At 44.0% G+C, this 72,089-nt stretch overlaps 1 protein-coding gene across 1 annotated transcript; it reads right to left on the minus strand.

Moving 5' to 3' along the window:
• Positions 1-49,573: 49,573 nt before the first annotated feature.
• LOC147700613 (trypsin-like) lies at positions 49,574-59,166 on the minus strand. The gene is made up of 5 exons (XM_086929712.1): positions 59,043-59,166; positions 56,400-56,559; positions 55,183-55,436; positions 50,758-50,894; positions 49,574-49,803 (listed from the first exon to the last, which is right to left on the minus strand). The coding sequence occupies exons 1-5, from the start codon at positions 59,080-59,082 to the stop codon at positions 49,654-49,656; spliced, it is 741 nt and encodes a 246-aa protein (XP_086785838.1). The 5' UTR covers positions 59,083-59,166; the 3' UTR covers positions 49,574-49,653.
• Positions 59,167-72,089: the final 12,923 nt, after the last annotated feature.

A 72,089-nucleotide genomic window follows, 5' to 3' on the forward strand; every position in this document is an offset into this window, starting at 1 on the left:
ATATCTCAAATTCAACAAAAGCTGTGGCTGTGGGGGTTATTTGATCAAAATATGGAATTGAGATCGATTTTAAAACAGAAAATGTCCACATGACATGTAGCGAAGGAAATCCATTTCGCCCCTTAATCTAACACATAATCGTGTGGGACATGCATCTTAAATCATTTTGAGCATCTCAATTCAATTTCAGTATAGAGTCACAGTGATAATCTGAAATGGCATTTACCTTAAAAATGTTAGTTGTAAGTTTGGAAAATCCATATTCTGCTGGAATCAATGCATTACTATGTGCTTCTGGGAGTTTTAGGTTCATTCAGTCTTCAACACTTGATGAACACCTACAACTCGTCATTCTGTGGGTATTCACAGATAATTTAATGGTATGTTCCCACCTTGAAAAGATATCTAGGTTTAATCTTAGCAAGGCTGGCGTAAGTGAACATTATTAGTGTATTGTTGTGGGGAGAACCTAAACAATATTGCTAGGGCTGCTGGCAGCAGTGAAGAAACTAGAAACAAATTAGTATACACAAATATAAGTTACATTTTGAAATGCAGAATTGTTCATTTGCTTTCTTGTGGAAATAATTACATTTTATTTATACTTCTAGAAATCTACCACAGCCAGCTTACAACGTCTGCTCAAAGAAATCTTTATGAACTCTATAAACTCAGGCGTTTGCTCCTAACATAGAAGTAATGCTAAGAAAGAACATATTGAGAATTTTGCTGCAGTGTTTTGGGATTTTTATTAAGTAAATTCTCCCTTGTGCTCTGTGAGAGTGTTGAGTAGGATAATGTATAGTGGTGGAACTTAAGATTTCTTCGGATTCAGTTTTTGGATGTTTGACCTGTGATCTGGACCTGAAACTAATCTCTATCATAAACCATTAAGGTCAAGGCCTTTGTGCAATGTTCACTCCTTTTTCTGTAGCTAGTATGGCCATAACCTTTTCTTATAGCACTGGTGTTGACAACACCTTAATTTCATGTACCAAACAACTTGTGCCTCCAATAGTGAGCCCCAAAAAATTAAAAAGCAAACAAAGCATTAGAAAGTCTTGTGGAGTATGGTAATTCTTCTCTGGAAGATGGAGTATACAAAGGCTGAAAACGCCTTCACCAGCAATGCAGAAAGAAAAGGAATGGAGTCTCCTCGAGGAAATCTAGAGGAAAAGCTATAGGAAAAAACACGGGGACAAAAATATAAACGGGGGGCAAAAGGAGGACTGAAAACATTGTTGTGGATTGTGTTTTGGTGCAAAGAGCCTTACAAATGAACACATACAGAGTGTGACAGCTGTGGGAGTGATTTCGAGTTTGGAAGATGGGTTACTCCATCACAAGTATGAAGGATATCTCATCTGTCTTATTATCAGTGCCATAGAATATATCGTATGTATAAAGGCAGACAGGATAGCCGTATTGTTTGTTAATTACATTAAACTCTAACTCAAGCTCTTAGGGCATGATTCACAAAGGTACAGTTAGTCACAAAGTCTAACTTAGACCAAAATTCTAACTTTACTACTTTGCCGTATTCACAAAGGTAAGTTACTAGTGGTAACTTACCTTTGTGAATACTGAAAAGTAGTAAAGTTAGACTTTTGGTCTAACCTTAGACTTCAGGTATACATTTAGACTTCAGGTCTAAACTTAGACTTCAGGTGTAAAGATAGACTTTAGGTCTAAACTTACAATTCAGGTGTAAAGTTAGACTTCAGGTCTAAGTTTTCCTTTGTGAGCATGGCCCTTATTTTGTTTTTGATTTATTTATTTTAGTTTTAAATAGAGCAAACTCGACCCATAGTTATCAGAGCACTTTATATGAGCACCAGGTGTGATACAGATGAACACATTTATTTTGTTAGGCATGGGTAGATTAAGTGATTTGCCCAGAATGATGAGCATCCCTGCTGAGACTCGAACCTGGTTCCCCAGTTTCAACGTCAACTGCTCTAGCCGTTACGCTATATCCTCTCCTTCTAGTTGGGCGCGGCAATACTATCATAGGATAGCACCTCTATACGGTCCCGAAAAGGAATCACTGACAAAATATCAACCTAGAAAATATTGACCTACAGAAATATCGATGCTGAACTATCGAAGGCAAGAATAGCGACGTCATATCTACAACATGGTAAATATAAAAATATCGAGAAAAAAATATAGATGTTAAAAATATCGTTGTTAAAAATATCGTTTTTTTTCTGTAAAAATATAAATGTAAAATAAAGTAAATAACACAAATAAATAAAATAAACATAGTTAAACATATCTAATAATGTTTAAAATTAATAAATAATACATATATAATAATATATAATAATAATACATTAATTAAACATATACAGAAAATATATAATATATACGTACTTAACAATACGTTTTAATAATTATTTTAATAATTTATAAATTAATAAAAATTATTATGAATGTCAATACATTTACAAACATAAAACAAAAACATAAATAAAAAGTAAATATTTATGTTTAATACATTTGAAAAATTAAATTTACTTTTAATATTTTTAAAATTAATGATATACTACATTATCTAAAATTATACAAAAAATGTTAAATAGCTAAATAAATAAAAATACTATTCAAAATCAATCAGTAAAAAAACATACAGTAATAAAAATGTTAGATAGCATAGAACATAAAATTACCATTCCCACTCCAGAGAGCGCAACAGTAGAGAAACCATTGGATAGCGTAGGGGTAAAAATTACTATTCCAACTACAGAGAGTGAAACAGTAGGGAAAGCGTTGGATAGCGTAGGGGTAAAAATTACTATTCCCACTCCAGAGAGTGCAACAGTAGGGAAAGCGTTGGATAGCGTACGGGTAAAAATTACTATTCCCACTCCAGAGAGTGCAACAGTAGGGAAAGCGTTGGATAGCGTAGGGGAAAAAATTACTATTCTAACTCCAGAGAGTGCAACAGTAGGGAAAGCGTTGGATAGCGTAGGGGTAAAATTGCTATTCCCACTTCAGAGAGTGCAACAGTAGGGAAAGCATTGGTATTGACTATAGTGCTGACGGACTAGTCACTGCTGTAGCCAAACTGAAGGTCAGCCGCCATTTCCATCGGGTGGGTGGACCCTCATGTTGGCGATATGTATACTCTGTCACTCTTGCTAAGGAGTATACATACCACCAACATGTAAATCAGGCTGTTTGTTCTAGACAATAAGATTGTCTGGAGGGAGGAAGAGAGGGGTTAAAGCAAGTTAGCAGCAAACGCTTCTGTTCTCCCTTAAAGTAGAATTTTTAGATGATAGGAATGAAGTGAAATGCACATTATATGTTTTTTTGACAGCATCTTGGAACAATAGAGCAGCCTTGATCCCTTTTGTACTTTGATACCGCCAATAAGTTTACTCCTCAATATAAAGGTTTTAAAGGTTTTAATTGTTAAGTGTGTTTTTACAATGTTTTATAGACAAATGTCTAAATAAACTTGTTTCTGAACCTTCCTCAATTTTCTAGTTGTGTGTTATAGTAACCCTACCAAGGGGTATTGCATGCCCCACTTCCCCATCTCACAATATTAGTCCATCGGGCTGAGTTACCCAAAAGCATCAATGACCTGGGAGTTCCATATTTGCTAACTACCAACTGTGACCTGGCTCTACATTTGTTCCTTCACTCAAGCCACCATCTCTCCTCTTGGTCAGGGGATGCTCGTGTTCTGACACGCAGTCCTTGCGTGGTTGATGGGCTCCTAGTACTGACTTTGCGTCTTTCCTCCACATCATCCATTGTGTCCCAATAACTCTATATCCTCCAGATTAAACAGTAGGCACAGAAGGGGCCATAGCCGGCGTGTGTGCACAAACACACATAAACCCACACACTCCCACACACACACACTGACAAATATATACATACACATACATACTGACACACACACACACAAACACACGCACACACTGACATGCACATTCGTGTTCCACTAGACTTCTCCCCGCCTGCTCAATGTAATCACATCTCATGCTCAAAATCACAAGGATTAGAGATCATTAGAATTTTGAAAGTTCTCCACTGTATCTTTGGCATTACTAATTGCTCAAATTAAATCTAATTAAATGACCCCATTTCACTTTGTTTACACCAGGTGTGTAGGATAAACTCTCATACTCTGTGGCACTTCATTGCTTGTACCTCTTAGTTAATTATTAAAGGCAGGGAAAAAGCTATCTTCTTGCAGCTGGCATCTTCTGTCATGGATCCAATAATGCATTGCGAGTCTGGCTCAATCTGATTAAGATTAAACTGCAAGGTTATTTTTGGAGAGGAAACCGCATGTGTGGAAGGCATTGATACCACACTGCTAAATAAATGATTTAGAAAGTGTGCTTTAGATGCCAGACCTGAGAAACTAGCCAAGTTTTAGATCATATTTAATTGAAGATATTTTATTTTAGAAAAAATATCATATGGACTGCTCTAGCATTATAATACAAGGGTTGCTATGGAACCTGCATTTTTAGGTAGAATATTTCTTAAGAGATTTGACAATAAACATAGATCAAAGTCAAAGTCAAAGAAGAATTTGTATAGCGCACTACATACCCAGAGGGTTTCAAGGCGCTTAGGAAGGGGAGGAGGATTGCTTGTCAAATATCCACGTTTTAAGTTGCTTTCTGAACGCTAGGTGGTTCTGGGTAAGGCGAAGGTAAGCGGGGAGCTAGTTCCAAGTTTTCGCAGCCAGGTATGAGAAGCATCTGCCTCCCATGGTGGTCTTGTTGATGCGAGGTACAATGGCGAGGACTTGACTGGAAGATCGTAGTTGGCGGGAGGGGGTGTAGAAGGATAGTCGTGAGTTGAGGCAGTCTGGTCCGATGTCGTAGAGTGATTTGTGTGCGTGGGTAAGTAGTCGGAAAGTGATCCTCTTATTGACGGGAAGCCAGTGGAGGTCTTTAAGGTGACCAGATATGTGTTCGTTGCGTGGGATGTCTAATATGAGTCTGGCTGAGGCGTTTTGGATTCGTTGGAGTTTCTTCTGGAGTTTGGCGGTAGTACCCGCGTAGAGGGTGTTTCCGTAGTCCATTCGGCTCGTGACCAGAGCGTGGGTGACTGTTTTCCTTGTTTCGGAGGGGATCCAGCGAAAAGTTTTTCTGAGCATGCGAAGAATGTTGAAGCAGGAAGAGGATACGGCGCTGACTTGTCTGTTCATTGAGAGTGAAGAATCCAGGATGACGCCTAGGTTCCGTGCGTGGTCTGTCGGGATGGGTGCTTTTCCGAGGGCTTCCGGCCACCAGGAGTCGTCCCATGCAGAGGGGGATGAACCTAAGATGAGGACTTCTGTTTTGTCTGAGTTCAGTTTCAGACGGCTTTGTTTCATCCATTCGGCAACTTCTTTCATTCCTTCGTGTAGGTTAGTTTTGGCGGTGCTGGGGTCATTGGTGAGAGAGAGGATCAGTTGGGTGTCGTCCGCGTAAGAGATGATGTTGAGGTTGTGTTGGCGTGTGATGGCCGCGAGGGGGCTCATGTATACGTTGAAGAGGGTGGGACTGAGTGAGGATCCTTGTGGTACGCCGCAGATGACTTCAGAGGCTTCGGACTTGAATGGAGGAAGGCGGATTCTCTGGGTTCTTCCGGTGAGGAACGAGGTGGTCCAAGCAAGTGCTTTTCCTTGGATTCCGATGTTATTGAGGCGTTGTAGAAGGGTGCTGTGGCAGACTGTGTCGAAGGCAGCGGAGAGGTCGAGGAGGATGATGGCGACTGTGTCTCCATTGTCCAGTAGGGTTCGAATGTCGTCTGTTGCTGCGATGAGGGCGGTTTCAGTGCTGTGTTTTGCTCGGAAGCCAGATTGTGAGGGGTCGAGGGATTTGTTGGTTTCGAGGAAGGCGGCGAGCTGGTTGTTGACAGCTTTCTCGATGACTTTGGCCGGGAATGGAAGAAGCGAGATGGGGCGGTAATTTTTGAGTTCGGTGGGATCCGCTGTTGGTTTTTTCAGAAGGGCGGTGAGTTCAGCGTGTTTCCAGTCTTCCGGGAAGGTGGCGGAGTTGAAGGAGCAATTGATGATGTCTCGGAGGTGTGGTGCTATGACGGAGTCTGCTTTGTTGAAGATGTGGTTAGGGCAAGGGTCTGTGGGGGATCCTGAGTGGATGGAGTTCATCAGGCGGATGGTGTCCTCAGTGGAGATTGGGTTCCATTCGTTAAGGGTGTTCACGGGGGGAAGATGAACAGCAGATGGTAGGGTGGGTTGGTTTCCGGGTTGGTTGTCAAAGCTGTTGTGGATGTCTGCAATCTTGTTGTGGAAAAATGAGGCTAGGGAGTCGCAGAGGGTTTGAGAGGGGGTGATGTCGTTGGAGTTGGCCGAGGGATTGGAAAATTCCTTGACAATGTTGAAAAGTTCCTTGCTGTTGTGGGCGTTGTTGTCAAGTCGATCTTTGAATGCTGTTTTCTTGGCTTTTCGGATCATTTGGTGGTGAGTGCGGGAGGCGTTTTTGAAGGCGTCCTTGGTGCTGGTGGTTGGGTCTTTTTTCCAGGCCTTTTCAAGGGAGCGGCAGAGTTTCTTGGACTTCTTGAGATCATCGTTGAACCATGAGGCTTTCTTGTTGCCGGGTTTGCTTTGACGTTTTTTCAGTGGTGCTAAGGTGTCGGCGGTGTTGGATAGCCATAGGGTGAGGTTGGCGGCGGCTTCGTTAGCGTTAGAAGAGAGGGCTGGGGAGTTTCGAAGGAGCGATGCGGAGATTTGGTCCGTGGTGATTTTGTTCCAGTTTCTTTGCAAGGTAGGTTGGAGGTGGGTGTTGGGTTTTGGTTTGTTGTAGGTGAAGTGAACGCAGCTGTGATCAGTCCAGAGGAGGTCCGTGGTGTGGCTGAAGGAGACATGGTTGCTGGATGTGAAGATGGGGTCGAGTGTGTGACCTGCGATGTGGGTGGGGGAGGTGACTAGTTGTTTAAGTCCGAGGTTGGCGAGGTTGTCCACGAGGGTGGCGGTGTTGCGGTCGTTGATTTTTTCAAGGTGAAAGTTGAGGTCTCCCAGAAGAATATAGTCTGTGGAGGGGAGCGCGTGTGGAGTGATGAAGTCCGTGATGTCCTCACTGAATTTTGCGCGGGGTCCTGGTGGTCTGTAGAGGAGAGTGCCTCTGAGTGTGGTTTTGGGGTCGATGTGGATCTGGAAGTGGAGGTGTTCGGAGTTGGCGAGGTTGGCGTCAGAACTGGTTGAGATGCGGATTGATTTCTTAAGGACGATAGCGATTCCTCCTCCTGTGTGGCTGGTACGGTCTTTGCGAGTGATCTTATAGTCTTCAGGGATGGCAATGGTGATGTCTGGTGCGGAGGAAGCGTTCATCCATGTTTCCGTAAGGAAGGCGACGTCTGGAGAGATGGTGTCTAGTAGATTCCATAGGTCAATGGCGTGTCTGTGGACTGAGCGGGTGTTGAGAAGGATGCATTGTAGGTGGTTGGGGCCGGGAGTCAGTGGTGTGGTCGTGGTGGAGATGTTGTCGGTGCCGAAGAATTTGCAGGAGTGGCAGGAGAAAGGTCCATGGGTGTGTCCAGGAGCGGCTTGGACGCAGTTGGGGGCGCGACCGGGATTAATGGCTAGGAGGGTGGCGGCATCGTAGGAAAGGCGGGAGGGCTGGGGATCGCGAGGGGCATGGGGTCTGGCGCTGGGCGCGGTCCAGGCGCGGACGGGCGTAGACAGGCTTACCTTTGGCGCACCTTCAGCGCGGGTTGGGCGAGAACGCTGCGCGTGGACGCTGCGCGCGGGAACTCCTGTCATATATGGAGAGAGGAGGGGGAGGGGCGAGGGCGTCTCAGCTGGGAGGCGGGGCGGGCACACGAAGACAACAACAACAACTCTTAAAATGGAGGCGGAGGGGGGAGCACAGCGGAGCGCTACACTTTAGACGCGCTAAACAGAATGAAATCACCAAAACAATGATAAAAACAGTGAAAACAGTGAAGTTAGGCAAAGCGGCAGGCAGCAGGCAATTCTAATCGGCAGAGGCACAGGCAGAGCAGCGCTACGATACCAGAACCAGCAGGGGACGCTGGGAGCGACCACTCGGCTCGAAGAGTGGAGTGAGTCACAGCGCGCTGAGGGGGAGAAGCGCTATTTCAGTACAGTGGGAGGGCGTCTCAGCTGGGAGGCGGGGCGGGCACACGAGGACAACAACAACAACTCTTAAAATGGAGGCGGAGAGGGGAGCACAGCGGAGCGCTACACTTTAGACGCGCTAAACAGAATGAAATCACCAAAACAATGATAAAAACAGTGAAAACAGTGAAGTTAGGCAAAGCGGCAGGCAGCAGGCAATTCTAATCGGCAGAGGCACAGGCAGAGCAGCGCTACGATACCAGAACCAGCAGGGGACGCTGGGAGCGACCACTCGGCTCGAAGAGTGGAGTGAGTCACAGCGCGCTGAGGGGGAGAAGCGCTATTTCAGTACAGTGGGAGGGCGTCTCAGCTGGGAGGCGGGGCGGGCACACGAGGACAACAACAACAACTCTTAAAATGGAGGCGGAGGGGGGAGCACAGCGGAGCGCTACACTTTAGACGCGCTAAACAGAATGAAATCACCAAGACAATGATAAAAACAGTGAAAACAGTGAAGTTAGGCAAAGCGGCAGGCAGCAGGCAATTCTAATCGGCAGAGGCACAGGCAGAGCAGCGCTACGATACCAGAACCAGCAGGGGACGCTGGGAGCGACCACTCGGCTCGAACATCCAAAGTAAAATAAACTTAAAGAAATTAAGGCAATGGGTGTTGAGGACGACATCAGGTAGGGAGGAGAATGATGCAGCTTCCATTCTTTAGCTGTACAGCAAAATATCTCAAATTCAACAAAAGCTGTGGCTGTGGGGGTTATTTGATCAAAATATGGAATTGAGATCGATTTTAAAACAGAAAATGTCCACATGACATGTAGCGAAGGAAATCCATTTCGCCCCTTAATCTAACACATAATCGTGTGGGACATGCATCTTAAATCATTTTGAGCATCTCAATTCAATTTCAGTATAGAGTCACAGTGATAATCTGAAATGGCATTTACCTTAAAAATGTTAGTTGTAAGTTTGGAAAATCCATATTCTGCTGGAATCAATGCATTACTATGTGCTTCTGGGAGTTTTAGGTTCATTCAGTCTTCAACACTTGATGAACACCTACAACTCGTCATTCTGTGGGTATTCACAGATAATTTAATGGTATGTTCCCACCTTGAAAAGATATCTAGGTTTAATCTTAGCAAGGCTGGCGTAAGTGAACATTATTAGCGTATTGTTGTGGGGAGAACCTGCACAATATTGCTAGGGCTGCTGGCAGCAGTGAAGAAACTAGAAACAAATTAGTATACACAAATATAAGTTACATTTTGAAATGCAGAATTGTTCATTTGCTTTCTTGTGGAAATAATTACATTTTATTTATACTTCTAGAAATCTACCACAGCCAGCTTACAACGTCTGCTCAAAGAAATCTTTATGAACTCTATAAACTCAGGCGTTTGCTCCTAACATAGAAGTAATGCTAAGAAAGAACATATTGAGAATTTTGCTGCAGTGTTTTGGGATTTTTATTAAGTAAATTCTCCCTTGTGCTCTGTGAGAGTGTTGAGTAGGATAATGTATAGTGGTGGAACTTAAGATTTCTTCGGATTCAGTTTTTGGATGTTTGACCTGTGATCTGGACCTGAAACTAATCTCTATCATAAACCATTAAGGTCAAGGCCTTTGTGCAATGTTCACTCCTTTTTCTGTAGCTAGTATGGCCATAACCTTTTCTTATAGCACTGGTGTTGACAACACCTTAATTTCATGTACCAAACAACTTGTGCCTCCACTAGTGAGCCCCAAAAAATTAAAAAGCAAACAAAGCATTAGAAAGTCTTGTGGAGTATGGTAATTCTTCTCTGGAAGATGGAGTATACAAAGGCTGAAAACGCCTTCACCAGCAATGCAGAAAGAAAAGGAATGGAGTCTCCTCGAGGAAATCTAGAGGAAAAGCTATAGGAAAAAACACGGGGACAAAAATATAAACGGGGGGCAAAAGGAGGACTGAAAACATTGTTGTGGATTGTGTTTTGGTGCAAAGAGCCTTACAAATGAACACATACAGAGTGTGACAGCTGTGGGAGTGATTTCGAGTTTGGAAGATGGGTTACTCCATCACAAGTATGAAGGATATCTCATCTGTCTTATTATCAGTGCCATAGAATATATCGTATGTATAAAGGCAGACAGGATAGCCGTATTGTTTGTTAATTACATTAAACTCTAACTCAAGCTCTTAGGGCATGATTCACAAAGGTACAGTTAGTCACAAAGTCTAACTTAGACCAAAATTCTAACTTTACTACTTTGCCGTATTCACAAAGGTAAGTTACTAGTGGTAACTTACCTTTGTGAATACTGAAAAGTAGTAAAGTTAGACTTTTGGTCTAACCTTAGACTTCAGGTATACATTTAGACTTCAGGTCTAAACTTAGACTTCAGGTGTAAAGATAGACTTTAGGTCTAAACTTACAATTCAGGTGTAAAGTTAGACTTCAGGTCTAAGTTTTCCTTTGTGAGCATGGCCCTTATTTTGTTTTTGATTTATTTATTTTAGTTTTAAATAGAGCAAACTCGACCCATAGTTATCAGAGCACTTTATATGAGCACCAGGTGTGATACAGATGAACACATTTATTTTGTTAGGCATGGGTAGATTAAGTGATTTGCCCAGAATGATGAGCATCCCTGCTGAGACTCGAACCTGGTTCCCCAGTTTCAACGTCAACTGCTCTAGCCGTTAGGCTATATCCTCTCCTTCTAGTTGGGCGCGGCAATACTATCATAGGATAGCACCTCTATACGGTCCCGAAAAGGAATCACTGACAAAATATCAACCTAGAAAATATTGACCTACAGAAATATCGATGCTGAACTATCGAAGGCAAGAATAGCGACGTCATATCTACAACATGGTAAATATAAAAATATCGAGAAAAAAATATAGATGTTAAAAATATCGTTGTTAAAAATATCGTTTTTTTTCTGTAAAAATATAAATGTAAAATAAAGTAAATAACACAAATAAATAAAATAAACATAGTTAAACATATCTAATAATGTTTAAAATTAATAAATAATACATATATAATAATATATAATAATAATACATTAATTAAACATATACAGAAAATATATAATATATACGTACTTAACAATACGTTTTAATAATTATTTTAATAATTTATAAATTAATAAAAATTATTATGAATGTCAATACATTTACAAACATAAAACAAAAACATAAATAAAAAGTAAATATTTATGTTTAATACATTTGAAAAATTAAATTTACTTTTAATATTTTTAAAATTAATGATATACTACATTATCTAAAATTATACAAAAAATGTTAAATAGCTAAATAAATAAAAATACTATTCAAAATCAATCAGTAAAAAAACATACAGTAATAAAAATGTTGGATAGCATAGAACATAAAATTACCATTCCCACTCCAGAGAGCGCAACAGTAGAGAAACCATTGGATAGCGTAGGGGTAAAAATTACTATTCCAACTACAGAGAGTGAAACAGTAGGGAAAGCGTTGGATAGCGTAGGGGTAAAAATTACTATTCCCACTCCAGAGAGTGCAACAGTAGGGAAAGCGTTGGATAGCGTACGGGTAAAAATTACTATTCCCACTCCAGAGAGTGCAACAGTAGGGAAAGCGTTGGATAGCGTAGGGGGAAAAATTACTATTCTAACTCCAGAGAGTGCAACAGTAGGGAAAGCGTTGGATAGCGTAGGGGTGAAAATTACTATTCTAACTCCAGAGAGTGCAACAGTAGGGAAAGCGTTGAATAGCGTAGGGGTAAAATTGCTATTCCCACTTCAGAGAGTGCAACAGTAGGGAAAGCATTGGATAGCATAGGGGTAAAACTTACTTTTCCAACTCCAGAGAGTGCAACAGTAGGGAAAGCGTTGAATAGCGTAGGGGTTAAAAATTACTATTCCAGCTTCAGAGAGTGCAACAGTAGGGAAAGCGTTGGATAGCATAGGGGTAAAAATTACTATTCCAACTCCAGAAAGTGCAACAGTAGGAAAGCGTTGGATAGCGTAGAAGTTAAATATAACATACTTATAAATAATTGTTGTAAATAAAATAATTAATAATTACATTTTTAAATAACATTTGCAAATGGCCATTAATAATTAATAAAACCATAATTACAATCGAATAATTAATTAACAATAAATTAACAATAAATACCAATACATATTAATTAATAAATATTAATTACCAAATAATAAATAATGAAAACTAAAACATTTTTCAAAACAAAAAACATATTAATAATTAAAAATTGATTAACAATTAAAAAATGGTCAACAATACATTTATTTTTAAATAAAAACATCTTTTTTATGAAAAAATAATTACCAATTAATAAAATATAATTTCCAAATAATAAAAAGTTAACAATTAAAAATATGAATTACCAGTTAAAAAAAAGTAATTACCAATTAAAAAAATGATTTGCAATTACAAAATGTAATTACCAATTACAAACATTAATTACCGATTAATAAAAGTAATTGCCAATTAAAATAATTAATTACCAATTAATAATGAATTAAAAATAAAATAAGTATCAATACCAATAAAAAGAAAATCATTACTTAATTACAATTAAAATACTTCAATCCCAATTCCCCTATAAACACACAACCCGCTACAGAACTTAAACGCATAAAATTAATTAAAATTAATTTACAATTACTAAAAACTAATAATTAATTTACTATAATTAAATTACTTCCCGCCCTATTCCCCTATAAACCCACAACCCGCTCCAGTACTAAAACATGAAATGTAATTAAAAATAACATTATTAATATATAAAAAATAGTACACATATAATTTAAAACAAATAAAATACTTTAAAAAAACATATAACACATACATATAAAATACATAATAAAGTACATAACAACAAACAAATATCGATACTAGTAACATCGAAATTAGTAACATCGATATATTTGATATCGATATTACTAACTTCGATATTACTTAAATCGATATAAAAAAAATCGATATTACTTACCTTAGGGTCGATATTCTGTCCAACGATATTCTTGACCTCGATATTCTTCACCTTCGATATTTCCAACTCGATATTACTGTAAGTTGATATTTATGAATCGATATTTAGACTGTGCACCCCCGAGAAGAAGTGATTAGTGGAACGGTCATTTCTTTTTGTGGTCAAGAGGCATTCCATCCACAGTTTTCTGCTGTTCTGGGAACTTCTGAGGTATTTGTAAAAAAAATTATTCCTCCTGCCCACATATTGTCTATGTATATTCCACAGGCAACACAATCTAATAATGCAGGAACACGAATTCAATTAATCAGTAAGACATACCTTGATTTTTAGTACTAAAAAGAGGAATGAGAAGTTTAATGTATACCCAGTATTATTACCTTCACTAAAAAAATGTCTAATGTTTCCCAAGCTCTTTGTGATACAACTGTACAGGACCGAATCAGGTAGCCATATTTCCAAACTACATAAAAAATGGCCAGTCTTTCAATGATTTTCCCTTTTTGCATAAGCCAAAGAACCGTGGGTGGAACCAGTTGAAATTGGCTCTCCCTGAGAAAAACACGAAACATCTTCAGACAGGTGCTTGAGATGAAAATACTCTAAAATGGCCTGTAGCAGTTAAAACTCATGGCCTTCTTCTTTCAAGATTTTGCTCCTGCAAGCAATTTCCAATTAGATATGACATTAATAAGTTCAGAATATGTAGTAGGACAGGACAAATGTATAAAATAATCTTAAAGTTCCCCCTAAGATCCACTTTGCAACAATATCACCCGGATCCATTTTGCCCATGTTATCTCAACCACCAATTGATAAAATCTAGTTTTATATGTGAGAACACCAAAACCTTGATGGATATCACACAGAGCTTCTTCCACAGATATTCTGTATCAGGCCTTTCAGGCTTTTTCTTAAACTTAGTCAGAAAATCTGCATAATTCATTAAACAGGAATGATATGCCATGACCCAAGGCATAGTTCCCATCAAAGCAGCTCCTGTTAAGGAATTGAGAAGAAACCCTACCTTTATCAATCTTTTATGTAGTGTGCAAGTTGGAATGTGCAGTCAAAGTGTGTAGAACATTCTTTAGAATAATATTGTCCTGGAATATTAAGGGTCTCCCTGAAGCAGCTATAATAAAATCTCAAGGCATTATTTTCATCAGGAATTGTTGCAATCCCTGCATTATCTGCTGATGGGTTCAAAACAAAGATTGGGAAGGATGTAAATAGTCTCCTTGAGTCAGATACAATGTTATACATAGACTGCAGAGTTTGATGGTGCTTTAATCTGTCAAAGGCTGGCCACAATGCTTGCGCCTTTTTCTCTAGCGAAGACTGGAAAGAGGTTGGAGGTGGACAGTTGTAGGCCCTAGGGTGGGAAGTGGTGCCCATGTGGGTGGTCTTACGGCTTAGGGTTGGGAAAGGTGGAAGGGATGTAGATGTCAGTGGTCTTATAGATGCATAGGAGTGCAGAGTATGGATGTCTTGGAGCGTAGTCCTGTGGAGGGGTTGGAGGTGGGATGTTTCAGGTACATAAGGCTTGCGAGGGGTGCAGAGGTAGGAAGTTCTTGAGCTCCGGTCTTGGAACGGGGCCAGCTATCCTGGGGCTAAGAAGTGGATGCAGGTGTGCAGTCCAAGGCCTTAGGGCTGCGAAGAGGTGCAGAATTGGGTGGTCTTATGGCTTGGGGATGGGAAAGTATAAGGGATGCAGAGGTGGGTGGTCTTATGGCTTGAAATCAATGCAGACCATGGAGGTTTTTGACCTTAGGCCTGGGAAGGGGTTAGAGGTGGGCAGTCTTTGGCCTAAGTGCTGGGAAGAGGTGCAGAGGCAGACTATCTTAGGGCAGAGAAGTATTTGGAGATGGGACGGTCTTAGACCCTGGTGCTGAGAAGGGATAAAGAGCTGGATGGTCTTATCTCTTAGGGCTGGGAAGGGTGGAAGGGGTACAAGGTGAGTGGTATTAGGGATTAGGGCTGTGAAGAGGTGGGGAGCATGGCAGGTTTAGAGATTTTGAAGGGGTGTGGATCATGGACGTCTTGGGGCTTTGGGCTGTGAAAGGGTGTGGAGCATGGCAGTCTTAGGGCTAAGGGCAGTGAAAAGATGTGGAGCATAGCAGTCTTAGGGCTTAGGGCTGCAAAGGGGTGTGGAGCATGGCAGTCTTAGGGTTTTGGGTTGAGAAGGGGTGTGGAACATGGCAGTCTTAAGGCTGTGAAGAGGTGTGGAGCATGGTAGTTTTAGGACTTAGGGCTGTGAAGGGGTGTGGAGCATGGCAGTTTTAGGGCTTAGGGCTATGTAAGGGGTGTGGAGCATGGCAGTTTTAGGACTTAGGGCTGTGAAGGGGTGTGGAGCATGGCAGTCTTAGGGCCTAGCACTAGAAAAGGGGCTAGAAGTGGGTGGTCTTATTAAGAATGGCCTGATGTCCACAATCAATTTTTCAGAACTCCACCAGTACTCTCATATTCAAGGTATCTTGCTCCATAGCATTGCATTAAAGAAAAGTAAATCCGGCCCAATATGTGCAATATGTATGTGCACAGTCACTTTAATGTTTTCTACGACCAACTTTGATTTTCTATGGCACTCAAAAAGCAAATATTCATAATTATCAATCCCTTTTCTGAATTTCTAGCAAATATTTGATTCCCTCATTTCAAAACTGTCATTCTTTTAGGTGCCCATTGTAACCTAAAACATAGTTTCTGCTAAATGATCCTTTCATAGACCTGCCTAACTGTAATTTGGATTTAGGGACTAGTATATTTTTCTTTCATTTCCATGGCTAAGTCTGCTTGACACTGATCTAAAACCTGTATTTGTATTCGATTGGCCTTGGTATACAACAGCTAGATGAAGCAAAGCCTTGTATTGCCCTGAAATATTCTATCAAGTATTAGATTGTATTTTATTATCTTGTAGCGATATTGAATGTTTTGTCAGTGCTTCTTCTAACACTGCTTGCATATAAGGTTTTGTATACATTTCCAAACTGTGAAAAATGTGGGAGTTGGTTGCGTGTGAAACCCTACTCAAGCTTCAGCCATGATCTTTGTCAGAGTGAGCCAAAAAAAGTAACAAAATTAACCCTCTAGTACTTTGGCATAAAAGCAGTCAGGCTTAATTTAGAGGCAATCTGTAAAGTATTTATGCAGCACTGAAACAAAAACAACGATCCAATCAGTGGAACAAGAGATATGCAATTTTATAGATTTATGGTAAGTATAGCAGTTAAAGGCACAAAGCGCCACTCGATTTTACTGGTTGCGTGAGACCAAGTGAAAGTCGCAAGTTTAGGCCAACTGCAATAGGGCATGAGTTGGATACAGGGACTGGGCTAGTCCTGCTTATAAAGTTATCTTCTAAAGTCCAGCATAAAGAGTTCTGATTGCAGTGGAGAAGGCAGTAAGGAGCAGGGAGAGCATAGCAGACAATCGTCGCTGAAGTGAGAAGAGAAGGCTGGGTATTGCCGATATGCTGGAGCTTCACATTGGTGGTCACTGTGGGCTGTCCATGCTGTACCGTGGAGAGCAGATCTTGCACCTCCAGTCGTCACTGGCAGTCACTGCAGTGTGAAGAGTCTGGTTCACTGGAGCTTCTCAGTGGCAGTTGGTGTGGGCTGTAAGATCTTTGCATTAACACTTGCGAAGAGCCCAAAACTTCAGATTTCTCCTTTTCTTCAAGAGAAGGTCAACATATGCCACACCAAAGGTACAGGACCTGGGAGGCACCACTAAGGCTTCAGAAACTCACCCTGCAGATGCCAGCTGGGCCCATGCTGGTCCAGTTGCAGGTCCAGGTAGGTCCAGTGCAGCAGGCTTAGCTGGGCAGTTGCAGGTAGGCTCCTAGAGCTTGTTGTGTCAGTCAGCTGACCTGTGGAGTCACGTCAGCCTGGGATGAAGGGTGGAGGTCCAGCCTTCCAACTCAGACAGCCGGGCAGTCCTCAGGCAGGTACCACACCGCAGGTCAGCCGGCAAGTCCTTCTTCTGTAGTATCCACTGGTCCAGAAGTGTAATGAAGAGTGGGTCTGAGGGTCAGGATGTCTCATCTTGCCATCACCCAGACTCTCTATTGTGACACTGTCTAGAAGGAATGCACAAAAGTCAACTGCCAACTAAACCTAGTTAGGTGACCCAGGAATCAGACTGCAGGCACCAACTGGCTAGGACAAGAAAATTAAGCATGGGCGTAAAATCCGTTCAGCTCGCGGAATTTGCGGATTTTCGGTAAATTCGCAATCCACGAACTCTCGCGAATTTGCCGAAAATCCGCAAATTCGCACGTAGCGGATTTATTTGCTTGGTGATACAATATTGCGGTGCACGGCGTTCACTTACCGTCATTCAGCGTTTGTTTTCTCGATCTTTTGCGTGTGCTGCGCCATTTTGGATCTTGCTGCGGGATCCAGCGGGAGTTTGGCGACCACGATTACGTCATCGCGGCTTGCCACCTTGCACAGCACGCATCGCGAGAGTTCGCAATTGCGAACACCGAGATGCGGCGGGCAGCAACAATCTTGCACTCGCGAAATTGCTAAATTTTCAATTCTGCACAAGAAATCCACCAGCAAGCAGCATAAACCTTGTGAAAATGATGATTTTTATCAGAATAACTCCTCTGGTTGACATTTGCCTGCACTTTTTTTTGCAAGGAGTCCATTTTGGGGGGGGAGGGGTTGGAAGGAAGGAAGTGCCCCACAGTCCAGCAGGCTCCTCCCAGTGCTTTCTTCATGTGCTGGTCACTTTCATTTGTATCTTGACCTGGAAGGATTACTTTTTGTGGATGCTGCTGGATATTTGGATTTGAGGCCTGTTTGACTTTCTTTGGATCACTTTTGGATTAGAGATTTCACAAGTAAGTTTGTTTGGGGCATTACAGTTGCTGCAACTACAATTTTGGAATTTTCGATTTTTGGGCTGTTGTTGGGGCCTTTTGCCCAGGGGTAGTGAGTGGTGCGTGGACTGAGTCTGTCTGTGGGTTCTCTTTAATGTAAACATCATGGAGGGCATGGATGGCATGGGATTGTGCTGATTTTGTTTCTGTTTTTCGATTTTTTTGGCTGCTGTTGGGACCTTTTGCCCAGGGGTAGTGAGTGGTGCATGGACTGAGTCTTTCCCTGGGGGGTCTCTTTAATGTAAACATCATGGAGGGCATGGATAGCATGAGATTGTGCTGATTTTTGTGTGGTTTTCGATTTTTTTGGCTGCTGTTGGGGCCTTTTGCCCAGGAGTAGTGAGTGGTGCATGGACTGAGTCTTTCTGTGGGGTCTCTTTAATGTAAACATCATGGAGGGTATGGATGGCATGGGATTGTGCAGATTTTTGTGTTTTTCGATTTTTTTGGCTGCTGTTGGGGACTGGCCATGTGGGTGGGGGCCATTTTGAGTGCTGGTACAGGCAGGCCCTGGCCATGTGCTGGGGGGCAAGGGGCCATTTTGAAGGCAGGCAGTGTTTTCAGGCCTGCACCCATTTTGCCTAGCTTTCATCCTTTATACCCAGGGGTAGTGAGTGGTGCATGGGCCTAGTCTTTCTGTGGGGTGTCTTGAATTTAAACATCATTGAGGGCATGGATGGCATGGGATTGTGCTGATTTTTGTGTGTTTTTCAATTTTTTTGGCTGCTGTTGGGGTCTTTTGCCCAGTGGTAGTGAGTGGTGCATGGGCCTAGTCTTTCTGTGGGGTGTCTTGAATGTAAACATCATGGAGGGCATGGATGGCATGGGATTGTGCTGATTTTTGTGTGTTTTTTGACTTTTTGGGTGGTGTTGGGGCCTGTCCATGTGGGTGGGGGCCATTTTGAGGCCTGGTCCAGGCAGGGCCTGGCCATGTGGGTGGGTGTCTAGGGGCCATTTTGAAGCCAGGCAGTGTGCTTTGTTGTGCCATAGGCCTGCACCCAGTCTGCCATGCTTTCATCCATTATGCCCAGGGGTACTCAGTGGTGCATGGGCCTAGTCTTTCTGTGGGGTGTCTTGAATTTGAACATGATTGAGGGCATGGATGGCATTGGATTGTGGTGATTTTTGTGTGTTTTTTTATTTTTGGGGGTGGTGTTTGGGCATTTTGCCCAGGGGTACTCAGTGGTGCATGGAATGAGTCTTTCTGTGGCGTCTCTTTAATGTAAACATCATGGAGGGCATGGATGGCATGGGATTGTGCTGATTTTTGTGTGTTTTTCGATTTTTTGGGGTGTTGATGGGGACTGGCCATGAAGGTGGGGGCCATTTTGAGTGCTGGTACAGGCAGGGCCTGGCCATGTGCTGGGCGGTAAGGGGCCATTTTGAAGGCATGCAGTGTTCTCAGGCTTGCACCCATTTTGCCTAGCTTTCATCCCATATGCCCAGGGGTACTCAGTGGTGCATGGGCCTAGACTTTCTGTGGGGTGTCTTGAATTTAAACATCATTGAGGGCATGGATGGCATGGGATTGAGCTGATTTTTGTGTGGTGTTCGATTTTATTGGCTGCTGTTGGGGCCTTTTGCCCAGGAGTAGTGAGTGGTGCATGGACTGAGTCTTTCTGTGGGGTCTCTTTAATGTAAACATCATGGAGGGTATGGATGGCATGGGATTGTGCAGATTTTTGTGTTTTTCGATTTTTTTGGCTGCTGTTGGGGACTGGCCATGTGGGTGGGGGCCATTTTGAGTGCTGGTACAGTCAGGCCCTGGCCATGTGCTGGGGGGCAAGGGGCCATTTTGAAGGCAGGCAGTGTTTTCAGGCCTGCACCCATTTTGCCTAGCTTTCATCCTTTATACCCAGGGGTAGTGAGTGGTGCATGGGCCTAGTCTTTCTGTGGGGTGTCTTGAATTTAAACATCATTGAGGGCATGGATGGCATGGGATTGTGCTGATTTTTGTGTGTTTTTCGATTTTTTTGGCTGCTGTTGGGGTCTTTTGCCCAGTGGTAGTGAGTGGTGCATGGGCCTAGTCTTTCTGTGGGGTGTCTTGAATGTAAACATCATGGAGGGCATGGATGGCATGGGATTGTGCTGATTTTTGTGTGTTTTTCGACTTTTTGGGTGGTGTTGGGGCCTGTCCATGTGGGTGGGGGCCATTTTGAGGCCTGGTCCACGCAGGGCCTGGCCATGTGGGTGGGTGTCTAGGGGCCATTTTGAAGCCAGGCAGTGTGCTTTGTTGTGCCATAGGCCTGCACCCAGTCTGCCATGCTTTCATCCATTATGCTCAGGGGTACTCAGTGGTGCATGGGCCTAGTCTTTCTGTGGGGTGTCTTGAATTTGAACATGATTGAGGGCATGGATGGCATTGGATTGTGGTGATTTTTGTGTGTTTTTTTATTTTTGGGGGTGGTGTTTGGGCATTTTGCCCAGGGGTACTCAGTGGTGCATGGAATGAGTCTTTCTGTGGCGTCTCTTTAATGTAAACATCATGGAGGGCATGGATGGCATGGGATTGTGCTGATTTTTGTGTGTTTTTCGATTTTTTGGGGTGTTGATGGGGACTGGCCATGAAGGTGGGGGCCATTTTGAGTGCTGGTACAGGCAGGGCCTGGCCATGTGCTGGGCGGTAAGGGGCCATTTTGAAGGCATGCAGTGTTCTCAGGCTTGCACCCATTTTGCCTAGCTTTCATCCCATATGCCCAGGGGTACTCAGTGGTGCATGGGCCTAGACTTTCTGTGGGGTGTCTTGAATTTAAACATCATTGAGGGCATGGATGGCATGGGATTGAGCTGATTTTTGTGTGGTGTTCGATTATTTTGGCTGCTGTTGGGGCCTTTTGCCCAGGGGTAGTGAGTGGTGCATGGGCCTAGTCTTTCTGTGGGATGTCTTGAATTTAAACATCATTGAGGGCATGGATGGCATGGGATTGTGCTGATTTTTGTGTTGTTTTCGATTTTTTTGGCTGCTGTTGGGGCCTTTTGCCCAGGGGTAGTAAGTGGTGCATGGGCCTAGTCTTTCTGTGGGGTGTCTTGAATTTAAACATCATTGAGGGCATGGATGGCATGGGATTGTGCTGATTTTTTGTGTGTTTTTCGATTTTTTTGGCTGCTGTTGGGGACAGGCCATGTGGGTGGGGGGCATTTTGAGTGCTGGTACAGGCAGGCCCTGGCCATGTACTGGGGGGCAAGGGGTCATTTTGAAGGCAGGCAGTGTTCTCAGGCCTGCACCCATTTTGCCTATCTTTCATCCTTTATGCCCAGGGGTAGTGAGTGGTGCATGGGCCTAGTCTTTCTGTGAGGTGTCTTGAATTTAAACATCATTGAGGGCATGGATGGCATGGGATTGTGGTGATTTTTATGTGTTTTCCGACTTTTTGGGGTGTATAACTGATGTTCCTCTGTCTTCCATTGCTTTTAGGTGCACAAGAGAACCACCAGTGCCAGGAAGAACTCCTGCAGCGGTGTGTGCAGCATAACGTCACGCGACGTCACGTGTGGCCACAGACAAGACAACTCTGCAACTCGTGCAACTGTGGCCTGCTGTTCTGACATCTGAAGAAGATGGCCCCAAAAAAAGTTCCCCATAGCTCCTCTAGCAAGAAAGTTGCCTGAGTCCACTCGGAGAACTGTCGTACAGGCCCTTGTGATGTCCCGCATCGACTATGGCAATGTGCTTTATCTAGGAGCAGATAAAGCCACAATCAATAAACTCCAGGTTGTACAGAACTCAGCTGCTCGCAGCTGCGCAATGTTCCACGGAGAACATCCGCAATGCAAGCTCTGCGCGACCTCCACTGGTTAAAAATTTCTGATCGCGTGGTCTTTAAAACTTTGTGCTTCCTATTTAAGATTTGTCAGGGTTCTGCCCCCATTTACCTGCACAATCTTGCCCAACCATATCAGCCTGGCCGCTCTCTTAGGTCATCCAACAGCGGCAATCTTGTGATTCCTAGAATCCGACTGGCAAAAATGGGAGGCCGTTCATTCGCATACCTAGGACCCAAGATATGGAATGCTCTCCCGTTGGCGCTAAAAACAGAAACTAGTCTTCTTGCCTTCCGTAAAAAATTGAAGACTCTTCTGTTCTAAGTTCTTCGGTTCTGTTTCTCTTTTCTCTCAGCAATTGCTTGTTTCTTCTCCAGTCTGTCCCTGGCGCCGGGAAACCCATTGCGGGTAGCTGTGCGCAATACAAGTTCAATAAATAAATAAATAAATAAATAAGTAAGGAGCAGAAGAAGCAAGTGTCGCCACTTACCAAAGTGAATTGTGTGCCGACTGCCGCATTTTTTGGGAAAAAAAAGTACGCCTGCAGCAGCAGCGGGGTCTGCTGGGGACCAAGCTGGGAGCAGCACCCCCGCTCCATTGGGCTCAGTGCCACCACCACCACGCCAACTTAAGTCCAAGCCCTTGAGTGCTTTAGAGGCAGCCAGTCTAGTTGTTCAATCACCATCGACCAGTGATGTTGGCTCATCGCAAGTAGTAGCAGCAATGTCCCTCAATCAACACAGGTTGTTGTAACTCATCTGACGAGTTTTCAACAACCACAGCCGCAACAACAACCACATGTGCAAGTACAAGCCCAAGTACATGTGGGAGGAGAGGCAGCGCAAGGAGATGCGCAAGCAGAGGTGCATGGAGCAGCACAAGTGCCCACAATAGTTGTTCCCCCCGAAGTAGGGGCACATCAGGAAATCGACATTCAAGTCGAGGTATCATTTGAGGAAGCCACTCCTCCTGATCATTCATTGTCTTCCACATCCCTAGCAAGGAAAATATCAAGGATGGTGTCTACATCTTCTTCAAGCCCCCTTCCTTCTGATGATATGGATCTAAATTGGGAACCACCACAGCTGTCTGAGAGGGAGGCACACCATGATCTGACAAAGGTAGCTAGGCGTAAAAGGAAGGTCCCCGAAACTCTCGTACTTATGAAGTGTGTTGCTGAAGAAGAAGTGGCGTATACTACACCTGCTGATGAAGACTCTGACGACGATGACGCAGTCATCATACACGCCACTCCAGCTTCAGCGGGCATGCAGCAAACACACATTTTTACCCTAGCCCGAAAAGCTGCTGAGCGTGATGTTGTCGACGAGGAGGCAATGGGACCACCATCATTGGAGTTAACTAGTACACCACCACCTACCGCTTCCATATTTTTTTCTCACCAGAAGGGACCTCCATCCACCTTGACCTCAATTAGTGGTGGTGCAAGTGCACAACGTAGTAAAGTTCTGCAACACACATCCTCCACTTCATCTGGCATTAGCAGCATGACCAGTATCGTCTCCTCCGCCCCCCACAGACATTTGAAATTCTCAGTTTGGGACTTCTTTAGTGTTTGCACAACAAGGGAAAACATAGCCATTTGTAGCATTTGTAAGCTTGCAGTTAGTCGTGGTAAGCTTGGTACCAACTATGGTACCGGAGGCCAGAGAGGTCATCTTGAGAGACAGCACACTGTCCAATGGCATGCGCACCTAAAGGAGATCAAGGAAGCCCGAATTGGAAGTCAACAAACTGTATCCATTGATGTTTCATCTGATGATGACGAGGAGGAAGAAGCGTCAAACATTTCTTCACTTACACCCAGTACCCCTGTCAGCAGCACACCCCCTGTGAGCCACACTAAGAGCGTGGGAGAGAGTGAGACACCAATGCGAAAAAGTTCATCATCACCGAGCGTAACTGGGTCGAAGAAGTCATCATCATCATCCCGTAAAATCATGGTCCAGCCCACCATTAGAAGCATGTTGTTTTCAGAAGCGCCATTTGAACGCAACCACCCAATGACGCGTCTGTATAACACTAAGCTGGCTAAAATGCTAGCTGCCCTAAATGGAAGGTTCCTAGCCGTTTCTTTTTTGCCAGAGTTGCGGTTCCAGCACTACATGCAGATGTGCTGGAGGTGATTGGGGCAGCTTTGCAGAAGAGTGCTGTTCACACTATACATCTGACAACAGACATGTGGACCAGTTGTGCAGCCACTGATTACATGTGCATCACTGCACACTGGGTCTCTTTTTCAGGAGTTACAGCAAAGCTAAGGGCAGGTGTTGACCCGGACAACGTTTTTAAAGCTGCTCAGAAACATGCAACACTAGCCATGTTTGGCATGGAGAAAAGTCATACAGGAGAAAACATTTTGCAGGAGTTTAACACAAAGGTCTTTCAAAGGCTGTCCCCAAGAAAACGCTAGATTGGTTATGTTTCCACGGATAATGGCGCCAATGTAGTTTAGGCCATGGATATGGGTAACTATTTCAGAGTGCCGTGTTTGGCCCACGGTGTAAACCTGGTTGTTAAAAAATTCTTGAGTGAAGAAAGTCCAGTGTGCGAGTTACTGACCACCTGCCGAAGAATGTGCACATATTTCAGCCATTCTTTTAAGGCCCGGAAGCATCTGAGGGGCCTGTTACATGAACGTCGACTGCCTGTGAAAGCAATCATCCAGGAGGTGGCAACACGTTGGAACACAACCTTCTACATGCTTGAGCGTCTGTATGAACAGTTTACGGTAGTCGATCAGTATTTCTTTACACTGGGTACAGCTATGAAGGACCTGAGGCTAGATGCGGAGCAATGGGAGCTAGTTAAAAGCCTGACAGACATGCTTCGTACTTTTGAGGTCTTCACGCGTGCAGTCAGCAGGGAGGACTGTAATTTGGGAAAAGCTATCCCATTGTTGCAGCTGCTATAGCACCAACTGAAGGCGGTGTCTTCTATGTTTCAAAAAGATGAAGAAAAGCAAGAAGCTTTTGATTTGGCGGAGAAATTATTACAGCGCCTACTTTGCGATGAACGTCTTCAAAAGATCCACATAGAACAGCATTACATTTGTGCTACTATTCTGGATGCACGCTACAAAAAGGCACTGGCAGGCAGAGCATTCTTTCCTTTTGGTGACGCAGAAGTTTTAAAGTACAAACGTTGGCTAGCTCTGTCAGCCATGAGGTTTGAAAGAGAACGGCGGGAAATTGAAGGAAAAGGCAGCACATCAGCATCAGCAGGCCATCCGGAGTCAAAAGAATCCACTTCTGCACCTGTGGCTGTGGCAGAAGTGACCTCTCAGCCGTTAAAGACACCAGCAACCGGATCATCTGCACCAGACACAACAGCAACATTGTGTGAAGAAGAGGATTGGCTAACTCAGCTTGGGTTTGCTTCTCAAAAGGTTCCAGCAAAAAGTAAGCAAAGTGGAGGAACCGTGGAGAACCTTGAGTCGATGGTGCAGGACTATCTGAATGACTCAACAGAGGTCTATGTTCATGATGACCCATTGGCGTATTGGCATGGGAAAAAAGAATTGTGGCCAGAGATCTCCAACCTGGCTATAAACTACTTGTCTTGCCCAATCGCAAGCGTGTCTTCTGAACGTGTTTTCAGTGCTGCTAGTGGCATTGTAACTTGCAAAAGGACCCGCCTCTCGCCCAAAAACATGGAGAGGTTAACAATGATCAAGATGAATCACCACCTCATACCACCAGATTACAAAGTACGAGAATACACGCCGGAAGAAGACGAGGAGGACACCAACTTAGATGAGGGAATTTCTTCTCTGTTAGGTGACCTACTCCCGCCTGAATTCGCAGAGTATGGGGACGAACTCTTCTTCCCGGACACCGAGCCCTGAAAATGAGCCAATGAATCAATAACTTTCTTTTTCGTCCTTATTCACTTTTATTCCTGTGTGTATGTCTTTCTTTGTTTTGCAAAGTCAATATAAATAAAAACTTTAATCACCTAATCACAAAAACAAGCCCATCAGCAGAACTGTCTTCACTTATTTGCTTATTGATTTGAAGGTGCCGCAGTCTGCATTCCTCAGGTTCACAAGAACATGCTCCTCTATCCTCCTCCTCCAGACTCCTATTTCCCTCAAAGCAGAGAGCTGGATTACGCCCAATGAAGAAAGACTCTGCACTTGTGGGGGTGTTCTACTTCTTTGCGGGTGAGTTGACAGCTCTGGGGCCATTGCTGGGAAGGTCTAATACCGGATAAAAGTGGTTTGGCGAAAATCAGACGTGAAAACGTTTTTGCCTTTTTGCTCTCTATCATGTTTTCGGAGGCCTGTTTAGGGGGCTTCCTGGTGTTTGTGGGTGGGTTTCGGGGTCTGGGAGCACTGCTGGCACAGTCTCATGTTGATTGCATTTGTTTTCTAGGACATCCATGGTGGAAAAGTGGAGTCATGACCTAGCTGCACAGCGCGTTTGGACAGAAGGCCGAAAAATATTGTAAGTATGAGATTTTCCATTTTTTGCTTTTTGCCTGTTTGGGGGTGTTGTGCTTTTTTGCGGGTAGGTTGGCGGATCTTGGGGCATTGCTGGGAAGGTCTAATACCGGATAAAAGTGGTTTGGCGAAAATCAGACTTGAAAAAGTTTTTGCCTTTTTTGCTCACTATCATGTTTTCGGGGGCCTGTTTGGGGGGCTTCCTGGTGTTTGTGGGTGGGTTTTGGGTTTTGGGTTCTGGGAGCACTGCTGGGTATGGATACTTTTGATTGCAAGAGGTTTGAAGCAAATCCGTGGTGGCAGAGGGGAGTAAGGGCCTAGCTGCAGAGCTCGCGCGGAGTGATTTTGGAAATTGGCCTGAAAATGATTAAGTCCCCATTTTTGTACTTTTGGTTTTTGGCTGTTTGGGGGTCTTCTACTTATTTTCGCCTGGGTTGACGGCTCTGGGGCCATTGCTGGGAAGGTCTAATACCGGATAAAAGTGGTTTGGACAAAATCCATGAGCAAAAAGCTTTTGCTTTTTCTGACATTTCGCTCAATGTAGCGTTTTCGGGGGCCTGTTTGGGGGGCTTCCTGGTGTTTGCGGGTGGGTTTCGGGGTCTGGGAGCACTGCTGGGTATGGATAACTTTGATTGCAAGAGGTTTGAAGCAAATCCGTGGTGGCAGAGGGGAATTAGGGCCTAGCTGCAGAGCGCATGCGGAGTGATTTTGGAAATTGGCCTGAAAATGACTAAGTCCCCATTTTTGTAATTTTGCTTTTTGGCTGTTTGGGGGTCTTCTACTTGTTTTCGCCTGGGTTGACGGCTCTGGGGTCATTGCTGGGAAGGTCTAATACCGGATAAAAGTGGTTTGGACAAAATCGGAGGCAATTTTTTTTGCGTTTTTGCTGGCTTGCTTGTCTTTGAGGTGCTCTTTGGGGGGTTCCAGGTGTTTGTGGGTGGGTTTTTGTGGGTCTAGGAGCACTGCTGGCACAGTCTAATTTTGATTGCATTTGTTTTTCAGGAAATCCATGGTGGAAAACGGGAGTTATGGCCTATCTGCACAGCGCGTTTGGACAGAATTGAATGAAGGCCGAAAAATATTGTAAGTATGAGATTTTCCATTTTTGCTTTTTGGCTGTTTGGGGGTGTTGTGCTTTTTTGCGGGTGGGTTGGCGGGTCTTGGGACATTGCTGGGAAGGTCTAATACCGGATAAAAGTGGTTTGGACCTAATCCATGCTGAAAAGCCTTTTTGCATTTTTTGTAACTTAGGGTTCGTTAGGGTTAGCACTAGCAGCAGTATTCCATGTGTTTGGGGGTGTTCTAGATTTTTGCAACTGGGTTCTGGGGTCTTACAGCACTCGTGGGAATGTGTAATCTTGGTTGCAAGTGGTTTGAAGAAAATCAATGGTGGGAAAGCGGGGATTTGGCCTAGTTAAAGAAAGCGTTTTCCACTATTCTTAACTTAGGGTTCGTTAGGGTTAGCACTAGCATGTTCCATGTGTTTGAGGGTGTTCTAGATTGTTGAAACTGGGTTCTGGGGTCTTACAGCACTCGTGGGAATGTGTAATCTTGGTTGCAAGTGGTTTGAAGAAAATCCATGGTGGGAAAGGGGGGATTTGGCCTAGTTAAAGAAAGCGTTTGCCACTATTCTTAACTTAGGGTTCTATGGGTTAGCACTAGCAGCAGTATTCCATGTGTTTGGGGGTGTTCTAGATTTTTGCAACTGGGTTCTGGGGTCTTACAGCACTTGTGGGAATGTGTAATCTTGGTTGCAAGTGGTTTGAAGAAAATCCATGGTGGGAAAGGGGGGATTTGGCCTAGTTAAAGAAAGCGTTTGCCACTATTCTTAACTTAGGGTTCATTAGGGTTAGCACCAGCAGCAGTATTCCATGTGTTTGGGGGTGTTCTAGATTTTTGCAACTGGGTTCGGGGGTCTTTCAGCACTCGTGGGAATGTGTAATCTTGGTTGCAAGTGGTTTGAAGAAAATCCATGGTGGAAAAGGGGGATTTGGCCTAGTTAAAGAAAGTGTTTGCCACTATTCTTAACTTAGGGTTCTATGGGTTAGCACTAGCAGCAGTATTCCATGTGTTTGGGGGTGTTCTAGATTTTTGAAACTGGGTTCTGGGGTCTTACAGCACTCGTGGGAATGTGTAATCTTGGTTGCAAGTGGTTTGAAGAAAATCCATGGTAGGAAAGGGGGGATTTGGCTTAGTTAAAGAAAGCGTTTGCCACTATTCTTAACTAGGGTTCGTTAGGGTTAGCACTAGCAGCAGTATTCCATGTGTTTAGGGGTGTTCTAGATTTTTGCAACTGGGTTCTGGGTTCTTACAGCACTCGTGGGAATGTGAAATCTTGGTTGCAAGTGGTTTGAAGAAAATCCATATTGGAAAGGGGGGATTTGGCCTAGTGAAAGAAAGCGTTTGCCACTATTCTTAACTTAGGGCTTGTTAGGGTTAGCAGTATTGTATTGCATGTGTTTGGGCAGGGGTTATAGATTTTTACGACTTGGTGGGGTCTTGGAAAACTTGTTGTAATGTCTAATTTTGATTGCAAGTCGTTTGAACATAATCCATGGTGGGAAAGGGGGGTTTTGGGCATACTTTCTGAGTGCGTTTCGACACGATTTGAAATTAGGCCTCTGTGAGGTAGCAGCAGTATTCTGCACGTTTTTGGGAGGGTAATGTGGGGTGTTCTAGATTTTGGGGATTGTCATCTCTGAAAGTGACAGTATAATTTTTGCACTACACAGCGTGCTTTAAATATTTTTTTCTCCGAGGTGTCTTTAACACTTACTGTTGTATTTTTCCATCATCAATTACAGGCAGGCTTTTACCCTGTGCCATCGATGTACTACTCAGGCTTACAATTAGCGATCCGCAAATCCGCATCAGGCAGGCAGTGGACAGTGTGTCTGCTCACCAAGATTGATCGACGGAGCATCCGATGGAATGAAGGAGTACCGCGAATAAGAGGAATGGCTGCATCGAATTCACAAATTAAACGGGACAACTACAAAAAACAGTAACAGTATCCAAAATTCTCCTTATCTTTTAAATGATATTGTTGTGAACTTGAACTTAGTTCTACGAGTGTGACTCTGTGCGTTTGTTTGATCTCTGCTTCAAATTCATCCCTCCCTCCAGCAATTAGATACATCTTTCGTTGCTATGTTTAACACTAATTTAATGTTCTAAGTGTTTATTCTCTCTGAGGGCAGAGAGGCAAGTGAAATTTCGTAATGACTGCATCCCTGTAATGTCCACTTGTTTCTTCGTAGTTGCAGTAAGTAGTAGTACTACTTTTCAGTAACCTAACCATCCATTTACTACTTATGGCATGCAGTAGTGCACTTCCTTTATGTCCCTTTCTAAATTTATCAATATCTTCTAATCTAATTGTGGCAATAGCTTTGGAACCGCTGCCCGCGGGAGCCCTGATGAAGTTGCGCGCTACTAGCCCTGACGAAACACGTGTTGGCTGAACGTGGTGGATAAAATCTGAATTGAAGAAAAACTTCTATCAAGACTACTTCCACATTGTTTGTCTATTGGTTGTGTTGTTTGATTACCTACAGCATTTTCTCTGTAAAAGGCGACGTGTGCACAGATACCTCTTGTAACAGTTTAACATTTTGGCATGTATCTTTCCGCCGTCTTTGTAAGCCTGTGACATTACTGGGAGTTTCAGGAATTCCACTAGCAGCACTATGGGTGGACTCACTACTACATACATAGTCAGAGAGTACTAAAAAAAGGCCTTTTTTAACTTTTTTTCTCTTGGGTTGCAAAAGAAATCACTGGTACGTGAACTTGTGCTCGCCGCCATAATGCAGCTCACTCTGCTTTCACCCAAGAAATACAGACACAGGCCATGATGATTCAGACTCGCAGTACTTTAAGCAGTACATGCAAGTGGGGATCTGAATGTCTTACTTTTCTATAGGGGTGGCACTGCCACTGGCCATACTTCTTCCACTCAGCGTCTGCTCTACTACATCATACACCTCTGCTATCGACGAGGAGGATAAAGAAGATAACATCCAGGCTTCGAAAGTACGTCTATGATTGTTCTTGATGTCTCAAATGTACCAAAATTTATTTTTGTCAAAAACCACCTAACACACTTTTCATTATATTTTGGAAAGCGCTGTCTTCTTATGTTGAATTGCATTCAACAAAACCATTCTTTACAGTCATAAATATTAAGACTCGCTCGTCCTTCATTTCACCCTTCTTTAACTTTTCATTCTTCACATCCCTAAACTTCATCTGACTTGGCTTCACAAATCACAATAAAAATTTGCCAGCTGAGTTGAAGTGAAATAGAGGGGGCCATTGGTTACCAGAGAAGTACCGCCGCTTATGCTATTAAAAGTCAAGGTTGACTGTCTTCTCCGTGATAGCCCAAAAAGTAGTTCTAAATTAGTAAATGTTCTTGACAGTACAGTGTACTTATACTAGTGTACTGTGTACTACTGTACAGTACATCATACACTCCTTTGCGAGCCTACTCAAAAAAATTTCAATAAGTAAGGAGTATAATAACTTACCACCGTCCACCGCCGCTGAGTCTTTCCCCCCAGCTCCTCCTGTTGGGGCCGCCGCATCCTAGTGGACCCCTCCGCACTGCTGGCCCCGGCACTGGTTGTCATCTGTGCTGCGTCAGATGTTGTGACGTCTAGGAAAAACATGTCATATTTTCAGATGCCATACACAACCCCCTATTTTGTCTCGTAACGGAAGAAAATGTTACATAACAATATTTTTTTATTACTGGGATTGAAAAAAAGTAACGGTTTTGGGGAGGGTGTTAACCATTTATATGCTTATTCCATTAAATGCTACACTTGTTCTTTTGACAACTGGTGAATGCTTGCTTAACGTGCACCATTTTTCTCATTACAGAAAGAAGATTCCATTGCCCTTCTGCCAGACAATTCTCCAACTACTAGTAAGTCATCACCAGCAGTACTTTAAGTACTTTAAAGAAGGTGGGGGCTCCTGCACAGTCATTCTAATAATTTCATGTGTCTGTTAACTATTATTAAGTTTGAGTCATACTAATTTCATTCATGGGAATGTTGTTTAAACTTTAACGTCATCTTCATCCATCAGAATACTACGCTATTAAAAATAAAGAAATAGTGTTTTCATTTCTTAATTGAAAATAAAACTTTAAAACTAACAAACACTGTGTGGTTTTTGTTTACGAGTGAGTGAGCGGAAAGGTTTGAACTACTGCACTTGGCAGTCATGTTTCAGTGACTCAGATAGGGTCGTAAAAATCATTGGTCAGACATTCTAGATAGTCAGTCAGTGGATTGGGGGTTCAACTTCTGTTCGGATGTCGAAAGAGGAACTGCACCTATCATCTTGTCCATACTTCTTTGTGTGCAGAATAGTCCCTGAAACACTAGCGGTATGGGATGTGCTCCTCTCAAATCAAAAAGGACACTGCTACCTTTTACTTGGTGTAAACAATTACATTTTGTTGTTGCAAATTGTCAAAGCACTTACATTAAGAAGACTGGAATAGACAGCAAGGGCAACCCAGAGGCCTACACTCAGTGCCTAGAGCTATTGCTGTATCAGAGTTTTCTTTCACACCGTTTGCCGAATGGGCAAGCTTAGCTACCTACACAGACAGACTCATAATTGTAAATAGTAGTAGCACAGAGAGTGATGGTAGAGGCAGGATAAGAATGTAGAAAGTAGTCTACATTAGAAGAAGATCCAAGACTATTTTGTAAAACATAGAATTATTAGGAACCAGTTTATAATAAATAGGAGCTGTAAAAGTTAGGGAAGTATAAGTATTAAGATAACAATAAGACAACTTACTGGAGCCAGCAGAAGAGCCTGGAAGGGACTGCTCCTGTCCAACTTCTGTTATGTTATGTTATGTTATTGGTTCTTGTAACGCGCACAGCTGCCCCAGCAAAGGGGCGTCCTGGCGCCAGGAGAGATAAACACAACATCACAGAACGCAGCAAAGTCAGGAAAAATTAGTTAAAAAGAAAAGTTTTGATGGCACGTCTGAATAGCAGTAAATCCTCCATAGCTCGGATTTCACTGGGAAGAGAGTTCCACAATTTGGCCGCCACTACCCGGAAGGAGCGGCCACCCATCCTGCTCAGCAGAAAGCGTGGAACAACAGCCAAATTCTGGCCCATCGATCTCAAGGATCGAGAAGGAACATATGGGGTCAGTAAATTCCTCAAAATAGGTGGAGCCATACCTTTCAAAATTTTAAAAGCTAGGCAGAGCACCTTGAACTCAATCCGGTGAGCGACAGGCAGCCAGTGGAGCGATTGCAATGCTCTAGACGCCGAGCAACGACGAGGTAATCCTAGTACTGCTCTTGCAGCGGCATTCTGTACTCGTTGTAGCCGCATGAGTTCTGCCTTGTTCGTACCTGCTAGTAAGACACTGGCATAATCTATCCTGGATAGGATCGAGGCCTGGACTACAAGTTGTCTAGTGGGGGCGTCGAAAAATTTAAGCACCGGCCTGATACCCCTGATCTGCCACCGGAGTCACTGTTGCCGCCGTCGCCTTGCCCCTGGGAGTTGCTGGTGATCATGAAATAAAGAAACACAACATGGATGATTGTTTTTGGGGAAATATTTGATTTCTTTGTACTCAATCTAAAATTATCTCGGGGAAACAAATTAACATCAATTGCATCTGATCTGGTCAACTAAGTGGATAGTAGTACAGTATTGCAGGATTCGCAGACCGTCTAATAGGAAAGTTATGTAATTAACTAACTACATCAACAACAAAAAGGTTCTACTATGACTGCCATCACTCAGCAGCACGAGACGTCGCGTGACAGACACAGTACGTCATCATGATTGCAGACCACTAACAAATGTCCTAGAACAAGTAATAAATAGTATACTCAACGTATCAATCCACCACTATCTCTTCAAAGTGGCAGCAGCAGGGGTACAAAGAAGGACTAGACTTGAGTCTACTGTCTCTAGCATTACTTAATAATGCTCTCAAATGACTAAAAAGTTGCAAACAAGTAAGCATAGTAGCAACGCCAATAACCAGGCGAGCACCTGCAATGACAGAAGCTATTTAAACATTAATTTACCTGCAATGTAATCTAATCGGCAGCATTCGTACTCTTCAGGAAAAAAATAGATTAGCAATATAACAGAGCAGAAGGAAAAAAAGTAGTTATTAAATAGCTACTTACCAAGCCCAGGGATCTCCACACCAAGCAGGTCGAGCATGTCCTGTTCCTGGTCCAAAATGTCAGTCCACCGGTGCGTCACTTGCTGGTAGGTGCGCCGGTCCCCAGACTCCTTATACATGCGCCGGCACACCTTCTCCCGCAGCTGGCGACCCTCCCGGAGGCCGTAACCGGAAGCAATCCGCCCGCCTGCTGCCACGGTCTTAGGGAGGTGGACCTGGACAAAAACCAGCGAGGCGGCCACCTCCACCGCAGAAAAGATCTCCCTGGGCTGCACTTCCTCCCCCCTCCAACGACCGCAAGGGAGACGGGTACGTGGGGCTGGGCCCTTCCCCTTGCCCTTGTCGCCTCCCTTAGCCATGGTCCTGGGCACAAGAAGAAGGAAAGAAGAATAGGTGTGAAAAAAAATAAGAGAGAGAGCAAAAGAAATAAAGTAGGTAATAAAGTAACAAAAAGTTTTAAAAAAAACACAAAATATAGATGTAGGAAATTGAAGAGAGAGATAATAAGCAAAAAAAAAAAAAAGTTCAGAAAAACATAGGATTGCAAAGATGCAAGGTGGATAGAAAGGTAGCATGCCCAAAACCATAGCAGTGAATGAAAAACAAGATTGCCCCGCCCATAGAGGACCGCGTGGGTAAGTTTGCGCAATATTTCCCCCGCGAGCACGCAAAAATGCCCACGAATACGTATTCGCGCGCCGCATACAACGCGAACTTGCAACGAGCGCCCGGAAACATAAACACGTCACGCAAACAAGATGGCCACGCCCGTACATGACCTTATGGGCAACCTCGGGGTCGGTGCGCTGCAAGCAGCCCGCGAATAAGCAAAAAACCGCCCGAACACGCAAAAAAAAAGAAAAACCGCCCGAACATGCAAAAAAAAAAGAGAAATCAGCAAATTCGCACGAATTTGCGGATTGCAAGTTCGATTTCGCGTCCCACAAATCTCGCGAAATGGAAGAAAAACAAATTTTGGAAAACTGAAAGCACTTAGCAGGTGCAAAAGTTCAAACTAATTTGTAACCATTCCCTGTAGTGCTTCCTGAGGGGCCCCTCCAGAGTTCAGTTGCCTACTTTCAACTATTCTCTGACCCTGCTCCGACCCTCAAAGGAGGGTCAGAGAATAGTTACAAGTATGGCACAATGCTCCTGTAAAAAAAATAACTGCAACAGGAAGGTCTTACAGCTAAGTTGCCAGACTTGAAGCACAAATTCAGTGACACATTAACCAGCCCCAAATTAATTCATCTCAGTTGAGGCTGGAAAGGTGTGCTTTGCTTTCCCCCCATAATCTACAGTGGTGAACAAGAGGGTGGTAGTGGTGAACCAGAGGGTGCTGTGATAAACCAGAGGGGTACAGTGAGGATCCAGAGGGTGGCAGTGATGAACCAGAGGGTGGCAGCCTTGAACCAGAGGGGGACAGTTATGATCCAGAGGGTGGCAGTGGCAAACCAGAGGGTGGCAGTGATGAACCAAAGGGTGGCAGGGATGAACCAGAGGATGGCAGCAATCAACCAGAGGGTGGCATTGATGAACAATAGGGTGGCAGTGATCAACCAGAGGGTGGCAGTGATGAACCAGAGGGTGCTGTGATAAACCAGAGGGGGACAGTGATGATCCAGAGGGTGGCAGTGGCAAATGAGAGGGTGGCAGTGATGAACCAGAGGGTGGCAGGGATGAACCAGAGGATGGCAGTGATCAACCAGAGGGTGGCAGTGATCAACCAGATGGTGCTGTGATAAACCAGAGGGGGACAGTGATGATCCAGAGGGTGGCAGTGGCAAACCAGAGGGTGGCAGTGATGAAATAGAGGGTGGCAGGGATGAACCAGAGGATGGCAGTGATCAACCAGAGGGTGGCAGTGATGAACCAGAGGGTGCTGTGTGTGAGAAGTTGGCCACAAATTATATATTATAAAATATATGTGTTTATTTCTAGAATAATCCCCTTGACTCTTTATGAGCACAGGAGCACAAGCGTTAAACAAAGAACACAGTATAACATACAATAAAATGCACAATTATGGATAGGCAGGGTGGCCACTCAAACCATATATTAAGAAAGTGGTATAAGTACCACGTCACAAACAATGAACAGGCCTAGGGACTAGGGAATCACTGGGCCTACACTGGACTAACGAAGGTTAGGACATAGGAGGCCCACAGGATGCAGGTGCAGTGTCTATAGGCAATCGAGTTTACCATACAAGTCAATGGTGCGTAAAAATCAGAAAGTTATAGGTTTAGGAGTCTTCCGACTGGACTAGAACTTAGGCACTAAAAAGTAGGACACTAGAGGCGTAAACCACTATAGGAGCACCGGTGTAATCTCGTTAACTCACCCACAGGAAGCGGGTGCATAGGTGCCAAAGTGCGTCGGGTTTCTTCGTGGAGTTCTATGGAGCCTGGAGGTAAAGATGCTGCAGGCGGCCAGGAGAGAAGAGTCCGGTTGGATCCAAGGGTGGATCGAAGATGTAGAGTACCTGAAAGCAGAGGGGACAGAGTCTAGGTCACTAGCCAGTGACCAGGATGGAACCAGGCAGTGTCGGGTTGCGATCAGGTGCTGTCAAGTAGTTTGTTTCCGCTGCCATGTGGACCAGGAAGGTTCGAAGATGACCAGCTGGTGGACACGAGCTGTCCCACAAAGGCTCTTGCTGTCGGCAGTGTCAGTTCTCGAATTGGAGTCACCAAACCTTGGCAAATGCAACCCAAGCAGGACTCGAAGATATCTTCTGGATCAGACCAGGAAGGTCAGATCAATGGCTCCTTTTCAGGGGAGCTAGGGCCAGTCTGGAGCAACCAGACCAGCTGTGTAGTTTTGATGGATCGTTGTCACAGAGGCCACTAGCCAACGGGCAAGTGACCGGATAACATGTCAAGCAGGAAAAGTGCAAAAGGGCCCCACGCAGCACTCGGTGAGTGTGGAGGGGTGATCTTTAAAGCACAGGCTGCTTGGGGCTGGGGCTTCTCAAACCCCAAAACACAGCATCTAGGGTGCCTCGGGAGCTGCACAGGAAGCACTTTGTCGACTCTTCAAGATGGCCGGTCCCACGTCTCTCGTCGCCTCCTCGGGTCTCAGCTTTGCCAGGACTGTGGATCGGACTGTTGGATATCTGGGAGTCTGGGTCTTGTCGATCTCTGTTGTTCGAGCTCTGGCGGGAGCAACGGCAAGGAAAGTCTTGATGCGCTGATGGTGCCTGCTTGCACAGGGTAGCCACTCCTTGACCACAAAGGAGATTCTTCAGTCTTCCACGTCGAGTGGGATGTCGAAGGGTCCAGAGTTTCATTTCAAAGTTTCAGTCAGGATGATCTGGTTTGCATTGGCACAGCTCCTACCTTTATTCCAAATCTAGGGGCTGGATCTCCTGCTAGGTCCCTCCTATGGGTGGGACCCAGTAAGGGGGTGGTTACACCCCTTTCCCTTTGTCCAGTTTCACGCCAGAGCTGGGGCTGGAGAGTTTGAACTGGACTTTGCATGGGACACCTTGTGTGCCCCAGGCAGTGTCTAGTTTCATTCAACCTCCCTGCCCCAATCCACAGCCTTGAACCAGAGGGTGGCAGTGATCAACCAGAGGGTGGCAGTGATGAACCAGAGGGTGCTGTGATAAACCAGAGGGTGGCAGTGATGAACCAGAGGGTGGCACTGGTGAAGCAGGGGGTGGCCGTGATGATCCAGAGGGTGGCAGGGATGAACCAAAGGGTGGCAGGGATGAACCAGAGGATGGCAGCAATCAACCAGAGGGTGGCATTGATGAACAATAGGGTGGCAGTGATCAACCAGAGGGTGGCAGTGATGAACCAGAGGGTGCTGTGATAAACCAGAGGGGGACAGTGATGATCCAGAGGGTGGCAGTGGCAAATGAGAGGGTGGCAGTGATGAACCAGAGGGTGGCAGGGATGAACCAGAGGATGGCAGTGATCAACCAGAGGGTGGCAGTGATGAACCAGATGGTGCTGTGATAAACCAGAGGGGGACAGTGATTTTCCAGAGGGTGGCAGTGGCAAACCAGAGGGTGGCAGTGATGAAATAGAGGGTGGCAGGGATGAACCAGAGGATGGCAGTGATCAACCAGAGGGTGGCAGTGATGAACCAGAGGGTGCTGTGTGTGAGAAGTTGGCCACAAATTATATATTATAAAATATATGTGTTTATTTCTAGAATAATCCCCTTGACTCTTTATGAGCACAGGAGCACAAGCGTTAAACAAAGAACACAGTATAACATACAATAAAATGCACAATTATGGATAGGCAGGGTGGCCACTCAAACCATATATTAAGAAAGTGGTATAAGTACCACGTCACAAACAATGAACAGGCCTAGGGACTAGGGAATCACTGGGCCTACACTGGACTAACGAAGGTTAGGACATAGGAGGCCCACAGGATGCAGGTGCAGTGTCTATAGGCAATCGAGTTTACCATACAAGTCAATGGTGCGTAAAAATCAGAAAGTTATAGGTTTAGGAGTCTTCCGACTGGACTAGAACTTAGGCACTAAAAAGTAGGACACTAGAGGCGTAAACCACTATAGGAGCACCGGTGTAATCTCGTTAACTCACCCACAGGAAGCGGGTGCATAGGTGCCAAAGTGCGTCGGGTTTCTTCGTGGAGTTCTATGGAGCCTGGAGGTAAAGATGCTGCAGGCGGCCAGGAGAGAAGAGTCCGGTTGGATCCAAGGGTGGATCGAAGATGTAGAGTACCTGAAAGCAGAGGGGACAGAGTCTAGGTCACTAGCCAGTGACCAGGATGGAACCAGGACGGAACCAGGCAGTGTTGGGTTGCGATCAGGTGCTGTCAAGTAGTTTGTTTCCGCTGCCATGTGGACCAGGAAGGTTCGAAGATGACCAGCTGGTGGACACGAGCTGTCCCACAAAGGCTCTTGCTGTCGGCAGTGTCAGTTCTCGAATTGGAGTCACCAAACCTTGGCAAATGCAACCCAAGCAGGACTCGAAGATGTCTTCTGGATCAGACCAGGAAGGTCAGATCAATGGCTCCTTTTCAGGGGAGCTAGGGCCAGTCTGGAGCAACCAGACCAGCTGTGTAGTTTTGATGGATCGTTGTCACAGAGGCCACTAGCCAACGGGCAAGTGACCGGATAACATGTCAAGCAGGAAAAGTGCAAAAGGGCCCCACGCAGCACTCGGTGAGTGTGGAGGGGTGATCTTTAAAGCACAGGCTGCTTGGGGCTGGGGCTTCTCAAACCCCAAAACACAGCATCTAGGGTGCCTCGGGAGCTGCACAGGAAGCACTTTGTCGACTCTTCAAGATGGCCGGTCCCACGTCTCTCGTCGCCTCCTCGGGTCTCAGCTTTGCCAGGACTGTGGATCGGACTGTTGGATATCTGGGAGTCTGGGTCTTGTCGATCTCTGTTGTTCGAGCTCTGGCGGGAGCAACGGCAAGGAAAGTCTTGATGCGCTGATGGTGCCTGCTTGCACAGGGTAGCCACTCCTTGACCACAAAGGAGATTCTTCAGTCTTCCACGTCGAGTGGGATGTCGAAGGGTCCAGAGTTTCATTTCAAAGTTTCAGTCAGGATGATCTGGTTTGCATTGGCACAGCTCCTACCTTTATTCCAAATCTAGGGGCTGGATCTCCTGCTAGGTCCCTCCTATGGGTGGGACCCAGTAAGGGGGTGGTTACACCCCTTTCCCTTTGTCCAGTTTCACGCCAGAGCTGGGGCTGGAGAGTTTGAACTGGACTTTGCATGGGACACCTTGTGTGCCCCAGGCAGTGTCTAGTTTCATTCAACCTCCCTGCCCCAATCCACAGCCTTGAACCAGAGGGTGGCAGTGATCAACCAGAGGGTGGCAGTGATGAACCAGAGGGTGCTGTGATAAACCAGAGGGTGGCAGTGATGAACCAGAGGGTGGCACTGGTGAAGCAGGGGGTGGCAGTGATGATCCAGAGGGTGGCAGGGATGAACCAGAGGATGGCAGTGATCAACCAGAGGGTGGCAGTGATCAACCAGAGGGTGCTGTGATAAACCAGAGGGGGACAGTGATGAACCAGAGGGTGCTGTGATAAACCAGAGGGGGACAGTGATGATCCCGAGGGTGGCATTGGTGAACCAGAGGGTGGCAGTGATGAACCGGAGGGTGGCCGCGATGAACCACAGGCTCACAAACAGGCTGGACACGTAGAAACAACATTGTCGTGACCGTTGCGACCACACAATTAAGTTTGCGTTCCCGAACTTGTACAAAACCCCCGCGAACTGGCAAAAACAGCAAATTCGCAAATTCGCACAAATTCGCGGATTTTGCGGATTGCGAGTTCGTGAATACGCAAATTCGCGAACCGCGAATTCGCAAAATTCGCCCAGGCATTTTCATAATTGTGACATAAAACTAACTTTTCCATTACAGAGGATTTAAAGTTACAATTTTACAGACAACAAAAATGACATTGCTACCTGCTCCCAAGCAAACGGTATCATTTATTGTAACCCAAATGTTATCCTATGGGAGAGGTAGATCTCACTGTAGCAAAAAACGTATTAAGATGTCCAAATGTTTTAATACACTGCACCCTGCTGTTTGTGCTGTTTAGGGTCTGCCATAAGTGTGATTTATATGTATTAAAAAGGGTGGTTATCTCGAAGGTTTATTTTTTCAGTGCGAAATGGCAGTTTGAAACTGAACGCAGGCTGCCGTGGAGCCTTAGACAGATTTTCAATGACTACTTAAGTGGGTTTGACAATAAGACAATAAGTGGTACATGCCGACTTGTAGCCTTTGATTCACAAGCTCTGGGTATTTGCTACACCCTTCACTAGGGAGGTACAAGTAAATTAAATATGCCAGATTTATGTGAGATAGTTTCACATTGTTTAAAGGTGTGAGACCATGCACTTTAAGACTGATTAGCAGTGGCAAATTGTGCATAGACCTAGCACCAACAAAATGAGTTCAGCAAACAGGATCGGTGAAGGAAAAAGTTTATGGAAATACCATCCAAGAATGTCAAGTCTAACACAAACCATTATTTATATTTCACCATTCTGTTCACTGTTTCTGTGCAACAGCCCTCTTTTAAATAATCTTCCATTCATGCAGTGTTGATATACAATACAAATAATGTGTCTATCTACATTTCTGAGTTACTCCACAGCAGTGAATGATCCTTTTTTCAGTATAACTCTAGTAAACTCTTCTAAAACAGCTATCAGAGGAACTTAGCATTAACCTTTTTTACAGTGGTGTACTCCATTGTGGAGGATTCCCATGAGAAATAGGGTAAAGGGTGAATTCAGAAAAGATCTGAACAAATTAACTACACAGATTGTGCCACTTTTAACAGAATTGATTCACTTATTTTAGTACAGAATTAATTTTCTGTTCGAGAAAATTGCAGTTCTCTTTTGTAAGTTTTGTATTCTGATGGTATCAATCATGTCTGTGTCTTTGGCTGGATTCTGTAATAACCCTTAGCACCCACATGGACTGCTGAGGTTGTCCCCACCAAGCAGAATATATGTATGTATGTATATATGTATATTGTATTTATCTAGTGTGAACATAGTCTCAAGGCTGAACAAGGTAATCAACAAGCATGAAGTTAAAGAGTATTATGAGAGGTAGCTCTAATGTTGTTGGTTGTGCATTGTGATGTAGTGTTCCTTAAAGAGGTGCGGCTTCAAATCTTTACTATATTGGAGCAGCGTTGGGGTGTCCTCAAAGGTGTAGGGATATTTTCCAGATCCGTGTTGCATAGGTGACAATGGTCTTCTTCTTTGATTTCTCTGTTTTACACTTCTTAGCCTCCAGTATGATGATGTCCTGGCTGTGAGTGTGCTGTGAACCACTAGGGATTCTGCGCCTGTCCTGCTTTGACTGCTGACCCTAGTTTCTTGGGCTGTGCTGCATGTTTAATGAGAATGACAGCTGTCAATAGCTTTCACCTCATGATGTGACCTCGCTAGTTGCAGGATGGGCAATTAATAGCTAATAAGGCCATCTGCAGAGGGAGCTAATCGCTGAAAACACCCTCAGCAGTGAGCAAGAACACTTAATTCAGGAATCATATAGATTCCTGGCTCATGCTTGAATTCAAGGAAAAATGCACATGGCATGATGTTATTCTTCATTTGGCTTTGAAACACTTCAGAGATACTGTTTCTGATTTCTGTGTTGACTTCTTTTCAAATGGTCATGTGATCATAGAATCAGCTGTCCAATCATTGTATTGTGTACTCATTCACTATGTGCACATAAAAGGTTTATTATTATTTGACTTTTAATCCTTAATACTGCCATTAAAACAACATTTCAGTAACCAAATCATTTACCAAATTCTTACAGAACACATAGGGGCTCATTAGGATGGCGGGCTGACTTTGTCCGCCCGCCACCCTAACGGAAAACGGGACTGCCCGCCATAAGGGCGGGGGTCCCGTAGGTGGAATTAGGATGTGCCCGCCACTGTGGCCGGCACGTCCTCCATGTTTTACATTGTGGGGCCTGCTGCTTTGCATATGCAAATGTGGGGGGGTACCATACCCCCCTGTCCTCCCTCTAAACCGGCATCACCTGGGGGCCCGCAGGGGCCAGCCGCAGCAAACACTGTCTGCCTTTCCGTGGCGGCATTGCCGCTGCGGAAAGACACCTATATATGGACATTGTAATATGGCTGGCGGTGTCCATCGGACACCGCCACCATATTATTCCGTTACTGCCGCCGACGCCGTGCGACCGCGGAGGCAAAGCGGCAGACGGTCTTTCCGTCTGCCGCGCTTCCGCTGTTATCCTAATACGGCGGGGGGGAATCCAGTCATAGGTGTCGGGCGGATTGCCTCGCCAGGCCAGTGGTGGCTGCCGCTAGCCTGGCGGAGGCAATCCGCCCGACATCATAATGGACCCCTTAATATATACTAGATTGGCTGGCTAGCAAACGTCTTCCTACAATTTTCTGCGGTTTCACATTTGCAAAAATGTTCAGTGACACCCTAATTGCAGACTTTCAAAAGATACGGCCACTTTCACAGTCTCATTCTAACTTATTCAAACTGCTTTACTTAATCCCTTGCTTTCCTTTATTCATACTCACTCCTACTCACTTATTGATTCTCACTCTTTCATTCTCATTGACACATTGAACTAACACAGACTCACTCAATCTTATTTTCTCTCTCACTCACAAGCACATTGAATCTCATACATACAGAGATAAACTTACCTTACTTCCTTTCCTGGCAACTCAATGGCTCAATGGCAGCAGCAGAGCAGGAAGCCGGTGTTCTACATAGTAACCAGTAACTAAGCTGTGATTACCAACGAGGAGCCTGAAAGAGCAGCTGGGCTAGATTTCAGAGTAAGACCTACCTCAAGCCCTCTCCCTGCTTCTTGGTGGGACTGGAAGCAAAGTCCTATCAGAAGCTGGGAGAGGGCTGTGGGCCCTGCCCCTGCTGGTCTGTGTGACTCCTCATTGGCCTCAGGGATGCACTGATGTGCAATCTGTAGGCCCCATTTTAGCAGAAGTAGTGTCCTGCTTGAGGTATGTGCAGTATCTCTGCTAAATAAAAAGGTTTGTGCCTCTGTGAGGGGATTGCATTTGAACTAAACACGTCACATGCACAATCCAGACATCCATCTACAGAGTGCTGTGTTTTTAAGCAACACTCTGTAGATGGATCATCACTGACCTCCCTCGGACTCTTCCTCCTCCGTCTCCTGTCATCAGGAGTCTGGAAGAGAAGCGGCGATGGCTGACCAGCACACTGCAGAGTATGTACTTATAAAATTCATGGTTGCATGAACACTGCTAAATTAAATATTACAAGTGTAACAATGTGATTTAGCAGTGGTTCCATGGGCTCAGAGGAGCCAAGGTTATGCTCAGGAGCCCTAGAAATGGAGCCACTCCAGGGATCTTTATGGGCCCCTTACATATAGCTTAGGCAGAGGTACTATAACTTGGAATGCAGGAGGTGCTGCAGCACCCTCACATCACCCTGGTAGAGTTCAAATGGGGAATGAGTAATTAGGAGGACCTCCGGGCAGCATAACCTCTGGTAGCTTTTGTTGTATTTACAAACACAGAGGTCCTCATTTCAGGTTAGGCGGAATACAGTGCGGTATTTACCATATATGGTAAATACCATTATCCTGGGATGAGGTATTTATCACATGTGATATATACTCCAATTCTGAGTTTTTAACTTGCAAATGAGGCATAACATGCAGAATCATAGGTTGACATTTCCAACCTCACAAGTTAGATGCTACCACCCAAAGGGTGGTCTGAAACATCCATTTCATTATGGCAGCTTGTGCAGCGGGCGGAAAAAGATTGCAGCACAAACTGCCATAGTGAAATGGATGTTTGTAATCATCCCTGCACCCTGTGGCAGGCACCTTACAAAAGGTGGAAATGAATAGTGAGATAAGAAAAAACAATGGTTGAGATGTACATGTCTCCTGAAAGTTCAGCCTCGGGTAGATCCTTCTGAATATTTGTGAAGTGCTTAAACATTGGTAAGTTTAAGCAAAAGTGCTTGGAGGTCATTAACAGAAGGTGCATTCAGTGGTCAACCTTAGGAGATTACTAACAAACAGGTTAATGTTAAACAGTTTGAATGTTACCAGTAGTATATTGAATGGACTTTTACAAGCAATGGGGATCATTGTGGTCCAAATGAAAGCTGGTTGACCCTTTAGTCTTAACATAACTGGCTGAAACATGTCGACCTGAAGTTGTTTGGGGCTTTTATCTCTGCGGTCACATCCCACCCTGGTTTTATCTCACCATTGATACTCTAATAGTAAACATAATTTGGAAGAACCTATATGCTATTTTAATTCCTTTCCTGAGCTCCTGATCCCCCCAGATTACATTTAAGGGGCTCCCTAAAACAGCGGGGTTGAGCACTTTTACAGACGGAGGACTTGATGATGAAGCAAGCTACACATACATGTGGGTGAGAGTCACTACATTTATTTATTTTTAAAATGTTTATTTTATAATCTAAATCGAACATGCATGTATAATAAACAAAAGGAAAATTAAGAGAAAATCAGTTGGGGAATAGTCCCAGTTACAAACATATGGGTACACACGTAGTAGGGCAAAATTCTACACCCCTAGCGGGATGGCATAGGACTGTATCAAAGACATGGACAGAAATACAAAAGGAGAAAAATAAAAAATAAATAAAAAGGATATAAAAATAAACAAAGACCAATCAGGCCATTCAAATCTGATACAAACAAATAACAGCTAGGTTTGCAAATTATTCCATTGACCCCACTGTGACCCCTACCAGATTTTTTTTATTTTCAGGAGTGAAAAATTACCCCTTACTTTTGCAAGAGCCTGTTCATACTCAAATTTTTGTCGGATGGTAGGCCACCACTCAGTAATCCGCGGTGGGACTGAGAACACCCACGATCTAGCAATACAGAATCTGTCTGAGACCATGATTATAAACAGACAACAGTCATTGTAGACCAGAATCTTATTCCATTCAATATCCCATCATTATCTCCTGAGGGGTGAATTGTATTTCAAAATCGCAACATGATGCTGTCAGTTGACCTACCTAAACTCCTGAAGAGCAGGACGTGTAATAAACATGTGTGGTTACCAGCAGGCCCTCGTGGGGATTACATATATACCCTCCAACGCCCACAACCAGATTCCTTATTGGAAAACCAGTGAGGACTTCTCCAGTTGGGTCCAGACAAGAGGACCTAGTAAGCGCTTTTTCCACTTCGGGGTGTACTTTAAGAATTTCGCCTCCATCATCTATGCCTTGAAAAAGTCTTAGTGCAAGACGAAGCGTGTGTTGGCAAATCACGTGCTGGGAGATTTTTATACGAACACTTTTTTCAATAAAGAATTGATGAAATTACAAGAAGATTGACAATGAACTTACTTTAAAATCGTCTGGATTATTGAATTTGAAGACTATGTTTGCTACACTTTGTCCTAATGTCCAGTAGAGGATTTATTGATCCTGAATGAATCATTATATGGTTGAAATTTGAAAGTGAGACTAATAAGGTGTGCTTTGGGTAGGCTCAATTTTGTTCTTCTGCCACACATGCATGTCGGTGCCTTCCTCCCTGCCAGAGGAGGCACCAGAAAAGCCCCGGTGAGTGGGGCTCCCTGAGGCACATTGTCGGTGCCTGGAGCCTGGTGGGAGCTCACGAGGCAATAGTAGTGCCAGTGTTCTTGCTCACAGCTGCACCGTATTTACAGGTAGCTGCAAAGGTTGGGCAAGTGATTGTAGGAGTCCCAAAGGGAAGCTTCCAAGCGTCACAGTGGTTCTAGTGCCATTTATCTTTGGGGCCATATTGTTTTAGAGTCCCAGTGGGACCCAGGAGGCACAGTTGTGCCAGGCCGCATTTCACAGCTGCTCTGCCGGACAGTGGGCAGCTGCAACGTTTGGGGGCATTTGGATGGTCAGGAGATGGGGTGAGTTGCACCCCACGTCCCAGCGCATTTGCGCAGTAGTTTCGCTGCATTGGCAGCTACGACTTGACTTTCAGGACAGAGGGCATTAGGGGCACCCTTTAGGGGCCAGATGGCCTGGGGTCCTACTGTGATCTGGGCTAATGTGATTTATGCCTACTCTCATTGCATCAAGGTGATACATATTGCGTAATGTGTTTATGCTTATGAGATTATTGCATACTGTGTTTTTGCTGGTGAGCCTAATGCGTAAACTGTTCATGCTAATGAGGTTTGGGCCTAGTGTGTTCATGCCTAATGTCATGCTATGATATTTTAGGATGGTGTCTAATGCTAACGTGATAACGCTGAGGTCGCTATGGTACCAGTGGTTACTGGTTATGTTTTATATTTACTTACCTGTTCTGATGGTTCTGACAGTGGCCCGATTGGTCCTGTTCTGTATATAATCCCCTGTGAATATTGCCTACTGCCAGTTGGAACAGTGTAGATTGTGTGATTATGATTCTAATGTGTTTTGGATAATACAAAGGCTATTTCTTATATAGCCTTGTGTGTTTCTTTTGTGGTGTGCCTAGTGTGTTGCTGCTGTGTATGTGTGTTGCGCAAATGCTTTACACATCGCCTCTGGGATAAGCCTGACTGCTTGTGCCAAGCTATCAAGGGGGTGAGCAGGAGTTATCTCCAGTGTGTAACTCCCTTGCCTTGACTGGAGTGGTGGTTTCTGCATGGTTTAGGCACAAGCCCTAGCCAACCAGAAATACCATTTGTAACAGGAGTAATTGTGAAGATGTCGTTAAACCTGGGGCTGTTTTTTTCAAAAAGTATTTATGACTTTATGTTTTATTTTTATGTTATGTTATGTTATGTTAATTGGGTTCTTCTATAGCGCAACAGCTACTCCAGTCGGAGTGTCCCGGCGCTTTGGCGAAGAAGACCTTTAAATGGAAAGGAAACATAACTGCAAAACAAGGAACAGCAAAATTAACTAGTGAAAAGCCAAGTTTTTAATGCCTTTCTAAAAGACATCAGACTAGGGGCCTGTCTAAGAACAATAGGAAGTTCATTCCAAGCACGCGGGGCCAGGTAGTGGAAAGAACGCCCCCCTTGTCTGGTTCGCTTGATGGATGGAACGACCATTTTAGACAAGGAGGCAGATCGCAAAATTCGGCTCGGTTTGTAAAGAGCAAGGCGCTTTCTAATATACCTGGGGCCTGAATCATGAAGGGCCTTATAGATTAGCGTCAGGCTTTTGAAGAGAACCCCCTTGGCTATAGGGAGCCAGTGCAGTTCTTTCAACAAATTAGAAGCACTAGCTCGTCGAGGGAGTCCATAAATAGCCCTGGCTTTATTTAAAGAGTTTTATATAGCGCTGGCTAGACCCGGAGGTATCAGGGCGCTTTACATGAGGTTCAACAAAATTTCAAGATTACATCAGTTTCAATATACAGCAGTTGCTAGAAAAATAATTAGAAGAGCATAGAGAACGAGATAAGTGGAGTATAGAGGGGAAGGGGGTAAGAGGGTAAGGGGAGATACAACAGAAAGACGGAGGAAGGTCTGCCCAAAGTCCAGCTGGGAAGGTGAAGGTCGAGGGGGAGTCCCAAAACACATCTCCTCTATAGCTATCAGGTAGCTCCACTGGGCTTTGGCCAAATAGCTAGGTCTCAAGGGAAACATAAAACGAGCATGGAGGGCAAAATAAGGGAGCGTAGAGGGGAGGGTGAGAAATGGGAGGAAAGGGGATATACAACATGGAGAGACGAAAAGAAGGCAGTCTAAAGGCCGACTGGGTAGGTGACGACCAAAGAGGGAGTCCACGGCCCATCTCCCCTATTGCTAAACCAGGTAGCTCCATCTGGCATCAGACAAAATAGTTAAGTCTAAAAATTAGGAGAGAAGATGAGACATAGATAAAGGGAGGATGCGGGAAGAGATGACAGGAGAGATGAAAGGAAGTCTGGCTGAAGACCGACTGGGTAGGTGACGTCCAAGGATGGAGTCCCCGACCTTTCTTCCCTATAGCTAAACCAGGTAGCTCCATCGGGCAACAGGCAAAACAGCTATATCTCACATGCCAAGGGAAAATTCACGGGTAAGCAGGGTGGGGACTAGGGCCAGGACAAGGTTAAGGCAGAGGTCAGTAGCAGGTAAGTGGAGAGGAGTAGAGCGGGGAGGAAAGAATTTCAGATGTTCACATAAGGGTAGGCGCAGTCCTGGACGGGAAGAGTAAGTCAAAGTTCAGCAGGGGGGGGGAGAAGTCATAATTTTCGGCCATGGTGGGGTCAGGTATTCTTGGAACCTGTTCCATATGGGGTGTGTCAGATGGATATTTAGTCCAGGTGAAAGGCCCCCATACATTTTCACTTAGCAGGCGGAACCTCATGGAACCCCCATTCTACAGAGGAGACAATGTGTCCACTGCAGTCTAGAAGCAGGATTCCAACACGGGCAGGATCGCCCACACCATCACACTTCCTGGGGTAAGTCTCAGCCCCACACGGAGTCCACGCATCAGGCAATCTACTGTGGCCCCACTGAGTGCCAAATCCAGGGCCTGTGAGCAGGGGGAAAGCAAATAACTATCCACTGCCCTCAACACCCCCACCCGACCAAGCCGCCACCTCACCGCCATAGCTCGGGGCTCCACAGCACAGTATACTCAGTGCAGGTCCGGGGGTTTCACAAGAGAGGGCGGGGGCCACGTAGCAGGCACCCCCGCAGGTCCTTCGCGCCTCCTCGTCCCCGAAGTTAGACTCCGGCACCTCCGTTCGTGTCCAGCGGGCCGGACCGGCAACGTCCGGTTTCCGGCCCGCTGTTGTTCCACTGCAGCGCGGTCACCAGTCCCGGGCAATCCCCCGGTCTCGGCCGTCCTCCAGGCCGCGGTTCCAAATCGATGTTTCTCTGGCCCCCGATGTCGTAGCGGGGCTAGAGTAGGCGTCGGAGTTCTGCCGCACTTCCCCCTTCGGCGGTGGGCTCCGTTGCCAGGATGGTGTGCAGGATGTTAGAGTCGGAGGGTAAATGGATAGACGAATCCATCCAAGAAGGTTGGGAATGCAGCTACCTTGGTGCCTTAGTAGTGTCTCAAGGTGCTTGAATCAATGCAAGGAGAGTCTACAACTGAAAGAGTTTCTATTCCTGGGTAGAAGGGTATTCACATGTTTGTATTATTTCATGAAACACTAAACAAAGCCTTCCCATCCCACGGTTCATTGCAGTGTTTTTGAGTGAAGTTGGTACTTTTAGATCTCAACAATTCTAGTATTTTTTTCCAGGACCTGTTACAGTTTCTTGTCAAAGTCAAATGGAAATACGGGGACCTGAGTTTACTTCTTACTCGACTTGAAAGTGCCATATTCCAGGACTTTAGGCTGAATTAGCCCTTTAGGGGAAGGATAGAAACATTCACAGATGGTCGTCTCCAGAAATGGCGAATTCAATATGTTATTATAATGTTTCATGTGCCGCAAGGGAACGGCATCACGTTGCACATTCTATTTGAAAGGACATCGAGGGAGGTTTAATGCTGTAATTGAGTATTTTAAGAGCCAATCAGGGTCCTATTTGAAATTATGTTAAATAGTAGATAATTGTGGTGAAAAATGGGATCGTGTCTTCTTTTGAAATGCATTAATGCTAATATTTTAGAAAATAATTGTCTTTGTGAATATTTGTGTATATTGGTCTTGGCTGTCTCAAACAGAAATTAACTGATTAAAAAACACATTACATAAAAGAGATGATACCAACATTTTGTTCAATAATTTATTAATTCAATAATTTATTTTGCCTCCAGAACACTGCAGGGTCTCATCAAGACATGAGTGTGGGGTTTGTCATCACTTCTAGGAAATGTTCTCAGTTTGAGGCCACAGTGCTCTGAATCCAGTTGACGTAGTTGCAGACCTTGGTGTAAACTCCTGGGTAGTTTCTCTGAGCGCAGCCGATGCCCCAGGAGACCACCCCCTGCAGCTGACCATTGCAGACCACTGGGCCACCGGAATCACCCTGAAAGAAAGAAGGCAAGGTTCAATCAGTATTGCAGTAGGAACAGTGTATAGCCTCATAGACTGTGGTGATCATTGAAGTGCATCCTCTCTGCACATTTCCATCAGCATCAAATAATGAAATCACAGCTGACATCATCCTACAGAAATGTAATTCTGGTTGTATTTGTTTTGACATGTTCATTAAACATTTTTGTCATTAAAGCCTTTTCATGATATGCACCTTTATAAATAGCGCAAAAAGATGTCCATACTTAATGGACAAACATATCAGTACAGGTGACATGGTAAACCCTTTCTACAATAAAATATTTCTTGATACACTAAACTATTAAAAAGTGTGGGTTACTGATTGTTTCATATTTTTTATTTTTTTGGGTTTGAGATTAGTGATGATCACCTTCGGTAGAGCTAGGTTCACCCGTGTACCACCCAAAAATAGATTTGTGGTGGATGTCAAAAACAAAAACAGTGGTTGGAATGAAGTGGGACGCATTCTGGGGTTAGACTGCACCTTCAGCATTGCAGTTCAGTAATACTGGAGCACTGAGTGCATGTGATGTCAGGAAGGAGTGAGGGGTGAGAGGAAACTCTTAATTCAAAGATAGTGAAAGTGGAATATGTTCTAAGCATCACCTTTTATCCAAACTGTGGGTGCACGTTATCAGATTCACTGACAGTTTATAAAAAGAGCTTCATATTTGGCCCATGAAATCCTGGAGCACTTTGCTGGGAGTGCTTTTGACAGATGCCCCCAGGGAAGGGGAACAGCTCCCTAACTAGGCAGACACAAATTCATGCTGGCACATACCTATGGCTGGCATTAACTTCAAATTAGAGCAAACTATTAATTCACTCTTTTGGGAAGTCTGTCTCTCACAATCTGTGAATTCTTTCTCCAGTAACCTAATAGCTAGGTCTGCAGATAGAGTGAACACCTTAGCCTGTCACCTACCTGGCAAGAGTCCTTTCCGCCTTCAAGGTATCCTGCGCAGAACATGTTGTTGGTGATCTGCCCTGGGTAGGAGCTGGTGCATTGGCTGGTGGTCAGGATTGGGGCATTCAGGCACTGCAGGGTGTTGGGGTAGTTTGCTGAAGAAAAGCGGAAAACAAGTAAAGATGCATTGTCAATTAGTAATAAATAGCTTTGAATCTGATTCAGTATTAAAGGTGGACATTATTTTCTTAATTCAATGTAGCATAACCCTGTGAAATTACCTAACAATTCCTTAGGATTACATGGAATTACACCAAAAACTGTAATCATGCGTTTAGTACTATTTCTTACCTTACAAATGACCCTTGCATCCAAAATGGATGCCGCGGATGCATTTTGTGCTACCAAATATTGCTAAATGCAACAGAAAATAAATAACGACTGACAGCAGCCGTTTGCGCTCACTAAATGTGCTCTATGGGTCGAATTTCACCCCAACTTACTACCGACATTCAGAGCTATTTTCGTAGTGCAAACCGCCCCCTTGAGTCAAAAATGTCCTCTGAGTTTTCAGGATTCAAGCAAGCTGGGCTGAAGACGGCTGAAATGCCTGAAACCGGTCCTCGAAGCTTGTTTCCTGTCCAGGGAAGACATGGCTTGGCAGTTCGGGCTGGACTGTTCCCATGAGACACAGGGTCAGACTGATTTGCATATGGCCATGTCTGAACTGGGGTTGCAGAGTGGGCTAAAAACGGTGCTCCGTCCATCACCACCCCCTTATAAAGCATTCAGCTTAACAGTGATGACCAAAGCCCGGGCATAAATAATATTCAACAGAATGATGCTAAGGCCCTATAAACACATTCACATGGGGGATTTTGGGAAAAACCTATGGAGTAGCCCCAGGCATTAGCTGTATTGTTCAAGTTCAAGTTCGGAATTTATATAGCGCACTACTCACCCAGAGGGTCTCAAGGCGCTTGGGGAGGGGGTTTATTATTTATCGAACAACCAGGTTTTAAGTTCTTTTCTGAAGGAGATGTGGTTCTGTGTAAGGCGGAGGTAAGTGGGGAGTGAGTTCCAGGTCTTGGCCGCCAAGTAGGAGAAGGATCTACCTCCCATGGTGGATCTTTGGATACGTGGAACTGCTGCGAGGCCTTGATTGGAGGATCTTAGTTGGCGGGTGGGTGTGTAGAAGGATAGTCGAGTGTTGAGGCATTCGGGCCCTAGTTTGTGGAGGGCCTTGTGTGCGTGGGTGAGGAGACGGAATGTTATTCTCTTGTTGACGGGAAGCCAGTGGAGGTCTTTCAGGTGGCTGGAAATGTGATCTTGGCGAGGGATGTCTAAAATGAGTCTCGCTGATGCGTTATGGATGGGTTGGAGTTTTTTCTGTAATTTGGCTGTAATTCCGGCGTATAGGGTGTTTCCGTAGTCTAGTCGACTCGTGACTAGCGCGTGGGTGACAATCTTTCTAGTCTCGGCGGGGATCCAGTGGAAGATTTTTTTGAGCATACGAAGTACGTTGAAGCAGGAGGATGAGACGGCGTTGATTTGTTTGGACATCGAGAGTGAGGAGTCTAGGATGAAGCCAAGGTTACGTGCATGGTCTGTGGGTATGGGTGCTGAGCCCAGATCCGAAGGCCACCATGAGTCGTCCCAGGCAGAGGGGGATGATCTTAGGATGAGCACTTCCGTCTTGTCCGAGTTAAGCTTTAGGCGGCTGTTTTTCATCCATACAGCTACTTCTTTCGATGAGGGCGGTTTCGGTGCTGTGTTTGGCTCGAAAGCCGGACTGTGAGGGATCGAGGGAGTTGTTGGATTCGAGGAAGGCAGCGATTTGGTTATTGACGGCTTTCTCGATGACTTTGGCCGGGAATGGGAGGAGGGATATGGGGCGGTAGTTTTTAAGTTCAGAGGGGTCTGCTGTGGGTTTCTTCAGGAGGGCGCTGACTTCGGCATGTTTCCAGCTTTCTGGGAAGGTAGCAGAGTTGAAAGAGCAGTTGATGACATCACGGAGATGGGGTGCGAGGATGGCGTCTGCTTTGTTGAAAATGTGGTGGGGACATGGGTCGGTTGGCGCGCCGGAGTGGATGGAATTCATTAGGCGGATGGTGTCTTCTGTGGTGATTGGGTTCCAGGCGCTGAGGTTGTTAGAGGTCGGTTTAGGATCTGAGGGGGGTGGCGATGATTGTTCGTTGGAATTGTTTTCGAAGCTGTTATGTATGTCGGCAATTTTGTTGTAGAAGAAGGAGGATAACGAATCGCAGAGGTCTTGGGAGGGAGTGATGTCGTTTGAGGCTGCGGTGGGGTTGGTGAATTCTTTGACGATGTTGAATAGTTCCTTGCTGTTAAGGGCGTTGTTGTCGAGTCGAGTTTTGAATGCTGATTTCTTGGTGGATCGAATCAGCTGGTGGTGTTTGCGGGTGGCTGCCTTGAAAGTGGTCATGTTGTCGGTGGTTGGGTTTTTTCTCCATGTTTTCTCGAAAATACGGCATAGCTTCTTGGATTTCTTAAGGTCATCGTTGAACCAGGGGGCCTTTTTGCTGTCTTGTTTGGTGTGATGGTTTTTCAAGGGTGCTAATTCGTCAGCGCTGTGAGTGATCCATTGTTTGAATTTGAAGGCGGCTTGGTTCGGGTCTGATGAGAGGGCGGGCGGGTCTTGGTTGAGCGATGTGAGGAGTTGGTCGGTGGTGATTTTGTTCCATTTTCTTCGGGGAATAGGTTGTGGGGGGTTGTGGGTCGAGGTGGTTTTGTAGCTGAAGTGAACACAACTGTGGTCCGTCCAATGCGGAGCTGTGGTATGATCGAAGGAGATGTATTTGCTGGAGGTGAAGATAGGGTCGAGCGTGTGTCCGGCTACATGGGTGGGGGTGTCGACAAGTTGTTTGAGGCCGAGATTGGCTAGGTTGTCCAGAAGGGTGGTGGTGTTGCTGTCGTTTTTCTTTTCTAGGTGGAAGTTGAGGTCTCCCAGTAGAATGTAGTTCACGGAGGCGAGGGCATGTGGACTGATGAAGTCAGTGATGTCTTCGCTGAATTGTTTACGGGTTCCCAGAGGCCTGTAGATGAGGGTGCCTCTGAGTGTGGTCCATATGAAATGCAGCTTTATCGTCAATGAAGCCTCAAATGTCTTTTCAAAGATGTATTTCACAACTTTCTTTTAGAATGAATACGAGAGGCAGGAAGCATTCATTTCTGCTCACAAAACTAAAAATAAGCACAACTTCTGAGCATCCATGTGTAGATATCGACTAAAAGAAACATAAAATAAAATGGCTGTCTCCTGTCTGTAATGGTGCAAATGAGATAAAAATCAATGGCCTTGAATTCAAACTAGAGTGATCACCAGTGGCAGAGATTAATCCAGACATTTCGACCCTCACTTTTTGTGCTTCCTAAATGAGTCTCCCTGAAGGAGAAGGGGGTGCTCAGACATGGTTTTCTCACTGGATAAGGTTTAAGCTGTGCCTCCTCATAAAGAATAATAAGGCTGACACTGTCCTCATTCAGAGAGGGCCTGGTTTACCACTTAGGGCTAGGCTACCCTTTTTAGGGGCAGGGTCTAGCCTGATTTGCATATGGCAGATCACTACCTGGAATAGCACAGACAGGCAAACAATGGTGGAATTGAATGCAGCCCAGAGTGATTATCAGTGGCTGAGATTGATATATGGATTGCAACCATACTTTTTGTTTTAGCTTAGTATTGACATTACGTGACATCACAACCAACGCTGGTCAAATCAAGGCTGAGAACAACAATGAAAACAAGTTATAATTTTTCATAGTTCAGAGGATGGGATCTGGGTTTTGTTTAAGGCTAGGACTGGCTTACATTGTGTGACGAGCAGCTCCCACTGTCACTGATCCATCCTTTTTGACCACTCGAGGCATGGGTTCAGGGCTTAATTTGTAAAGAAAAATAAGTGACAGGATCCTCGTCCAGAGGCCACGGCAGATTGCATCACCCATTGCCGCTGTCAGCCCGCCAATGCCAAAACCATCTCAACTTCTGTCATCACACCCTACAAGTGTGACAACTCGGACTATTCCAGGCCCCCTAAGGTATAAGAAGGACTTGGGCAGCAGGTACTGGTCATTTTCATGTATATTTAATAAATAAACAATTATTTTTGTGTTCATATCTAATTTAGACAAACAGCGCCACCATGTGGCAGACTGCCATACGTGCTAGTGCTGACAATTAAGTGCCTTGGAGTAGCACTGGAAACCACCTGCTCAAATTGAACCCTGCATGGGTCATAACTGTTCTTTCTCCTCTGAGCTCAGGGCGCAGCAGGAGGAGTTCCCATGGCCATGAGAACTACAGCAGCTGCCTAATCTCACTGCATTTGTTCTTTCCTTTACCAACTTCAAGCAGCCTGCCCTTAGTTTGAAGGCCTTGGCTCTTGCTGATGAAAGTGCATGCACTCTGTGATTACTTACAGCCACTGCCAGACATGTTGCCCCATCCTGAGATCAGACACTGGGTTCCAGATGCAGGACAGCCGGATGGGAGGGCGACGGCCTTGACGTAGCTGTTGAGAGTCACGGCTCTGGACAGCTTGATCAACATGATGTCATTGTCCAGGTTCCTGGAGCTGTAGTTGGGATGTTTGATGACCTTGGTGGAATCAATGAACTGCTCAGTTCCTTCATTTGAGGCAATGTTGTGCTCCCCAAGTCTTACATTGATCCGCCTAGAAGAGAAAGATAGATGCATGATTTAACATCACATAGTTTTAGGACAAGCTGCAGCTTTTTAGATGAACCTCCTGAGAAAGGCGTGCCTTTCTTTCTCATTCACTGTTCAACAAACACGTTGTCACCATAAAGTCCACATGTCTTCATCATATGCAAAGACCGATGAGAACTCATTTCTATGAAACTTAACGTGTTTTCTTGCAGTCGGCCGGCCGGGATACGTTTCTTCTAGTGTGAGCTCACATGAACTCAGAAAAATGTGCTTGCCTTCATCCTGATAAAGTTTCCCACATTGGCTTGACTTTGCAAGGTAGGATAAACCTTCTCACATCCCTAATCACAAATATAACCTTGCACAATAAATACAACAAAGAAAGATCTTCAAAAGTCCTTACAAATAGCAACACTTCTCATGGCCTCTTGATGTGTGGCCAGTGTTGAGTTGCATTGAGAACCAAATTGACTGGCAACAGTGGAGATGCCACAGCAGGTAACAGTTAATACAAGCTGCCTGAAATAAAAATGTTTACCTTGGTTTCTTAGATATATATTTGTGCATACAACCATATACAATATGCAGTACTATATTAGAAGGTACATTAACTAGTAGTTTGATACATTTCAATGGTGGGTGCTTATGTCATGTCTAGGATTTATGTCACTCATTGGTTACTGCACCAATGGGATTACACTTAACCCCTTAAGCGCTGCACCCGTCCAGCTGCCGATGGCACCACTACCTCGGGAGTACTGCCGTCGGCCGTTGGACGTTCCAACTGCACCTGCGCAATGGAACGTTTAGCACTGGGTCTGGACGTTCCAAAGCATCTAAGGTGTTAATATTGAGCTGATTTACATAACAAAAATACGTTGGTAACTGTTGCAGTTTAATAATGTCATAAATAATTGACAATTTTGTGACAGCGGAGTTTTGTCGCGCGGAACAAATCCAAACTTACGATTTGTAGCAATGAGCAGCCGACACGACCCATTGGCTGTTGATGAGGGACCCGCCGCAGAAGTGGTAGCCGGCATTCAGCGACACCTGGTAGGGAAGGGCGTTCTTCCCACACGTGTAGCCCCCAACAATTTTATCATCATCATCAATGGGGAATGCAGCTGAAAGAGAGGAAGAAATAATACAAGTCAATTTTTCAAACATAATATTTCACAATAGAGGCCCCCAGTGAACAAAATATTCACAATTATATAAATACTACCATACCAAAAATCAAAATGTGGGTATAATTCTAGTCAGTACTGCAGAAAACCCGTTCAGTAACTCAGTTACTGGTACTGTGTTCCCCACCACGGTACAAAAGGGAGTGGTAATGAACGGAGCATCTGAATCAATCAAACACTCACCCCCAGTCAAAAGATCTGGGTTTAATCCATTACCGTTCTTTAGCCCACTCTGCCACCCCAGTTCAGACATGGCTATATGCAAATCAGTCTGACCCTGTGCCTCATGTGAACAGTCCAGCCCGAACTGCCAAGCCATGTCTTCCCTGGACCGGAAACAAGCTTTCTAGGACCAGTTTCTGGCTTTCCTGCCGTCTTCAGCCAGGCTTGCTTGAATCCAGTGGCAAAGTGAGCAAGGGACTCACGTCTGAGCATACCCTGCCCACCACAGCATCATGAACGTTTCTGAAAATACCCAGTAAAAGTGATGACAGAGCACATGCCCGAGTCACTCATTTATAAATGTGCCTAGGTGACTCTGCTTCTTAGAGGAGGGATGCAGGAATGACTGGTGGTACCCACAGGTCTACTGGACTCCTCCTAAATACAGTATTAAGGGTAACTTTAAAAGCATTTCTACAGCTGCTCTTCCTGTCCTCTTTAGGCATGTGCAAACTCTTGTGTCCTGCTGGAAACCTGCTTGTCCTAGAAGGGGCCTGGAATCCTCCATCACCTTCCTTAGGGTGTCCTCAACTACTAGTGCCCTGGAGAGTGGGTGTTATTTATGACAGCCGTTAAAATCCAACGCCTGAGATTTTGGAATAAATAGCACATATTGCAAATGTCACTTTCCACAAAAGTGCAAAACGTGGATATATTTGCTTTCCTTACCAAAGTCTACATTTTCCAGTATTTACCAGGCCTTCACCCCTGTTGGATGCTGTTCTGAGGTGCGACCTTTATTACATCCGATAATTACTTGATGTGATGACTGACACTCCTTGTAATGCACACCTGCACAGCAGGTGTTTGAGACTTGTGTTAAACTACTGTGTCGACATAGCGGAGACTGTACAAAGCTTACAGTGGGCAAACTTACTAGCAAGATTAAAGTTCAAGTGATGCTGTCTCACCTACAAAACCGCACATTTGGGCTTAAACAAGAAACCAAAAGTATCAACAGGTGGGAGTACCATGAGTTAAAAACCACTCTTTATCTCAATGCTCCCTTTCTGCTGCTGTGACCTTAGCTTGAACTCTCTCCTCCAAGATTCTTATATGTGAGCACCTTCCTCTAGGTTTTCTTCCTATATGCACCCACCATTCATTTCCTAAAATGTTCTGAGAGTGTTCGCATTATAAGGGCAATCTTTTCTGTCTCATCTGATTTCTTCTGAGGTCCTCCTCATGGGCCGCTTCTAAGGCGCCCCAACTCCCACTGGTGAAATGCACAACACAAAACTGTTAAATATATGAAAACACATTGAAATGCTGTGATGCTCACTATAGGTGCACTACAGTTTAACACTAATCCAAGAAAGCCCTGTCATTATTACAGCAGTGCAAAGGTTTAGCATCTTAGTAAGGAAGTCACTAGTGTGCAGAAGTGGCCAAATGATACTAAGATTCTTTCCTTTCCTCATTAACTCAGTGAGCAGAAAATAACTTTGGACCCTCTGTTAAACGTGAACATTTGAATTCACTTAAGTGCCATTAGCCAACACAGGTGTGCCGCTCTAGGGGGCAGATTTATGAAGGGCTTGCGCCACGTTTACGCTGCCGTTGCGTGACGCAACTGCACGGAAACGTGGCGCATCCCTGCGCCCTATTTACAACGTGACGCATCTAGGAGATGCGTCACGTTGTACAGCACTGCGCCATGAGGAGGCGTTCCTGCGCAGGGGGGGGCGTTCCTGCGCAGGAACGCCTCCTGAAAGTGGCTGAGTGAAATCTATGAGATTTCACTCAGTCACTTTCAGGGCAATGCTGCGTCAAAACCCTGCGCCTGCTTGAAGCAGGCATAAGGCTTGAGGCAGCATTGAAAGAATAGGCCCCCCCAGAGCATTGCTGGAGCTGCGTCGCACTTGTGACGCAACTCCAGCAATGCGCCACATTTCCGGCACAGATGCGTCACGCATCTGTGCCGTTTTTGCCCCATGGTGCGCCGCATCATAAATGCGGCGCACCATGGGTGGCGTAGCTGTGGCGCACTGTGGCGCATGTTAACTGGCGCATCCCTCGGGATGCGCCAGTTAACATAAATCTGCCCCTTGGTCTGTAAAGACCGCCTTTTGTATGGTTTCAATAGAGGTTCAGTTATTAGGTTCATAAACTGCTGAAAGAAAACTACCTGTGAACACTGGAGTGAAAGGTACTTCCAATCACTAACAACGAGTGCACCCCCCCACCCCGGCACCTACCAGCAGCTCCCAGGAGGGCACAGATCAGAAGGAACTTCATGGTGGTCCTGTCGGCACTGGCAATGGTGTCTCTCTGATGGAAATCCAGATATTTATACCCAACTAGACCAAACGTTATCTTCCCTCCAAGGATAACGCTATTTCTGCACACAGCTCGTGATGTCATGGAAGGCAAATGTGTGCAATGTATAGAGAAACCCTCAATGAACAGGTTAATGATTGGCTGTGATCCGCACACTCAAGGTTTGTCCTTGACGTGACACAAATACTCAAAGACCAAGGGGCAAATGTACAATCCCCTATCGCCACCACAATATCACCGATAGTGCGCGTTTTGGTGGCTACAGGGGCTGTGCCTTATGTACAACTTAAACTGGCTAAACGCTGCCTTGTACATAAGGCTTCTTTTAACGCCATGGTTAGCGTGAAAAGGGGTGGGCAGTGGGGGTTGAGGTGGGTGTTCCACAACAACACCCATTCATTTTGACGCTGCTCCCTATGTACAAGGGTGTCGTGCATAGGAGGAAGCGCCAAAATAAAGACCAGGTAAAAACTGGTCTTAAGATGGCAAAATAAGGTGAAATGCATTATTTCTCCTCGTTTTTGCGTTTGCCCTGCGTGCTGCCTAGTGCAACACACATTGAAAAAGCAAAATGCAATTGTTTGTTCATGTACAGGAAGGTGTCCCTTCCTGTACATAAACAAACTTTAAAAAAAATATCAATTATGTCACTTTCATATGTGCTGCATAAAGCAGCAGACATGAAAGTGAAAGAATGGCATTTTAGGATTGGTTATGCTTAGGAAGGGGGGACCTTCCTGCACATAACCAATGCTCCCCTGCACGCTGACACCCTTGCACCCTGGTTGCTAAATTTAATGCCATCGCAGGGGAAACTCAAGGCTGCACCATATCGTTGTAAATATTGTGCAGACTGCGTTTCAGAAGTGGGGGAGAGTTGCGTTAAGCCTGGAAGGCTAACGCCTCTCTCCTCCACTTACTTATACATATCCCCCCAAATCTTCAGAGATGCAACTCAACACACAAAGGCTCAGATCCACACCCAGAGGAGCAGGGCAAAGTCTTAGAAATGTAGATGGTTTCTTGGCGAAGCATTTGCAGTATGAAGTGGAATGTGGACACTTTCACAATCAGAACTCAGGTCTGTAAAGGCATAAAAACACAGAATAATTCTGGCATCTATATAAACAGAATACCGAGGGTAGAAAGCTGTCTATGAAAGTCAGAAGTTCCAAAAGATGCAGGTGTTTAGTTTTTTTACTGAATCACACCAATGTTAGAGAAAGACCCAGGTGGAAAAATATGTTATTCAAGACCCTTCGTCCATTTGCTCTAAAAGCCTTTTGGTGTCTATGTTCTTTGCAAATCTTCTGGATTTGGCAAGAGATGTGCTCGTAATAGAGCATGTCCCACCCGGTGTCTTGAGTTTGGAAGACAAATAGCGGGTTTTTCTCAGATTAAGAGCTTTGTGGCTCATGGAGCACCCTTTTAGCAGGGAGATGGGAGCCACCACAAATCTCTTTAGCAGGGAACTGTGCTCATAAAGTATCAAGATGGTAGCTAACCCACAGGCTGCAAGTCAAACACTTATAATTTAGATTTCATTAGGACTGAAGGAGAGGTAGAGCATTACCAATGTCGAAATACTAGGGCCCAAAATGTAGACCAGATATCTGGAGATGGGAAGAACCGCTTGAATGTGTGCAGTAAAGTAACTTGGACATCATCTGTTTATGGTTTTTTTATCGAGTCCACGAACAAAAGAGGGGAGTTTTAAAAAAAGCCTACAGATTCGATGGAGAGTGAATCACAGCCATCTAAATGCATTCTCTGAAGCCAGGCATACCTGTCCCTCACCCATACCTACATTGTTAAGCACACACCACATAATGTGTACCCTTTGTTAACCACATAAAAGTGTCAATGCCAAATAAACATTTGAATGAGGCCTTGTGTTGTGTGCCTTGCTGCACTATGATACTTCTTTATAAATGACATGTTAAAAAGCACTTAAGCAAACTAGGATGTTATTTACGGTAGGTATAGTGGCTGTTAGTGTCTCAAAGGAGACTTTAACAATAACGCATGTTAACCTGGTAATGATTGGTGAACTGCTACTGGCTACATTGTCATTTTTTCAACTCACATCATTTTGTGAAATAAATCTACGGTATGCTCTGATTTAAGATGAAATACTGGATACATTTTTTGGGGCATTTAGGTGAGATTCATTTTTTCAGATAGCTGAGACCGGACTGCATCAGTAGCTCCTCAAAATATCTTCAATTAGGGATGCACTGAACACATTTCACAAATGTGAAACAGCACAAAATGGATAGAAAGCTTGGGCTAATGAATCAATCTATATACATGAAGTGTTCTGTAAGATGTTTTTAAATGTTAAGCATATTGAAGATTTTTTCTATAATAGTTATGTTAAGAATAAAAATTAAATGACATAAAAATAAAGGAAAGAAAAAGAAAGCAAGCAATAACGAAAGAAAGTAAGAGAGAGAGGGGGAGAGAAAAGAAACAAAGAAAAAAGGAAGAAGGAAGAAGGAAGAATTTGGAAACAACCTGCGTTGTTCAGCTGGGTCTCTAGACCCCCAAAATGCTGAAGCTACCTTTGGAGAGTCCCCTCATCCCCAATTCTTTATCAGTAAATGAATAGGCCATCTCATCTTGTCATCCCTCAGCCTTGTTTGGGTTTATTAAAATAGAAAAGAGGAGCAGAATGGAGGAGGATGATGTTGTGGTACTCAGAATGTGAGCCCAAAAGGACACAAAATGGCTGACTTTGTTATCGTTTATGTAATTGCCTGTTTGCTGCAGTAGATAGAGACCTCTGCCCAACTTCAGAGAGCTCCACCTTGCATGTGAGAGAGGAACACCTGCATGTGGGGAAAACCCAACACAACCGATAGTATCAAAAAAATAATATCAGGTAATGTTTGTGTTCATACTGTATATGTTGAAAGTAAGACTTGTACTAAGTTAGCTGTAAAACATGAGAGTACTGTATGAGAGTTTTGTACTTAAATATTGATAATGAAAAGTGTTTGTGTGATATATATACTAAAGGAAGAAGCAAATAATTTTTATCTAGAGCTTAGCATGTTTGTTTATCACATTTTATCTATTAAACAGAGTTGTCTCAGAATTGTATATGTGGACAGTGTGGTAGTACACCATTCATCACTGACATGACACTGTCCAACCACATCAATACAGAAATCAAGTTAGTAGCCCAAACTAGCCAATCTTGCACCTGAATACCTTGGCCTTTATTCTGTACCTCACCCAGGGTACCTGAATGTGGGAGAAGATCAGGGTCAAGATATACAAGTACGGCTACATCTCATGGTGATGCTGTGCAACACACAGTACGATATAACAAGCTTACACGTATAAAGACTCCACAATCAGGGCAGAGATCTCCACATGGTAAAGTATAGGGAAACGTTCCTTATACTAAGATCTTTACAAGTATAAGTAAAAATAAAAATGTACATAAAACTTTTTAAACATTTTTAAAAGTATTTTTAAGTTAAATGTTTATATAATCATTTTAAATGTAGAACTATATAAGAAATGCCACAGCACTTATAGCTAAATATTGGATTGAATCTTTAATTAATGTAATTATATAAAATTTCATTCAAATTGTATTTCTAAAGTTGAAATAAAAAAATAGTTTTCAGTGTAAGCTACTAAACATATACTTTTTCATAATGCGTCAATAATTATTGCGAGTGATAGAATCAGTTAATAGTAATTTAATTACTCTTAAAAAATGTTTATGATGCAATAAAATATTAAAATATGTTATTTCTATTATTATGTAAAACTCAATGCATAGATATGTGAATATATTTAACAATATATTCACATTAAATTATAATTATTCATAATTTTAACTATTTTTTTTTAATATCATTTTTTATTGACAAGCAGGTCAAGGTGATCAACAAATACTTTTTTGAAAAAACATATAATATAAAATAAAATAGCGGTACAGATCAAAGTACAAAGAAAGTAGCGCCAGACTCTTTACATTACACATACTTCAAATGTAACCATAAGACAGAACAAAAAGCAAATGGATAAATGACGTATAGTTCTGTTTTTTGTTTTTTTCCCTTTTCCCCTTTTTTCTTCTTCTCCCTCTCCCCCTCTCCCCCCTTCCCCCCTAGGAGAAAAAGATAAGGGAAAAGAAAGAAAAAAAAAGAAAAAACAAATAAAAATAAATAAATGAAAAAATAAAAATAAATGGAGAAACAGAGGTATATTCCCTAAGGCCTACTACTATTAGTATCTTCTGTAGTCATGTACTATTCTAAAAAGGTGCCCCATATTTTAACAAACTTCCCGGTTGCTTTTAATCCCCGATTCCTTGCAATTGAGCCCTCCATAGTGTAGATTTCATTAACTAACGCCCACCATTCCATTGTATGAGGAGGGTTCGGGAGATCCAAGCTCTCGCAATAACCAATCTAGCGCTAGTCAAGAGAATGTTTAACAAGTCTGTGTTAGTCGCGCTAGATGGATATATAGCAAGTAAAATTGAGGCTGCTGATAATGCAAAACTAATCACTTTTTGTTTATGTAAAATGTTTTCAATTACCGACCAATACCCTGTTAATACCGGACATGTATAGATCATATGTACAATATCTGCAGCCGCGAGCCCACACTTAGGGCATTTAGTGCGGTCACTGCTCAGTTTGTTTTGTGCCCATTTGGAAATTCTCTGTGGTGTATAGTATAAATGGGATATTGTTCTGTACGATTGGAGCATTAAACTGGATGAATGAGTCACTTTATTGATGTTTGTTAAAGCAGCTGTAATATTCTGAGTTGTCACATTGAATCCTAATATGGAAGTCCATTTTATCGCTAAACGAGAAGCTTCATCCAGCTTATTTTGATTTAAACATTTATATCCCCTACTAATTAATGATTTCGGATTTGCTGAATAAAAACAACTCCATAGATCTGAGCTACTTACAGATATCAAGTTCATCTTACGAATTAAATAGTACCTTATTTGAATATACTTAAAACGCATCATTTCCGGTAATTTGAACAAAAGTTTCAAAGTTTCAAATTGTAAGAGGCCACTTGAACCATAATTTAATTACTCTTAAAAAATGTTTATGATGCAATAAAATATTAAAATATGTTATTTCTATTATTATGTAAAACTCAATGCATAGATATGTGAATATATTTAACAATATATTCACATTAAATTATAATTATTCATAATTTTAACTATTTTAAATTATTTTATTAAAATTAACATAATTGTCGAAGTCCCTGCCACCATTATTTCTTTTGGGGGATGTTGCAGCATCAGGGTTGGCCATGTGTGGTGCTGGATGTACTATTGTTTTTTTTGCACTAACTTGCACTTGGACATTATGCTCAACCCTATTTTTAGTGGGTGGAGATGTTTAAGCCTACAATTTTGGGCAACTTTACCCTTGGATTTCGCGAATAGCCAAAAGTAGTAAAGCTACTCAAAACTGTAAAATTAAATTTACATGTGTAAATTTCTCCCAAGTGTAATTTCCTTTTGTGTATAGCCCCATCAGAGTATAGATTCCTCATGGACAATAACATTGTTATAGGCAATGGTGAAATAAAGTTGCTGCAGTTGAGCTCTGCCTTTGAGATGTATCACAACTGATATAAATTGTAAGTTATTTATGTCTACACCATCGTCATATTAGATGTCTTCTCTTTAGATTTCAAGCCTCCTGCAGTGCAGATCAAGTTCAGCTGTGCAATGAGGCAGTGTAATGATATCTAATGTATCTTTCTCACTGTGTTCCATTCACCTATTCCCCTTTCCCTCTATCTTCCTCCAATTTAAATGCTTTTAATATCAGACACTTTGCAGGTTCGTAGAAGGTCACACCCCTGCTCTTCCATGTGGATTGCAAGGTTATTACATCTTGACAATCTCTTAGGGAAGCCAGACCTGTAGGATGCTAAAAGGCTGTTTTTGGTGATTCATGGCAATGGCTTTATATCAGCCCATTTCTCTATAGTTTTCACAAGTCATGGGAGGTTGGTGACTGGATTTTTGTCAGCAACATCCCTTGAGTTTGCCTTAGGTCTGACTCAGATTTTATTTTAATAGTCTGTGGATTTAGGGCCTGATTAGACTTTGGTAGTCTTGGAGCGGGCTGCCAAAAAGCCCAGCTCCAAGACCGCTAAACCCGTAGTCAGTCTGCGGGGTGGATAATGAGTTGTAAGCCAGGCAGGCGGTACTGCAGCGGTGCACCCACAGTGGTGCCTTTCCAAGGTTCATAGGAGAGCCTTAGAAAAGCACTACCATAGGAGCACCGCAGTCTGCTCCTGCATGGACAGAAATGCACAATGTTGTGCATTTCTGTCCGTGCAGGAATAGGGGGTAAAAAAATATAGTGGGGTCACAACATGTGCCCCTCTGCATGCACCCACCATGCACAGAGGAAACTGGAGTTTCCTCACACCACCCTTTTCATAGCAGGCTCACTGCATGAGAAGGGTTGCAGTGAGGAAACTCGTAATATGCTTGGCAGTGCTGCAGCAGCACCGCCAGGATATCACAGCCTCACACAACTGCATTACCGGTTGCAGCAGTCCTGTGGTGGTCACACCACCGTAGTTGTAATATGACTAGTGGACCACCAGTCTGGCGTTCCAGGAAGCACTACCACAGGTTTGGGAGTCTCATGGACTGCCAAACTTTTAATAATGCCCTTAGTATGTGTGGGAAGAATCCCTCATTTAAGGATGTGTTTATTGATTCACACCACATCTTATTGAAGATATAAAAGGGTTTTTTTTTGATGGAGGATGGGATGAGTTCGTTATTGAATGACACAGGTTTTTCATTTTGTATGAAATTAATAAGGTAATCAAGCAAGCAGACATCAACCCCCTGCTGAGAAAACTCTCTGCTGACCTGACGGACCTCAAGAACTACAGGCCCATGTCTCTTCTCCCCTTCCCATCTAAAGTCATTGAGAAAGCCATCAATGCCCAACTTTTCTTAATGGAAATGAACTACATCCTGGACATCTCACAATCGGGCTTCAGAAGCAACCACAGCACAGAAACTGCTCTCCTTGCTGCTACAGACAAATGTAAATGTCTAGTATTTGTAAAGCACAAACAATTACCCAAAGGTGTCAAGTCACGGAGGGCTGTCTGAAAGATTAAGGCCCAGATGCATCAAGCTAGAATCCGCTCGCAAAGGGGCAGATTCTCAGAATCTGCCCCTTTGCGACCGGTATTTTTGCATTTGGGATGCATCATCCCAAATGCAAAAATCGCAAATTAAGAAATCGCAAAATTGCGATTACTTGCATTTAAGGAATCTCAAATTGAGATTCCTTAAATGCAATGCATTAAAGTTTAAAAAATAGTGATTTTGCTAATAGGGCTCGCAAATTACCATGAAGTTGAACTTCATGGTAATTTGCAAAAACTTTGAAAGATGCACTAAAGTGCGTTTTTCAAAGTTTCATGTTGCGCACACACACATGCCCTAAGGGCATGTGTGTGCTCAACATATTTGCACAGATCAATTTTAGGGGTGCAACAGGGGGTCCTTTGGACACTTCTGCACCCTTGAAATCGCATTCTCAATTTGCGATTCCCTAATTGCGATTCGCAAATTGAGAATGTCTTCCCATTCATTCCTATAGGCCTCTAGGCCCATAGGAATGAATAGGGAGGTATTCCTTAATTGCGACTCGCAATTTGCGACGCGCAATTAAGGAATTTTAAGAAATCGCAATTTTTTTAGTGATTTCTTCATGCATTGCAATTTTCTATTCCTTAATAGCGAATCGTTATTTTTCGCTATTAAAGAATAGCAGAATGTGTTCTTGATGCATCTGGGGGTTGGTGAGCTATTGCCCAGAGTCACATGGTGCTGGGCTGACCTGCCGCCGTCATCGGGGATCGAACCGTGAGCCCCCAGGTTCCGGAGTCAGTTGCCCTGGCCGCTGTACCAAACCTCTTCCTCTTCAACATCCACACCCTCCTTGAACGAGGCAAAACAGCTGCCCGTATCCTCCGCGACCACTCAGCTGCCTTCGACACCATCTCCCACCATGATCTCTGTGCAAGATTCCATTATACCGGCCTCCATGACAAAGCCCTAGAATGGACCGGCTCCTACTTCACCAGCAGAACACAGAGAGTCAGACTTCCACTGCTCAAACTCAGAAACAATGGAGCTGCGGAGTGCCTCAGGGATCCTCCCTGAGCCTCACCCTCTTCAACACCTACATGGCCCCACTTGCATCCATCGTCAGAAGCGTTGACTCAACATTGTTTCCTCTGCTGATGACACCAAGCTGTTTCTCTCACCTCACAATCAGAACCCACAGCCACCAATAGCAACTTTCACAACGGGATAAAGGCAGTCGCCACCTGGATGAAGGACAGCTGTATCAAGCTTAACTCAGACAAGGCAAGATCAAAGCCTTCATCAGGGTTTACACCCTCCACCTGACCTGCAGCGCTCAGAGCCCCCCCACATCCACAGACCACTCACGAAACCTCTGCTTCATCCTGGACTCCTCGTTCTCAATGAACTGCTGAATCAAAGCCGTTTCATCCTCCTGCTTCAAGAACTGTGTGCTTGCTTCGTACAATCTTCAAATGGATCCCCACCGAGTCCAGGGAAATGGTCATTCATGCGCTCATGAGTAGCAGACTCGACTATGCACTCTACGCCGGCAGCACCCAGAAACTCTAAAAGAAACTGCAGAACCCCCTGCCAGACTCATCCTGAACATCCCATGCCACAGCCACATCACTGGCCACCTGAGAGACCTTTACTGGCTACCTATGAACAAAATATTTACCTTCAAGCTCCTCATGCACGTCTACAAAGCCCTCTATCAAGCCGGACCTACATACCTCAACCAATGCCTCTCCTTCTACACTCCCACCATACATTTCCGCTCCTCCCAACTGTCCCTGTCCACCATCCCATGGATCCGCAAGACCACGGCTGGAGGGCGAGCCTTCTCCTACCTCACTGCAAAGACCTAGAACTCCTTGTCTCTGCACCTCAGGCAATCACCATCACAATTCAGGAAGGACCTCAAGACCTGGCTCTTCGACTGAATCCCAGACGCACCCTTCCCTGCACGACTTGAGACGCTTACGGTGAGTAGTCATGCTTTATAAGAAACCTGACTGATTGGGGTAATCGTTACAAAATCGTAACTTAAGCACCTTGATTGGGAGTGCATGTCAATTCTCATGCTTGTTTGGATGCGGTCTAGATTGAAGACTGCCCAGCGTTGCTTTAACATTTCATGAGCGATTATTTGTTACAAGTGTCACTGAGTGAAAACCCAGCTAAACTGAAAATGAATAAATATTCTGCAGCCAAATTTCAATATAAAGAACCCATATCCTGCTATTAGGACAACATAATTATTAATTAGTTGGCCAATCATAACTAACTAAGTGACAGAACGAATGCTTGTTTTTAGTCTCAATCACTCAGGGCAATGTTTCAGATGATCCTTCTTCACCCACTATGCCTCTCTAGTTAAAGGATAGCCATGTGCAAATCAGGCTTGGTCCTGCTCCAGTAGGAGCAGTACATCCCCAAAAGTAACCACATGTCTCCTACAGACAAGTTTCCACCTTCTTAGACCACAATAGTGACAAGTTGTTTGTTTTTAAATCAATATATTTAAAAGTATTGTAGTACTCAGACCCATTTCTTCTTGATTTGTAGGTTGAGGAGTCAAAATGCAAGGCAATGTAAGCCTCACTCTGAGGATTGTATGTGGAACATTAATGTTTGCTCATTTTATGCCACTTGGCCATTATACACTGCATGCTAATAGAATCCAGAATATATTTTGGGATACTTTTCTTGAGACATACGTCTTGCATTGCAATGTCCTGAACTCTGGACAACACTAATACTTTGAAAAGACCCAACTGTAGGATGGCTGCTTCTTAACGATTAAAAAGCTGAAATCTACTCACACTTGACACATATTTGAGTAGTGACTCCACCCTTTCAAGAGCCCTTTTAAATACTTATCGTAAATTTAATGTCCAAGATGTCTCACATTTTATAGTGCACTAGAAATGTTATTGTATAATATGGTATATTCGCCATTCCCTCAGTAGAGAACATACAATACTGCAACCCATATGTATATTTTGGTCACTCTAGCCTCAGTTAAAAATGCAGTACCAATATATATTCTAGATATAGGAGTATTAGCACTCATACGTTTATTTTATGTAGCCAATTAATTTGATGTTTATGTTAAGGATAATTTTTCTGTAGTCATATCAATCTACACATTAATAACAGCATGATCCTACTTATATACCATGTATATCCAGGTCGGACATCATCTGTGGCCCTATCATTGTATCAAACAAGACTGGTTCTCTGTTTAGTATGAAGATACATGCTAATACAGGCAGAAAGAAATAAAGGAACATATTAAATCTGGACACATTGGTACCAGTGATGAAGTGGTGATATTGATGGTGGTGGTGGAGGAATTGCTGATGGTATTAGCATTGGGGTATTTGTATTGGCGGCTGTATGGTTGGTGGCAAAATTGTTGAGGGTGGTAGTAATGACTGGTGGCATTGTTTATGTCTATTTGTATTGGCATTCAAATTAGTATTGTGTTGGTAGAAAGTGTAAATAATTATATTGTTGATGGAAGGTATATCAGTGGTGGCATTCTTAGTGGTGGTGGTATGCCATTAGTGGAGGAAGTGATAGCACAATTGGTGTATTGTAGGTAGTCCTAGCTTTGTTAGCTGGTTGTAATTTTGGTGATAGTGGTATTTTGGTGGTAGTAATTGTGGCATTTCTCTGTGTTGGTTGTGTCATTGGTGATATGGTGGCATTCTTCGTAGGGGTACTGATGGAGGTGGCGGATCTAGTGATAGCTTGGTTGATTATGATAAAGTAAATACTGCTTTATTAATGGTGATGGTAGTGGGGGTAGTATAGGTACAGTGATAATAATAAGTAAGAACTTTATTGTTGGTCAATTAAAACCCTTACAATATGAAAACACTTGCAGCATATTCTTAAAAGAAACATTAAACAGAATTACAGAAGTTACAATTGACATTTTATTTAAATGTTTGACTCGAAGGCCAAGTTCCGGTCAACAGATTTTTGGTGCTCGAAAAACTGTTACAGTACCCAGATGGGATATCGCACTGCTATAATGGGGAGTAGTTAGCAGCACTGATGACTCCCAACGGTTCTAACGCCTTGATGACAAATTTTGATAACCCGATATTCAACTTCGTGTTGTCCAGGTTTAAGGCTGCTATTATGGCTTGGCGGCATGATTGAATTCCGAGCCTAATCCATTCTTCTCTCCGTAAAAACGTCTAGCAGTAAGCATTGCGGGGCATAGACAAACTATATGTTAAATTCCTTCAGTATGGTAGCCGCACAACTTACACTGGGTATGATTATCTGGGCGGCTCTATTATGGGAGGTACTTTAAAAAAGACCATTCACCCATCCTTAGGGCCAGGAACTTTCGTTTCAGATAAAGTGAGAAAATGCTTGATAAATAGGGGGGTATGACTCCTGGTTTAATTAGTGATCATTGCCCAGGCGTTTTTCCTTTTTGACAATATTGCCCTGTCCGAATGAACGGACCACGACCTGACGCTCTTCTTGCTAACTGCTTTTAATGCCAGCGGGAGGGGTTTGTTCACCAGAATTCAATGACACCAAGTATTTGTAAACTATGATCCAGATGAAGCCGATATTTATGACTGGGATGACTTTTATGAAATTCTTGCCAGAGTCTGGCCTCCCAAGAACCCTCCCGAGCATGACGCAGTCTATTGCAAAACTTTATGAATGCTCCGGGCTCTACGCCGTGATGGTCAAATAGACCAAATTTGAGGCAAACTTGTGCTGGCAATGCTGACTTTGGCAGATGGAATGCACATTTAAAAATGTTGATTATTTTTTGTTTAAAAGAGTATTTGTGGTACCCTTCATGATCTCGTGGCCGTATGTCAATGAGTTGGTTATCTTCGCCTTCATCACTTTCAACATTGGAATTAAACTACGACCAAGTAGCTTTTTGGACAGTTTTGTAGCAGCAGCCTCTAATACCAGGGCTTTGGTCCTCAGTACTTCTTTCTGCTTGACAAATGAACTTCTGGTGTCGAGAAATATTCCCAAATATTTATAATGAGGTGTTGAATCGATTTTTACGTTATTGAAATGCCACGCATCTTGTTTATCTTAGGTACAGGGGTATTGGTAATTGTATGTTTGATGATGATGGTATTGTTGATTGGATTGGTGATAGTATTAGTGTTACTAGTGGTAATATTTATTTTGCCATTGGTTGGGGCATCCATTATGTCTGTCATAGTATTGTTGATATTTTTGGCAGTGGTCTTGATTGTACTAGGATGACTGGATTTATTGGTCTTGTTAGGGGTAATGGTCATGGTATTATTGGAGTTGTTCTTCACATTATTGTTGTGGTATTAATGGAAGTTGGAATGGTGGTATTGCTGGTGGCAGTGGAGGCATTGGCGGCATTGAGTAAGTGTAATTGGGGGTAACAGTATTATTGTATTGATGTCTGTGGTGGTATTTGGGGTGCTGTGTAATTGGTGGTGGAAATGTATCTAGTGGTTTTGATGTTGGTGGCATCATTAGTGGTCTTGGTGATTTTGACAGGGCTGGTAACAGCAGCATTATTGGTGGTGACAGTATTTGTGTGGGTATTGGTGGTGGCATGTTACTGGTGGTGGTTTTGGTGATGATATTGGTAATGTAGTGACAATACTGGAAGTAGTAGTGAGGATATTTGCGGTGGTGCCAGCGTTGCAAGTGGGTGATAGCATTGGTGGTGATGGTGGTAATGGTTGTTGTGTTATTGGTGGTGGTTTTAGTGCTAATGATGATATCAGTGGTGGAGGTATTAGTAGCAGTATTGTTTATGTTATTTTGGTGGTGGTATTGAAAGAGG

This window comes from Lissotriton vulgaris, chromosome 7, assembly GCF_964263255.1.
Source record: "Lissotriton vulgaris chromosome 7, aLisVul1.2, whole genome shotgun sequence".
In the NCBI taxonomy this organism is placed as follows: domain Eukaryota; kingdom Metazoa; phylum Chordata; class Amphibia; order Caudata; family Salamandridae; genus Lissotriton; species Lissotriton vulgaris.

What these genes read in the sequence shown, in the direction of transcription:
- LOC147700613 (XM_086929712.1), bottom strand. Translation starts at nt 59,082, where the DNA reads ATGAAGTTCCTTCTGATCTGTGCCCTCCTGGGAGCTGCTG. An exon ending in GCTGCTCATTGCTACAAATC is followed by an intron (nt 55,437 to 56,399) that starts GTAAGTTTGGAT and finishes TTTCTCTTCTAG; the next exon opens with GCGGATCAATGTAAGACTTG. An exon ending in CAACATGTCTGGCAGTGGCT is followed by an intron (nt 50,895 to 55,182) that starts GTAAGTAATCAC and finishes GCTTTTCTTCAG; the next exon opens with CAAACTACCCCAACACCCTG.